Genomic DNA, 72089 nt, shown 5'->3' on the forward strand with positions numbered 1-72089 from the left:
CACCACAACGATGCTTCTCCTCTCCCTAATAATTTACTTGCTTAGTGACTTAAGCAAATATGCTCATGGTGTGGAGTATGAAGGAGAGGGATAGTGGAACTTTACTCTTGGGAGGTGAGAGTGCTAGTGAATGAGTGAGTGAGCTTCACAAGGACATAAATGAGTGGAGAGTGAAGCAAAGTGCCAAAGGCACCAGGGTAGGGTGATGGTCGCCCCCCTATGGTGGCAATCCTGCCACTTCTTGCTTTTATTCTCTCCTAGATGCTCTCACGTATGTGCTACCAGGTGAATGAGTGTAGGGAAAAGGCCAAGGGGTGAGTGAATGGATTGGAAATGTTGGAGGCAAGGACAAGGTAAGTGGGGAGCAAAGAACAAAGTGGTCATTAGATTTTTGCTTTGGTCTTGTTCTTCACGTGCATGATGAAGTGAATGGAGGTGAAAGGAGCCAAGTGGGGGCAGAGGTGGGGCCAGCTGATGGCCAAGGTTGGCCGGGCAGCCACCTAATCTCCCCTAGAAATGTCTTTTGACTTTTTAAGTGAAGTACTTAACATGTTTTGACAAGAAATGATGATGCTTAGTGAAAAAAGTAGGGATTAGGTGCATACCTTTGCTTAACACACCTTGATTTAGCTCCTCAGATTCCTTTCATGCCAATGTTCTACGGTGGCTTGTTCACAATGATGGAGTCGTCATCTTGTCCATGAATGATGGATATGTCAGGAGGCTTTAATTCCACAAACTAACATTGCTTCGGTCTTGGTTTGAAATGGAATATTTCTTCCTTGCCATTGATGTTGAGATGAATTTCTCTAGCTCCCACATCAATGTGAGCATTTACCATACTCAAAAATGGTCTTCCCAAGATTAGTGGTCTTTTAGTGTTGGCACTAATATCCAACAACACAAAATCTACGGGAATAAAGCAGCTCCTTATCTTGATAGGAATATCCTCCACTATTCCCACTGGATATCAGACTGATTGATCGGCCAGCTACAAACACATTGTGGTTGGGGATAATGAAATATTATTTAATTTATCATACACTACCTTTGGCATGACGCTGATGCTTGCTCCAAGGTTGCAGAGGGCTAGATCAAATTGTTGGGCATCGATGGAGCATGAAATTAAAGGATTTCATAGGTCTTTCTTCTTTTTAGGCAGCTAATTTAATATGGTTGCACTGCACTCCTTGGTCAATTTTACCATTTCTACACTTGGCAGCGGCTTCTTTTTGTTAAGTATATCTTTTAAATATTTGGCATATGTGGGGACCTGCATAGCATCAATTAACGGTATATGTATATATAATTTTTGAATTACCTCAATGAATTTTTTGAATTGTTCATCCTCTGTTGCCTTCCTATTGTGCTCCAGAAATGGCAGCGCCTCAGTGTCATAGAATTCATGAGGGGCAGTCCTTCCCTTTTCTTGGGGCACAACAGGGGCTTCTTCTTCAGCTAGGACTTCAATTACTACTATCTTCTTTGTCGCTTTAGGATATGGTGGATCACGAGTGGTTTTTCCACCTCTCATGGTTATAGCATTAACTTTTTCATTGTGTGAAATTTTTGAAATCAAAACAGCTAATTGATTTTCTAGCTTTTCATTAAAGTTAAGCTGATTTCGTAAAGCTAAAGAAAATTCATCAAGTATAGCATGAATATCTCCTAAGATCCTATCATGATCAAGCAACTTAGCATGTATTTGCTCATTAATTTTGGCTTGACTAAAAACAAGATCTCTAAGAGAAGAATAATCAGATGGATGAGTGGGTAAATTACATTGATTGATTCGCAGATTCCATCTCTAGTAAGGCTAATGTGGAGGTGGTCCGTATCTACCATCATTGAGAAGAGATTTAAGGTCTCTACTAGGGTAGGCATCACTAGTGTGATTCAAGCCCCCACATTCTTCACATGGCAGGCTTACCTGTGGCTGTTTGGCTACAAAATATTCTATAGCGGCATGATCTATTTTCCAATTTGCTATTTCTTCTAACTTATTCAAAAGATATTCCATAGATAAAGAATTAACTTCATAACTATGGGTCATACCTTAGAAATGCTCATTGGTCCATCCTTGGTTTTCCACCATCTTCTCTATTAACTCTTTTGCTTGACCCACCTTCGAGGAGAAGAATGCTCCTCTGGCAACAGCATCAAGGTGTTGACGGGACTCCATTGTGAGCCCATGGTAGAGTTTTGGATGAGCAACCAATCCTCCATTCCGTGATGAGGGCATGCTTAAATGTGCTCTTGGAGTCACTCCCATGCCTCTAGAATGGATTCTCGGGCTTGTTGTTGAAAGTTAGAAATTTTGCTACAAAGAAGTTTGGTTTTACCGACATGGAAGAACTTGACGAGGAAGTCGTTTGAACACTTCTCCCATGTATTCAAGGTTCCTACGCTGGTATAGAACCAATGCTTTGCTTTTTCAAGCAATGAGAATGGAAAAGTCAGAGTTGAATGGTGTCTTGTGAGACTCCTCTAATTGAGATTGTGTTGCAAATCTCTAGAAAATTCTAAAGATGAGCATTGGCATCCTTAGAAGATTTGCCATGAAAAGGATTTGCTTGCACCATGGTTATTAGTGCTGCCTTAAGCACAAAGTCTTCTTTTTCGCTAAGAATATTAGGAATAATCATGAATCACCTTAATAGTTGCACAGGAATTGGTTGATGCAATACTGCTCGAATGAATGGGTTCAATTGGTGGAGGTTCAGAAAAGACCAGTTTAGTTGGAATTTCTAAATGGACTGGATCAATTGGTGGAAGATTTTGATGAATCAGAGGAGGATTTCTCCGAGAAGGGGTGAGACTAGCTCTCGCCCTTCTAACGAGAGCCTCAGGATCATCATGAAAATCTTCTAGGAAATTGAATCCTCACATACTTGACTTTGTTTATTACAAAGCAAGCAAAACATAAACTAGGAAAAATCACTAAAACTACACTAACCAAATATCTAGGCCAATGCCTTCCCCAAAAACTATGCCAAAAATGCTTGTTGATATTTCTTATGACTATTGGACTAATTCTGCAAGCGCACATAATATATCGATGTAGCACTTCACTTGGGAGTATACCACGTACCGTATTTATTTCCAGAGAGAAGGCATAGTATGACTCAAAAAAATGATTAATTAATTTCTAGTGAATTACCTACGCATGAATGTGATGAAGTAAATGAAAGTAAACAAACCTAACTAAAATAATAAAACAAAAGAAACACTACAATGGTCATAGAGTAGGTGAAGATAAATTAAGTACTATCTTAATTGATTCAACCTATCAATTGTCTAGCAAGTTAAGCAATGACTATACTTTGGGGCGTACCTGCCCTAAACTCACCCTAAGGTTGATTAGGCACAAAGCACCATGAGCCCTATGATTTAATAACTAATTCCAACATGGTGGAAAATAGAGGATGGACAGGGTTGTCACCACCTGCCACCTACCACAATCTATCCAGAGAATTAGCCACAACCCAAGGTACCCAATAGTCTAAGCACCACGCTTACACTAAGTGATACTACTCTAACCTTGTGCTAAGATCAGAGCACCAACTAGTGACGAGGATCCCATATATCAAAAACTTACTAACTAAACAAGAAATGATTGAAATATTCACAACACTACTTTACTCTAATGCAAGAAAGTAAATGCTAAAATTATGACAAGTACTAAAGCAAATATATAGAAAGCAAACATAGCTTACAAAGTCTTGGTATTTATTAATGCACACAGAAAAATCCGCAAGTGTACGGATACCGTTTTAGCTTTCACCCAGAAGTATTCCAAGTATCATATCCATAGGGAAACGTGTGACATTAACTACAATCTAACTTTACTAGTAGTAGCAACAAGACTTAAGATAAATAGGAGCGTAGAGAGAACTACTAAGGCTCTCTAGTTCTGACTTCAATAAGCTATGTCTTCTATTGTTCAGTTCTAGGGATATTACTAAGGAAAACATAGGCAGAGTATGTTTCCTATAGTAACTAGGTCCTACTTGGCCTACAAACAGGAGGTGGACTACAAAGGATTCAATGAGGATATAAGAGTCACCCTCATGAGCTACCATCGATCCGGAATATAGGGTACATCCATGAGTAACCAAGTCTAAGCACCACACTTACACTATGAATACTACTTTAACCTATGATCAATAGATTAAAGTACTCAAAAGAGTCACAAACCTAAAGAACAATATAAACACGATGCTTACTTGAATCAAAAGTTGATTACCAGAGATGTCTCAGAAGCAAGCTCAAGTAGAACTTGGATCCACCAATGTACAAGCCATAGAGAGAGCATCGATAGGCCAGCACTTCCTCCAAACTCTTTCCTCACTCTCTATCTCACTATTTCTAGTTACAAGACTAGATCCTATGGAGGACTAATCTTCTCTTGATAGCTGGCTCTGATCCTGATGAGGAGGATATGAATTAGGGTCTTAGGATGGCTTCAAGGAGGGGGTAGGGGCTTCTATATATAGGGGGTAGCATTAATTTTGGACCCTTGGATCAAACCAACTTAAAAGAACGGTGTAGATGTGATCTTCAAGGTGGTGGAGAACCAATATTCGAAGGAGAGACTAACCTATGGGTCCCATAGGATGACCGGCCTAGTGGTGGGGCCTAGCACCCCCATGTTAGCCACTTGACTCAATCTTTGGTGGAGAGTCTTTTGGTGTTTTCTGGAATCTTCTTGAGTTGTTTTTGTCGTGGATAAATGTGATTTACTTTGATGAATTGGTCTACCTTGATGATTTTCTGATTAAATCCTCCTACAAACATAGATTCACCAAAACTCATAAAATTTTTTAGTTTGAACCCCTAGACCTATGTTTGGTGATGGAATTAAGTATATATGCAGGATATATTCATGGTTTATAATTGATGTTAATGACTGTCAACAAGCTCCCCTAAGGTTAACCTTTGCTCATCCCTAAGCAAAGCTAAACTTAGCAATGGATCAAGAGTTGCTACAATGTTTTCACACTTTCAAAAGTACACATGCATTCAAACAAAAATTCTCCTCTAGATTAGAATAAACTGACCTGACTTTCAAACTTACCCATATTACCTTCAACCATGGGGCTTCTTAGCCTTCTCTCAGGCCTTGAGCGATTGAAACACAGAATGATCAAGTCAAGCACTATGTCTCAAGTTCTTTGTTCCACCATTGTTCTAAAGTTTTTCTTATAAGTTTTCAAAATAAAACTTAGAGATTCCATTGTATGACACTCTCAAGTCTCTCAATATATGTGGTATTTATGGATCCTCACCAAGGCAATAAAGATGTTATGCCTTTTCTCTTCCTACCACTAATGCTTATGTGGAGTCATAGGTAGGGAGAAAGTTAGAGCATACTTGCAATGCATATATTGTAAAGTCAAACAATGGATCCAAAGAGAGTTATTCATATAATCAAATCAACATGTACATGTGTGGATGTATGGTGGATATATGGTGGCTAACCTAATTCTACTTTGCTCCTTGAAAACATATCTCTTTTGAAACTTGGAAACATTTGCTAGAGAGCAGGGCTATCTTATTCATCTCTTTTTTTAGGTGGGCATATGAGTACCCATTATTTTAGATATCTCGGACACTATTGTGTCCATTTTTTCAATTCTTTTTTTTTCTATTTTTCGAATAACTTTTGCATAGCCCCATGCCTCTTTCTGCAACAAAAACTTTTGAGAGATAGCAACAAGAACTTGGAGCATTTATTTGGTGGATGGAAAACCTAACAAGCATGTTTTTTGTGTTCACTCCTAGTGTAGGAGTAGTACATATTTGGGTGGTGTGTACATGATCTTGATTTGAAGAGCATGACAATCCTCTCATAAGGGTCAACAAAGCTTGACAAAACTCAATGCAAAAGCAAGCAGCATATATGTGGAAGTTTTTCTAGCCTAAATAATTTGGAGAATCGACGAACTCCTCCACACTTGCTTGAAGTGTCCTTAGAATGTTATCTTCATCATTGGAGCATGATGACACCATGTGACAAAGGGTAGATGACTCGTGATGGTCCTTCCCTTTTGCTTGAAGTTTTCCTTGTTTGGCTAGCCTCACATCTTGAGCTATTCATGAGCTTCTTGTCTCCTAGATTGCATCCTTTCTTTCTCATCATTTGTCATGCCATCTTTTGGGTCTTTGATCTTACCACTTTGTTGGACCTATCAATTTGTTCATCCACTTCCTATGAGTGAGTGCTTTTATTATAGATCTTAATTTATGGCACTTGTCTTCTTCCTCTTAGTTCCATGGAGTTCTTCCATCCATGTTAAATGAGTTGTGTCTTCTTTACGCAAAGTTATTGGAGTTCATCATGTGTCTTGCTTCATCTCTGATTTGAATTCATCTCGTGACTTACCCAAATTGAATTGAGAGTTTCCTGCAGGGGTTAGTCCAACAAAATATCCAGTATCTACTAAAGCACACTCTTGGTCCAAAAAATTAAACTAGACACCATGTCTAATTTAATCTAGCAAAGCATTTTAACCTAAGCACCACACTTAATTTAAAAAGCTTTTGGAAGTAAGATCAACACTCCTAAACAAAGCACCATGCTTAATTTAAAAGATGTATGAACATACTCCAAACCTTAAGCATACTATGGCAAACAAAGGTAGTATGAAAGTATTATAGAGATTTATTCAAATAGAGATGAAAGAGCATGATTGTTATTTAGCTAATTGAACATGGCTTGAAGGTAGAGATAACCAAGATAATTTAGCAACATGGCATGAAATGTTTTTAGAGAAGTCTATCCCCTAGCTTGAATTTTGCAACAAAATCAAGTTTGGATGATAGAACTGTAATGTGTGAATGTGATTCAATGTTGCATGATGATTGGTTGGACATACCTTGCGTCGTCATCCTTCATTCTTTTTGCTTCAAACCTAGAATGGTTAGTGACAAAAATACCCGAAGGAGTATTTTCACAATTATCTCTCTATGCTCATTTCACAAGGGCATTTGAGCAAAAGGTGAAAGCTCATGTTATCTCCCAAAAGTGCTTGTTTTACGATAGAAGCTCATCCTTGGGAAACCTTTGAATTACGCTTTATGTTGGTGAAGTGGTTTCCCCTCCAACAAAAACCTTTATGTACCTATCTCAAGATCTATGCCAACAACACAACAAGATCTACAATATTTATGATAAACAAACACATCTACAACCACCCTTTCAAAGTCTTTATGAATAGGAAGTATGAGGGGATTAAAGATCTCATGTGCGGTAATGTTGGGGAGACCAATTTATTCTAGAGTTTTCTCACATGAGCATGGATTGGATGAGGTGCTCAAGAAGTAGCTTCCATGCTTGTTGATGTCATCTTCCTTTTCGAGCTCCAAGGTTGATTCTTCATGAATGTCCAAAATTTTGCTTGGATTAGTGACTCTCAAGTTGATCTTGTCTAAGACCTCCTCCAAACTCGGATAAGTCATGTTTATTAAGGTGATTGACTTAAGCTCACCCTTTAGATCTAAATTTGGTTTGGGTTCCACCGTTAATGATTCAGCCTTATCCAACCATTATTTACTTGCAACAACGCATGAATCCTCTAGTCGTTGTCGTTACTCTTCTTGGTCATCCTTGGATCCTTCAAGATTCCTATGCTTTGGATGTCTTAGTGAATTTCTAGGATCATCATGAGACTCAAGAGAAAGAGCATAAGAGGGATCATCAAGGTCGTGGATGGGTTCAAAACTTGCATCGGTTGTGGGCATAGAAGGGGAGAAGATAGGATTGGCTTCTATGTAGCTTGGCTCTCCTTCTATGGCATCACATGTCCTTCCATCCTTGGGTTCTTTCTAGATGTTCTCCATAGGAATTTGATTTAGGATGCTTTCTAAGAGATCCCTTCTTGAGAGGATTTCAATTATATTCACTCGAAGGTCTCTTATGTAGCAGAAAGTTTAAGCTTTTCCCAAAATCAACATTAAAAAGATCATCCTTAATTTCAAAAGGGATTTTGGAAGGTTGAGTTTCTTCTTCCCTTGGAGCATTTTGGGGTATTGATGGTTTGGGATTGATAGATAAATCTTGAGATTGGAATGATTATGATTTGGCTATTAAAACTTCCTCTTCTTGATCGGTAGATGATTCCTTCTCATCCTTGGGGAGTTCATCATGAATGCTAGTATAGGGAATGTGTCCAATAATTTTGTCAAGGATAGTCCTTGCCTTACTAGCAGACAAATGAAGGAAAGCTCCTCTAGAGGCCATATCAAGGAAATTCATGGAATCCTTGTTAAGACCAATATAAAAATGTTGAAGAAGTACAGGGTCTTGAATGGAAAGGTCAAGGCCAGTGGTGATGAGGTCATTAAAATGAGCCCATGACGTGCCAAGAGATTCTTGTTCTTTTTGTTTAAAAGATAGAACCTCTTTTCGAAGGTGGACAACTCTAGAGGTGGGAAAGAAAGCTAAACAAAACTTAGAGCATAGTGTTTCCCTACTTCCTATGGTTTGTCTATACCATCGTTTAGCTCTTCCCATCAAATGGAATGGAAACAACTTCCATCTTAAGGTTTTGTCATAGATGCCAGCGATATACAAGCATGTATAGGTCTGTTCAAACACTCGTAGGTGTGAGTTTGGGTTTTCATCGCCTTCAACTAAGAAGGATTGTTCTCGAATTATTTGTATTAAACATGGGCACAGCTCATAGCCGGGTGCTAGGATAGGCTCTATAGATTTTGGTGGCTCTAGGCATGCTCTCGTAGGTTTAGCATATTGATATATAGGTGTGGATTCCAAATCCAAAGTAAAAAGAATTAAAGAATAAAAGATAAAAGATAAAAGAATAAAGATAGAAGGTTAAGCTAGGTTCATAGTTAATGCAGCAACCCTTTCCCTGGTAACGACACTGGAAAGATTATTGGTATTTAGTAATGCACACAGATAAATCTGCAAGCACATAGATACTGCTGCAACTCTCACCCAGAAGTATTCCAAGTATCATATCTACCAGGAAACGTGTGAGATTAACTACAATCTAACTTAACCAGGAGTAGCAACAAGACTTAATATAAACAGGAACATAGAGAGGACTACTAAGGCTTTCTAGTTCTGACTTCGGTAAGCTATGTCTTCTATTGTTTAGTTCTAGGGATATTACTAAGGAAAACACAGGCAGAGTATGTTTTCTATAGTAACTAAGTCCTACTCGGCCTACAAACAGGAGGTGGACTACAAAGGATTCAACAAGGCTATAAGAGTCACCCTCGTGAGTTACCACTGATCCAGAATATAGGGTACATCCATGAGTAACTGAGTCTAAGCACCACGCTTACACTACGAATACTACTTTAACATATGATCAATAGATTAAAGTACTCAAAAGAGTCGCGAACCTGAAGAACAATATAAACATGATGCTTACTTGAATTAGAAGTTGATTACCAGAGATGTCTCATAAGCAAGTTCAAGTAGAACTTGGATCTGCCAATGTACTAGCCATAGAGAGAGCACCGACAAGCCGACACTTCCTCCCAACTCTTCCCTCACTCTCTATCTCCCTATTTCAAGTTACAAGACTAGATCCTATGGAGGACTAATCTTCTCTTAATAGCTAGCTCTAATCCTGATGAGGAGGATATGAATTAGGGTTTCAGGATGGCTTCATGGAGGGGGTAGTGGCTTCTATATATAGGGGGTAGCATCAATTCTGGACCCTCGAATCAAACCAACTTAAAAGAACAGCGTAGATGTGATCTTCAAGGCGGTGGAGAACCGACATTCGAAGGAGAGACTGACCCATGGGTCCCATAGGTTGGCCAGCCTAGTGGTGGGGCCAGTTGGCCCCCATGTGAGCCACTTGGCTTGATCTTCGATGGAGAGTCTTCTGGTGTCTTCTGGAATATTCTTGAGTTATTTTCGTCGTGGATAAACATGATTTACTTTGATGAATAGTTCCACCTTGACGGTTTTCTAATTAAATCCTGATGCAAACACAGATTCACTAAAACTCATGGAATTTATTTGTTTAAACCCCTAGACCTATGTTTCGTGATGGAATTAAGTATATATGCAGGATATATTGATGGTTCATAATTGATGTTAATGATAGTCAATACAGAGAGGCTCCAGAAGACTTCTCTAAGCTCCTAGCTCTTCACTTCTTCACTCTCACTCTCACTACTAACCTAAACTTTGGAGTAGAGAGAATGATTCTACTTGGGACACTTTACAACTATGGAGAACACCTCTATTTATAGCACTAAGGAGCTAAGGGGGTATTAGTAGGTAGTGGAGAGGTGGTGGAGGTGCCTTGGGCATCAGGTGGCGTGGTGAGGGCCTATCAAGTAGTCCCATGTTCCTAGAAAGTCTTGTTATTAAGGAGGTGCACTCAACATATTCATCACGTTGAAAAGTTCCTAACCAATAGTCTATCATGCAAATGACAGGGGAGATACGAGTTTTATTAAGCAATGCATACATGATTTTCATATCATCTATTCTAACGGTATGTAGATCATTTCTAGGAAAAAGTGTCATGGCAATCCATCGATGCATAAAGCGCAAAGTTAGATTATGAATTTCACCAATTCTTGGAAGACTAGAATCATTTTGTTCACTAATTTCCTTCCAAAAATCAGCTTTGCCAAATCCTTCTATAGCTCTATCCAAATTATGGTTGCATTTTTTATCAAAGCCTAGCAAGACACTAAATTGTTTCCATGTGTATGTATGTTACTCACTGAACGAATAATCTAAAAGTAACATGAGTAGCAGTTCTAGTGAGCGTTCATAAAAATTCTATGGTAAGTCGCCTACACCGTTATTAATTTATATGCCAAAACTTTTCCCATCCTATGGCATGAAAAATAACTTGGAATTCAGTGATCATACCTATGCAATTTAGGAAGTTGTGGTCATATGCGCAGGTGTGCTGAAATGTTCAGTCTTTTAGGATTTGAAAAGCTTGCCTTTCATGTTCATCCAACAAGATGATTTGTTCATCACTTGTTAGAATGCGAATTGTTGCTTCTTGATCAACTTGTTGACCTCCACTCCCTTGGCTCACTTGGTTGATGGACATGGCATTGCTTCCCGGTTGCTTTAGCTTCCCAATGCGGAGTGGCTATCCGGTGGGAATCGGATATGCTTGTTGACACACTTTCTACTTCCTATGCCAAAAGTACTCTTGATTTTCTTCATGATCCCTACAAACTAATGACAAGCTAAAGACAAGAGAGGGGTTAAGGATTAATGAAGCAAATTACACCCTTGTAGGATGTGTGAATCACCACCACAATGCCTCTCCACTCGCTAATAATTTATTTGCTTAGTGACTTAAGCAAATGTGCTCTCGGAGTGGAGTTCGAAGGAGAGGGAGAGTGAGACTTCAGCTCAAAGTGATGGAAATGCTGGTGGAGTGAGTGAGTGAGCTTCATAAGGAGATAAATGAGTGCAGGAGAGAGCAAAGTGCCAAGGACACCCCACTAGGGCGTCGATCGGTGGCCTAGGATGGCCATCCTGCTATCTTTTGGCTTGGTGCTCTCCTAGATGCTCTCACATTTGTGCTCCCAGGTGAAATTATGATAGCAAAATGCCAGAAGGTGATTGAATGGATTGGAAATGTTGGAGACAAGGACAAGGTGAGTGGAGAGCAAAGAACAAAATAGAAATTAGATTTTTAGCTTTTGCTTTGCTCTTCACGTGCCTTGTAGGAGTGAATGGAGGTGATAGAAGCAGAGGGGGAGCAGGTGTGGGTCCAGCCAATGCCCAAGGGGGTCAGGTGACCCACCTAATTGCCTCTACTAATCATTTTTTACTTTTTAAGCAAGGTACTAAGCATATTTTGTCTAGAAATGATGATGCTTAAAGAAAATACATAGGGATTAAGTGCATACCTTTGCTTAACTCACCTCGAGTTACCTCATTGGATTCCTTTCATTTAGATGCTCTATAGTGGCTTGCTCCCGAGAATGATGGAGTCCTTGCCTCGTTCATGCATGGTGGATATGTCGGGAGGCTTTAATTCCACCGATGAACACTACTCTGGTCTTGGCTTGAAGTGCGATATTTCTTCCTTGCCATTAATGTTGAGATGGATTTCTCTTGCTCCAACATCAATGTGGGCATTTGTCGTACTAAAAAATGGTCTTCCCATGTAGCACCTGATTTTAAGAACAAAACTAGATACACACCATATGTGAGCCCAGGAAGTCAAATCTCATATATAGCTACAAATAAGGGTAATATCAATAGACAATGCTCAATATATAATGTACTTAGTATAGAGAGTATAGAGAATATAACCTTAGACAGCAAACAGCTGAAACACAACTTCAATCTTTGGGTGAAGACTCTAATTCTATAGGGACAACTAACTAGTTGATCGCAAGCCTAATTCCTCCAAACTCTAGCAATTTGGTACCCATATGGGATTTTTATCCAAATAATTGAAAAATAAATAAGCATGAGTACATGTCGTACTCAACAAATATAACATGGGGTTCATGAGGCTCAAAAGGCTGACACTGGTTAACTACGATTAGCTTTCAATGAGTCATGATTTTAGCAATTGGGTGGCAACAAGTTTATTCACAAGCCCATATAAACACATGATCAGGTAAACATGAATAATGAATAGCATAAACAATTAACCATTAATGAGCATCTTTATCATCAGTATCATCAGTGTTCAACATCTATTCCGTAAATGTTCCAAGGCCGCTCATGACCGTGAGCACGGCTGATATACCAGTTTTACACTCTACAGAGGTTGTACACTTTCACTGTGAGTCATGATTTACCCTTTTGCCTGAGGTCGCGAGCCTCTTAACCCACTACCAAGGAAGGTCGGCAGGGTTCACTATGAAGCCTTTCAAAGGTTTGTCTAATAAGTTAGGGCTGCTAGAGCACTCAGCAAACAGATATAGGAACCCCCCCTATTGAATGGCACAATTCCATCATGGCTATACACATAAGAGTAGAGGATGTCCTATACTTGATTCGGCAAGCCATTCTTATGCCAATAAAGGTAACCTCTAACAAGCTAGAAAAGGTCCTCATACTGAGCTAAAGCCAGAGCGATAAAGCCCTCATAGTTGTACTATAAGTCCTAGATGATCATTTATAGATAAGTCCTTAGAGAGAGGAATCTAGAGCACCATAACAATAGCCCAATGCTCTAGCCCCCTTGTTCCATGTTGCTAAAGAGCAACTTTTAGTGTTTATTGCATATACCATTAGTCTAGTTACAAGATCATGGCTTTAGTTGAGCACTAGCATCATACTACCCAATGCAATACCACATAGGTAACAAGGAATCCAAGATATCAAATAGCTAGGAAAATTACTACGGTTGACAAGGTAGACACATGCAGCATGAATTAAATGATTGAAGGTGCATAGTACAACAAGGAAGATCACATGCTATACTTGCCTTATAATTCTGATCCTTCTTCAAGTCCAAAACCTCAAAGGAACTCCTTCTTGATCAACACGTAAAGCTTACCGACTGGACATGATCATAAAGCACCACACAAGCATCCATGCAATCATACATGAAGCAAACAATAGATCTAAATTAGAATAGTACACCAATGAAAAAGAATTTGAAATCAAATCTATGCGTTGCTACGATCACACAGACGCGAAGAGCACGCTAATCGAAGCTATGGTGAAAAAGATACATCTACCGATAGATTTGCTTTATACATGGAAAAGAAAACTATAGCCTTCATTTATTTTAACTATATAAATTCATATATATAAGATATTTTATAAATAATATAAATTGAATTAAGTCAAATTTAGATTTGAATTATAAAACTAAAGTAAAACAATTCATATTTTATTTATAAAATCTAGTTGCATAATTATTATTCAAATCAGAGTTTAAACCATGAAATTCTAGAAATAGTGACAAGATAAACATTGTTACTACCGCGTAGATCTCGTTGCAATGAATCTAGCGCAACTTGAACAAGTCAAATCAAAGCTAAAACATAGAAGATATGATTTAAACAAGATTTTCTTTTATAAAATAATAGATTAAATCTAACCATGAATTTTAAAAGTTAAAAACATACTTAACAGTAGTTGAACATGTAGACAATGTAAATATGAACCTAATGCAATTTGAACGGGTCAAATCGGAGTTAAAATGACAAAGTTATAGCCTAAATAAATCTAGTGGCAAAACTGTAAATAACTGAAAACGTATTTTTGAAGTCAACCGAACAAAATACGCTTTTAAAAGAAGAAGGCATAATCTATGAAATATGCAATGGGTCACGGGTTCGATAATACAAAAGCGCAGGGGCTCTTTAGCAAAAATACAGGGACGGCGGGGTATATACTTACAAACTTGGAGGACTCTTTAGCAAATGTGCCAAGCCGAAAGGGTAACTTCTAATCTGAGCCATTGAGCGTGGATTGGGCAGCTGAGATTAGATGGGACAAAGAGAATGAAGGTGCATTCGGCCAAAATAGGACTCCAGATGGCAGTGGCCATTAACGGTGGCAAGGAGCTCGCCGACGTGCACGGGAAAGCGCCTACGACCCATGTTACGACATGGGGAAGGCACCGGGAGAGAGAGCATAGTACGACGAACTCACCTAGGATTTATCGTTGACGATGAGGCACAGAAGAGGCATGGGACACGGCAGAGCAGATGGCGACGGCGGCGAGACTTGAGGCGAGGCGATAGCTTGTGATAAGGGTTGGGAACGGGGCGGCGCGAGCTTGGCTACTATTTAATGGGGCGGGTGGCATGGAGAACATGGCAAACGGTGAGGATGGGGTGGCGACGGACTCTCAGCGGTGTGGTTTGCTCAGAAGAGTTGGAGCAGGGCACAACACGAGGTAGGAGACGTGGTTGACGTGTGGGCCCATGGTGGCAGCGACTGCACACAAGGCAAGAGGAGGTGTGGTGCAGCGTGGCCTGCTTGCTAGTGTGGCTTAGGCTAGAGTTGGGCCAAAGGTGAGGTGGGCCGCTGCTCGGCACTGGGCAGTGCAAGAGATAGGAAAAAGAGGCGGCCCGCGTAGGATAGAGAGGGAGAGGAGAGAGTTTTTTCTATTTTATTTTCAAAATCAAATTCAATTATGAACCAAACGCAAATCCAAATATAGTTTCAAACATACTTTACAATGCAAATAGAAATGAGCAATTTTGGTAGACTTTCAAAATAAATTTTACAACTTTTTAAATTCTTCTATTTCAGAGCCATTTTCAAACTCATTCCCAAAAGCAATTTAAACCATTTTAAATTTTAATCCAAACCACTCAACCAAATAAATCAAATGCACCGGCATGTATGCACATCCATGTTGCTACTCCTTATGATGAATTTTAATATAATAAAAAAAATTTCCCTATATTTCATGAGCACAAAAATTCCAAATTAAATGTTTTTAGCTCTATTTCCAAAAATTCAAATTTTAGGGTGTTACATCCCAAGATTAGTGGTGTTTTTGTGTCAGCACTTATGTCCAACACCACAAAATCAATGGGAACAAAACAGCTCCTTATCTTGATAGGAATATCTTCCGCTATTCCCTCCAGATATTGAACTGATTGGTCGACAAGCTGCAAACACATTATGGTTGGGGATAATGACTTATGATAATGAATTATGATTATGTTTGTCATATACTACCTTTGGCATGACACTGACGCTTGCTCCAAGATCGCAGAGGGTTTGATCAAATTTTTGGGCATCGGTTGAGCACAAAATTGTAGGATTCCCTGGGTCCTTCTTTTCAGGCAGCTGATTGAGTATAGCTGTGCTACACTCCTTGGTTAATTTCACCACCTCTACACTTGGCAACAGCTTCTTTTTGTTGAATATATCTTTTAAATACTTGGCATATGTAGGGACTGTTGATGGTCACTAACACCCATTTTGACCATCAACATTTCACCCAAAAGCATGATAAAGTTAGGTAAATCATCATCAAATGAGTTGAATTTTGTTTATAATTCACCTAGTTCCACTTGTACTTGTAGAATTATTTGTATGTCAAAATTTTAGCCAAAATGGTGTAAAATATGCACAAAGGAGGAAAGTGGACGTGGTAGGGGGTCTTGGGCCCACTTGGCCACGTCGGCTGGTGCCACATAGGCACCGTCCGGTGCCCCACATGCCCCTGCCACGTTACTGATCCATGGGACAGGTCCTCCAAGGCTTCTCCACCATCGATCTTAAGTCAGTTTGCTTCAAGGGCCAGGATGGAGCTGCCTTGGATGCATGGGTCCACCATCATACACTTGTGAGCCTCCAACCGACCTTGGAACCGCCTTACCAACAAAATCTTAGCACGTGATGTCTTCACAACCGCCATTGAGGAGCAACCAAGATGCTCTGATCAAGAGGCGATGCATCCTAGGGCTGACCGATGCCCCTTGGCATCGCTCGGCACTCAAGGCACCCCACCGCCTTAGTTGCTGCCTACAAATAGCCCCACCGCATATCCACACTATAAAAGGAGGTATGGTGCTCGGTGGAGAAGTGCCCCATTCATTTCCAAGCTCTCCAAGCTTCTCCAAGCTCTCTACCTTAGCATAGCTCTAGAGTGGTAGTTTAGTAGTGGAAGTAGAGCAAGAGCGAAGCTTCCTTGGAGTCCAAAAGAGTCTCCTAGGTCTAGTATAGCTCCTTTGTAATTCTTTCATTTAGCATTTACTTTATTCAGTACTTTATTTTCAATACTTTATTTAGTATCATTGTTTTTGCTTAGTTCAAGTATTTGTTCATTATTGTTCATCATTAGTGAGATTAGATGCTTGCTCTCGGCATTACTATCATAGGTTATCTTTTGTTTAGTAGTCTTTCATTAGTACCGGTTCCACCATCTGGTTAGGTTACTTTGATCCCATTTCATCAGAGCTCAGATCAAAGTAGTAAGTTTATAGATTAAGCAAGGTGCTTAGGCTATAGATTACCTATGGATACGGCTAGGCCTCTGGATAGATTGTGGTAGTTGGCAAGTGGTGACAGCCTTGTCCATTCTCTATATTCCACCACGTTAGGTCTAGTCATAAAATCATAGGGCTCATGGTAGACCTTGTCTATTTAACTCTCCTAGTTGGTAGGTGGGCTATGCCCCTAAGTACTAGCGCATTTCTCCTAGTCACTGGTTTACCCTATGTTACTTAAGATAAATTGCTCGCTCTCCCACCTAGCTATCCTATCTCTAGTTTAGCTTATTTATTAGTTTACTTAGTAGTTCACACACAACCACTATTATCATTCAACCACATAGAATGAGATCAAGCTTTCATTTAGCAATCCTAACGATCATATATAAACTAGCCTCCCATCTCCTTTGGGAAAATATAAATTCGACACTCGGTACTCACCGAGCGAAGTGCTATGCGATAGTTCTATGCGCTTGTGGAATCCCTGCACTAGTCATTAAGAAGTATCAAAAGGGGCCTACATAGCATAAACTAACGGTATATGTATATATAATTTTTGAATTACCTCGATGAATTTCTTGAATTGTTCATCTTCGTTGCCTTTTTTATGCGTTACGGAAATGGCAACACCTCAGTGTCTAGAATTCATGAGGGGTGGTCCTTTGTTTTTCTTGAGGCACAATGGGGGGCTTCTTCTTTAGCTAGGACTTTGATTACTACTTTTTTCTTTATGGCCTCAGGATAAGGTGGATCATTATTAACGGTCACTAACACCTGTTTTGACCATCAACATTCCACCCAAAAGCATGGTAAAGTGAGATAAATCATCATCACATGTGAAGAATTATGTTTAAATTTCACCTAGTTCCACTTGTGCTTGTAGAATTATTTGTATGCAGGAAATATGGCAAATCTTGGCAAAAATGGTGACAAACATGGACCAAGGAAGCAAGTGGACATTGCAGGGCCACCTAGGCCCATAGGCCAGCATCGCCTGATGCCACCTAGGTCTCGCCTAGCCCACTTGGTGCCAACTTGGCATGTTGCCACTTCCCCGATCCATGGGAGCTCTTCCACAACCAATAGGAAGCGTTGATTTAAGTCGGTTTCAATCAGTAGTCATGATGGAGAGGCCATGGATCCATGGGCCCATTATCATAGACTTGGAGCATCACCAATTGACCTACCGGCCAAGTTTCACCATGTGCTGTCTTCACAACCACCTTGGAGGAGCAACCAGTGCCCTTGGATGCAAAGGTGGTGCATGCAAGGGCCAGGCGGCGCCACCTAGCCACCGCCCGGTGCCCCCCTATGGCCACCGACCTCCCTACTGCCTACAAGTACCCCTCTCCTCACTCTACACTATAAATAGTGGGTGTGGAGCTTAGTGGAAGGATGCCCCATTCATTTCCATGTTCTCCAAGCTTCTCTTAGCTTTCTAGCTTAGCATTAGCTATAGATTAGTAGTCTAGTAGTGGAGTAGAGCAAGAACGGAGCTTCTTAGAGTCTGAATGAGTCATCTAGGCATGGTATAGCTCCTTTGTAATTCTTTCATTTCTGCATTACTTTATTTAGTATTTATTTCAGTACTTTATTCAAGTATTGCTTGCTTTACTCTATGTACTTAGTCATTAGTGTTCGTCATTAGTGAGCTTAGGTGCTTATTGTTTGCCATTAGTAGCATAGGTTGTCTTATCAATAGTAGTCTTTCGTTAGTATCGGTTCTGCCATCTAGTTAGGGTGCTTTGATCTCATTTCATCGGAGCTTGGATCAAAGTAGTAAGTTTATACATTAAGTGTGGTGCTTAGGCTATAGATTACCTATGGACACGGCTAGGCCTCTGGATAGATTGTGGTCGGTGGCAAGTGGTGATAGCCTTGTTTATCCTCTGTATTCCAACACGATAGGTCTAGTTTTTAAATTATAGGGCTTGAGGCAGACCTTGTCTATTTAACTCTCCTAGTTGGTAGGTAGGTTGTGCATCGAAGTACTATGACATTTCTCCTAGTTATTTGTGTACCCTTAGTTACTAGAAAGATATACCGCTCGCTCTCCCACCTAGCTATCTCTCGTTAGCTTGTATTTAGTAGTTAGTTTAGGTAGTTCACACCCATCCTTCACTATTGTTCACATATCTAAGATCAACTTAAGACCTACCTTTAACAAATCCTAGTGCTATATAAATTCTAGCCTTCTACCTTTCTATGGGGAAAAAATATAAATTCGACACTCGGTACTCACCAAGCGAAGTGCTACACGATAGTTCTATGCGCTTGCGGAATCCCCCAATAGATGTTAAGAAGTATCAACAAGCATTTATGGCGCTGTTGCCGAGGGAGGCAACTGGCATCAAATTTATAAGGCTGAATTTGTTAGCTAGGTTGTTTTTAGTTATCCTAAGTAGTTTATCCTTTTTTCCTCATATCCTATCACTACCCTACACGATTATGGGCGATAAGTCCATTCATGATTTTTCTGCACCCTCAGCTACTAATGTCACCATCGGACCCAATGTTATCAATGGGGATGCTAACTTTGAGCTTAAGCCAACGTTATTTACGATGGTTTAAGCTAGTCCATTCTATGGGAAAGCCCACGAGGATGCAAATGCTCACCTCCAACATTTCTTGGAGTGAGCCATGAGGCTATTAAGGCTAGCACATTCACCATTAAGGCAGTGAGCCATGAGGCTATACATCTTCGCCTTTTCCCCTTCTCTTTGTTAGGAAAGGCTAAGCAATGGTTTTACTCTAACCATAACACTGTAGATACCTAGGATAAGTGTTCCAACGCTTTTGTAGTTAAGTTTTTTCCCATGGGGAAGACTAATGCTCTGTGCAATAAGATCTCTAGTTTTCAATAACTAATAGATGAATCGATTCACAAAGCCTGGGAATGAATGCAAGAGTACGTCTCTGCATGCCCACACCATGGCATAGAAGACTGGCTTTTGATCCAGAACTTCTACCATGGATTAGTGCCATTAGATAGGAGCCATTTAGATGTTGCTGCTGGTGGTGCATTCTTTTTGCTAAGTTATGCATATGCAAAGACACTGATCGAGAAGATGGTCTCCAACCAAGGATGGAGCGATGATCGACTCCAACCCTGTAAATGAGGTATGCATTCAATTAAAAAAATTGACATGCTTGCAGCTAAGATGGATCTACTCACGAAGAGAGTGGAACATTATGAGAAGGTGAGTGCCCAAGAGACACTCAAAGCCATGGATTCCCACATGACTTGTGAAGTCTATAGAGACGTTTGATATTCGGGCAATTTCTGTCCCAAAACCCAAGAGGACCTCAACTTTGTCAACACCGACAACGGGTTCCGTCCACAACATCAAGGCTGAAATCAGCGCTCCAACAACCAGGGAGGTAACAATTATTACTCTTCTTCTCGTTTGAATAATCAAGGTAATAATAGTTATGCTTTCTTGAAAGATCTTGTTTATAGCAATGGTAGAATGACTGACAGTATAAATAAAAAGTTGCATGCTCATGACAAGATGTCGAAAAACATAAATGCTAAATTGGATGAATTTTCTTCAATCTTAAAGAATCAACTTAGTTTTAATAAGATGATAGAAACCCAATTAGCTTAAATTGCTGCTGCTATGCCATCCTATGAAAAATATAGAATTCCTAGCAAACCTAAGGGGAACAATGGAGACAACCAACCTTGTTACTACAAAGTATGGCTATGCTTTAAATTTTTGGGGTTCCTACTTATTAGATTCCCCATTTACCATTAAGAAAGGTGATCCCGATACCCCCGTGATTACTTGCTCCATTAGAACTCATACCTTCCATAATGCTCTATGTGATTTAGGATCTAGTGTTAACATAATGTCAAAAGCAACATATGACAAATTGTTCTACACTACCTTAGCGCCAACCTCAGTTTACGTGCAATTAGCTAATCAATCTACCCGTTATCTTGAGGGAGTAGCCACTGATTTATTAGTTAAAGTTGGGAGTGCCTATATTGCTATAGATTTTTTTATCTTAGACATGGGTAACACCGAGGATACACCTTTAATCCTTGGTAGTCTTTTCCTTAATACTGCAAATGCTTGCATATATGTGGCTTTTGGGCAAATCCAATTCCACTTTGCTGGAAGAAAAGAAATATTTGCTTTTGCCTCTAGACAACCCCTCTTTTATGAGAAACAGGAAAAGAAGAAGCATCCAAAGAGAATCAAGATGAAGAAACCAAAGCCAATTGAAGAGCTGGAGAAACTTGTCAAGATGAAGAAGAATAGAAAGAGATGGCATACAAAGAAAGATCCATCCTCAAACTTGTCATCCCCTGAACATGACAAGGCCTCCAAGGTGGAACAAGAGGGAACACCCCCACCCAAGGACGAATGACCTTGAGCCTAACAAAAAGGTAAGTTTTCTATTCCTTGTATTTATTTACCGCATTTCGTTAGTTGCATTTCATTTCCAATAAATTTGCTTTACATTGCATGATAGGTTAGTTGCATTTAGCTACTCTATGTTAATAAATAAAGTTCTATAGTAGCTAATGCCTGATAGGATAGATATGCATTTAAAGCAACATATATAAAGATATTTAATAATAATGAATAAAATTCAGTAGCATCCCTACTGAATAAGTTATCTAGTAATTATAGGTTTCGCTAGTTATTTATGCATTCTAGTAGTATTAGTTAGTCAATAAAGAAAAGAATCAAAAGAGCTGCTAGAAGACATTCCAACCTATGCAAAAGGCAAGCTTGGGGGAGGCGTCTCTCCCTGCTCGGGTATGAAAATCTTAAACCCTCTCTTTATTTAGTTTGCTTTATATTTCAATATTCATGATCATAGAATGTAGGGAGGAGTGCCTTTAAATTGTTTTGAGAGAAACTCTGCTCTAATAAAATGATGATAAATTATTTGCAGATGATGAATAGTTGCTTTGTGATACTTTGCAAAAGCTTGTGATACAGCCTTATACTTCTTAAGTTTTGAGCATGATAAACTTAGAGTTCATCTTAAGTTGAATGCTTTCATGGGTTGCAAATGCTAGAACCAAGAATAGGCTTTTGTGAGATATGTTGTATGCCATAATTAGAGTTAATCTTTGAACCTATCTAAGGAATGGTAAAGACAACCTAGAGTTTTGTTTTGCAAAATGCTAAACTCTCTTGCTAGATGTTCCTCAATGGTGATAAATTCCTACCAGAGCCAAATAAATATCCACTCATACATGATAAAGCCACCATAAAAGCTGCTTGTTTGTTTTGAGCTTTTTCAAGCCTTGTTGATATGAGTAGAGAAACTTTTTATGCTTTTTGATCAAGATTACGTACACCCACATATTTATGCTATTCCTACACTAGGGATACACATCCACATATGCATTCCATTTATTATTCCTCTATGAGAATCAAAGTTACCTCTCTATGCTATATTACATCAAAAGAGAGGCATGGGCCATAGAAAAAAATGAGAGAGAATAAAAGAGCAAAAAGCTCTAGTGTTCAAAAAAAGAGTGAGAAAAAGAAAGTAGCCATGACCTCTCAAAAAGAAGCTAGAGAAGGGAAACTTCTCAAAGGAGTACCACTTCCACCAAATATACCATACACATGCACATCTTCATCAATTTGTATGACTTGTTGCTCCTTGTGATCCAAGTGTTTGACTTAGCAATAGATTCAATTCAAGTAAGCCATGTTTTTACCCCTACCTTGAGCTCCACTAAGCTTTAGGATAGAAATTAAAGCTAAAATTCATGGCCTTGGTGAGGATTTCAAACACCATTGAGTGACTTGAGTGTACCATTGAGGAACTTAGGCAAGTTTTCTTTTCAAATCATGTGAAAACCTCTAGGAAGTTTGAGCTAAACCAAAGTAGGCAAAAAGTATCTATCTAGCTATACATTCTTGCAACTGCTTGTATCAAGGTGAAGGCCATAAGCTCCACATTGCTAAGACTGATGGTAAAATTTCTAAGTGCTAACATGTTCAACTGAAGAGATAGTATTTGTTTGTATACAAGTCTTTGTAGGGCATTATATAGTAGCAACTCCTGATCCAACAACCTATTCCATGCTAAACCTGCATCTTTGCTGAGGACAGCAAAGCGGTAGCTTCGAGACCTTGTTGACGGTCACTAACACCTATTTTAACCATCAATATTACACCCAAAAGCATGGTAAAGTGAGGTAAATCATCATCACATGTGAAGAATTATGTTTAAATTTCACCTAGTTCCACTTGTGCTTGCAGAATTATTTGTATGCAGGAAATATGGCAAATTTTTGCCAAAATGGTGACAAACATGGACCAAAGAAACAAGTGGACATGGTAGGGCCACCTGGGCCATAGGCTAGCACCACCTGGCGCCACCTAGGCGCCGCCTAGCCCCGCCTGGTGCCAACTTGGCACATTGCCACGTTATCGATCCATGGGAGCTCTTCCACAGCCACTAGGAAGCGTTGATCAAAGTCGGTTTCAACCGATGGTCATGATGAAAAGGCCATGGATCCATGGGCCCATTGTAATAGACTTGGAGCTTCACCAATAGACTTACCGACCAAGTTTCACCATGTGTTGTCTTCACAACCACCTTGCAGGGGCTACCAGTGCCCTTGGATGCAAAGGCGGTGCATCCAAGGGACGGGCGACGCCACCTAGCCACCGCTTGATGCCCCACTATGGCCACTGACCTCTCTGCTGCCTACAAGTACCCCTCCCCTCACTCTACACTATAAATAGTGGGTGTGGAGCTCGGTGGAAGGATGCCCCCATTCATTTCTATGTTCTCCGAGCTTCTCTTAGCTTTCTAGCTAAGCATTAGCTATAGAATAGTAGTCTAGTAGTGGAGTAGAGCAAGAGCAGAGCTTCTTGGAGTTCAAAAGAGTCTTCTAGGTTTTGTATAGCTCCTTTGTAATTCCTTCATTTCTGCATTACTTTATTTAGTATTTATTTCAGTACTTTATTCGAGTATTGCTTGCTTTACTCTATGTACTTAGTCATTAGTGTTCATCATTAGTGAGCTTAGGTGCTTATTGTTTGCCATTAGTAGCATAGGTTATCTTATCATTAGTAGTCTTTCGTTAGTACCGGTTCCACCGTCTAGTTAGGGTGCTTTGATCTCATTTGATCGGAGCTCGGATCAAAGTAGTAAGTTTATACATTAAGCGTGGTGCTTAGGCTATAGATTACCTGTGGATATGGCTAGGCCTCCGGATAGATTGTGGTCGGTGGCAAGTGGTGATAGCCTTGTCCATCCTCTATATTCCACCACGATAGGTCTAGTTTTTAAATTATAGGGCTCAAGGCAGACCTTGTCTATTTAACTCTCCTAGTTGGTAGGCAGGTTGTGCACCAAAGTACTATGACATTTCTCCTAGTTATTTGTGTACCCTTAGTTACTAGAAAGGTATACCGCTCGCTCTCCCACCTAGCTATCTCTCGTTAGCTTGTATTTAGTAGTTAGTTTAGGTAGTTCACACCCATCCTTCACTATCATTCACCTACCTAGGATCAACTTAAGACCTACCTTTAACAAATCCTAGTCCTATATAAATTCTAGCCTTCCGCCTTCCTGTGGTAAAAAATATAAATTCGACACTCAGTACTCACCGAACGAAGTGCTATGAGATAGTTTGGTGCGCTTACAGAATCCTCCAATAGTCATTAAGAAGTATCAACAATCATGAGTAGTTTTTCCACCTGTTGTGGTTATAGCATTAACTTTTCATTATTATGTGAAAATTTTGAATTCAATGTAGCTAGTTGGTTTTCTAGCTTTTTATTAAAGTTAAGCTGATTCCTTAGAGCTAAAGAAAAATCATCAAGTGTAGCATGAATATCTCCTAAAATCCTATCATGATCAAGCAGCTTACTATGTATTTCTTCATTAATCTTAGCTTGACTAAAAACAAGATCTCTAAGAGAAGAGTAATCAAAAGGATGAATGGGTAAATTACCTTGATTGATGCGTGGATTCTATCTCTGGTAAGGCTGATGTGGAGGTGGTCCGTATCCACTGTCGTTGAGGAGGGATTTGAGATCTCTCCTGGGGCAGGCATTACTAGTGTGATTCATGCCTTTGCATTCTTCATATGTTAGGCTTACCTATGGCTGTTGTTTGGTTGCAAAATATTCTAGCGCGGCATGAACTATTTCCCAATTTGCTCTTTCTTCTAACTTTTCCAAAGATATTACATAGATAAAGAATTAACTTCATGACTATGTGATATACCTTTGAGATGTTTGTCTATCCATCCTTGGTTTTCCACCATCTTCTTGATCAATCTCTTTGCTTGTTCCACCTTTAGGGAGAAGAATGCTCCTCCGGCAGCAGCATCGATTTATTATTAGGACTCCATCGTGAGTTAGTGGTAGAATTTTGGATGAGCAGCCAGACACAATTCCATGATGAGGGCATGCTTGGATGTATTCTTGAAGTCGCTCCTATGCCTCGGGGATGGACTCTCAGAGTTGCTATTGGAAGTTAGAAATTTTGCTACGAAGGATATTGGTCTTACCAATGGGGAAGAACTTAACGAGGAAGTCCTTTGAACACTTCTCCTAGGTGTTCATGGCTCTCGCATTGGATTAGAACCAATGCTTTGCCTTTTAGAGCAATGAGAAGGGAAAAAGTTGGAGTCGAATGGAGTCTTGTGGGACTCCTTTGATTGAGAATGTGTTGCAAATCTCCATAAAATTGTGAAGATGACCATTGGCATCCTCGGAAGGCTTGCCATGAAAAGGGCTTGCTTGCACCATGGTTATTAGTGCTGGCTTAAGCACAAACTCTTCTTTTCTGCTAAGAATATTAGGACCTGTTGCTACATTAGAGAGAGTAGGGAAGGAATAGTCATGAATTGCCTTAACAAGTGCACCAGAACTGGTTGATGCAATACTGCTAGGATTAATTGGTTCATTGGGTGGAGGTTCTAAAAAGATTGGTTCAGTTGGTATTTCTGAACGGACCGATTTAGTTGGTGGAAGATTTGGATGAATCGATGGAGGATTTCTCTATGGAGGGGTGAGACTAGCTCTCACCCTTCAAAGAAGAGCCTCAGGATCATCGTAGAAATCTTTTAGCAAATTGAATCCACCCATACTTGACTTTGTTTTTAACAAAGCAAGTGTATTCCAAACTAGGAAAAATCACTAAAACTATACTAACCAAATATCTAGGCCACTGCCTTCCCTGGAAATGGCGCCAGAAATGCTTGTTGATATTTCTTATGACTATTGGACTAATTCCACAAGCGCACAGAATATATTGATACAACACTTCACTTGGGAGTATTCCAAGTATCGTATTTATTTCCATAGGGAAGGCGTAGTATGACTAAGACAGATGATTATATAATTTCTAGTGAATTACCTAGGCATGATTATAATGGAGTAAAGGAATGTAAATACTAATAACTAAAAATAAGAAAACAAAAGACACAACAATGGTCACAGAGTAGATGAAAATAAATTGAGTACTATCTTAAATAGTTTTCAACTTATCAATTACCTAGCAAGATAAGCAATGAATATACTTCAGAGCGTGCCTGCCCTAAACTCACCCTAAGGTTAATTAGGCACAAAGCACCATGAGCCCTATGATTTAATAACTAGTTCTAACATGGTGGAATATAGAGGATGGATAGGGCTATCACCACCTGCCAACGACTACCACAATATATCCTGAGAACTAGCCACAACCCAAGGTACCCTATAGTCTAAGCACCTCGCATACACTAAGTGATACTACTCTAACCTTGCGCTAAGATTAGAGCACCAACTAGTGATGAGGATCCCGTATATCAGAAACTTACTAACTAAACAAGATATAATCGAAATATTCACAACACAACTTTACTCTAATGCAAGTAAGTAAATGCTGAAAATAAGACAAGTACTAAAGCAACTATATAGAAAGCAAAAGTAGCTTACAAGAACTAATAGAGACTCCCGAAGACTTCTCCAAGCTCCTAGCTCTTCACTTCTTCACTCTCACTCTCACTACTAGCCTAAAGCTTGGACTAGAGAGAATGATTCTACTTGGGACACTTTACAACTGCGGTGAACTCCTCTACTTAAAGCACATATTAGCTGGGGGTATTTGTAGGCAACTAGAGAGTCAGCGAAGGAGACTTGGCCCCTAGGTGACACCATGGGGTGTCGGCCGGTGGTAGGATGCACCGCCATTGCATCCTACGGCATTGATTGCCCTCCCAAAGTCGGTTGCATGCCTATAGGTCTGTCACTTTAGTCGGTAACTTGGTTGTGAGTGTGATGGTGTGCCCTTCAATCCATGTGACAAGTGTGATGGCTTTCGGATCAAACCGACTTAAGATCAATGCTTGGATGTGCTTCTGGACATGCCACATCACCAATGACGTAGATCAGTGATGTGCAGGGGACAAGGTGGCATTGGGCGGTGCTAGGTGGCTGCCGGTCGACATGGCTCTATGGGTCCAGACTCCCCTGTCACATCCATTTATGCCTCCTATGCACTTGTTTTGCACCATTCTTGCTCAAATTCCTGCATTCAAATAGACTTCATGTACAAGTAGAATTCCATTAATAATAAACCAAACCTCTGCATTTTATGTTTATTTTTTCTTGGAATGTTTGCATTGTTGATGGTTAAAATAGGTGTTTAGTGACCATCAATAGCAACCTTCAGCCTCTAGTGTCCATCGAGCGCTCGTCATCGCTCGCACGCCTACCCCGGTCTAGCGGCCATCATGTACGCTCACCACTGCTCACACGCGGTCTTTCCTGCTACCATAAAGTCCGCTCGCTTGTAGATTATTCTGTAAACATTAGGAAATACCACCAAGCATTTGTAGCGCTGTTGCTGGGGAAGACACTCATTAAAAGAATCTATTAGGACATGTCCATGATAATATGTATGTGTAGTAGCCATTGCTCATGCAAGCTAACTTTGCTTGTTTTCTCCTATTGTGGATGAAATCAAGATAGTGTATGACTGGTTTTGCTCTGTCGACAAATTACATCGAGAACCCAGAGACACTCCAAAGGAAGGCCCGACCTCATGCCAAACCTTCTTCTACTACTCCGCCAGCATCCAAAACCGTCATTCAAGCACCATCTGATTAGAACACGATGGCCCAAAAGACTCTCCATGAGTACTGTACCCGTTGTTGCCAATGTGCCTGTTGGGCCCACCATCAACGTGGGCAACGCGAACTTTGAGCTCAAAACTGGTCTCATCACAATGGTGCAGGCTAGTCCATTCTGTGGATTGCCTAGTGAGGACGCCAACGCTCATCTTCAACAATTCCTAGAACGTTGTGGCACCATAGTCAAGAAGGGAGTCAACTCTGAGATCATTAGACTCTGTTTGTTTCCATTGTCCCTCTTGGGGAGGGCAAAGTAGTGGTTCTACAAGGAATAGGAAGCTTTTGACACCTGGACCATGTGTTCCATGCCATTCCTTATGAAGTTTGTCCCGATGGGCAAAACCAATGCCCTTCGTGGAAGAATTTCAAACTTCTAGCAGAATGCATCCGAGTCCATCCTCGAAGCATGGCAGAGGCTACAAGAATATATCCTTGGCTGCCCAAACCACGGGATGGAGAACTAGGTCATCCTCCACAATTTCTACAATGGGTTAACCCCCATATCAAGAGCCCATGTTGATGCTGCTGCTGGAGGGGCCTTCCTCTCACTCATGATCAACAGAGCCACAGCTCTAATCGAAAAGATGGTCTCTAACCAGGGCTGGAGTGAAGAAAGACTCTAGACCCAGCAAAAAGACATGCATACCGTGAAGTAGACAAACGGGCCATCGAAAAAGAAGCAATGTACGGCACCGTCCAAGCACTAGACTCGCATATGACATGCGAGGTTTGCGCAATGCCGGACACTCGGGGAATGACATCCCAGAAACCCGAGAAGACGTGTTGTACATGAACAACAACAAACAACGAGTTTCATTCGCAAGGAGTCTAAGGGTGGAACAATCAGTCGCGCCCACAGTATCAGGGAGGTAATTCTTGTTATAATTCAAATTTCTGAAATCAACCATCCCTTAAAGATTTAGTATTAGATCAAACAAAAATAAACAAAAACCTAACAAAGAAGCTTGTCGCTAATAATAAATGCTAGAAAATATTAATTCAAATATAGAAGGTTTAACTTCTTTAGTTAAAAATCAGCTAAGCTTTAATAAAATGTTTGAAACACAATTAGCTCAAATACCTACTGCAATTCCTGTTAATAATTCAGGGAAGATCCTGGGGTAACCCGAGTCTTCTTTTGAAAATGTTAATGCAGCGGCTACCAACAACTGAAGAAAAGTCCTGCTCAATGAACTTAAAACGGTGAGGCCTTCCCGAAGGTAAATCGGTAGTTATCACATATTTAAATTCAAATGCATTTTTTAAATTTCAAATCTCATGTTTATTTTTTTCCAAATGCATCAACATTTCTAAAATATCAAAAATACCATTTTCCAATTATTAGAATTTTTCTATAAATAAAATAAAAGAAAAAATGTTTTTATAAAATTCAAAAAGTAATAAAACTTTGCTGGAAAATCAATTTGAGCAAGTTTCGGTTCGAAACCTGGTCGAGCCACCAGCGGCCATCTTCAAAATGACTATTCGAAGCATCTAACCAAAGGGGGGGACCAGCAGGCCCACTGGTGGGTTGGGCGACACGTGGGGTCCGTCGACACCACCTTGCAGCCGTTGGCGCCTAGGCTTTTCAAACGGCTACTAGTTGCCCTCTTCCCCCTCTTGGCCGTTGGAGCCATGATGTTCAATAGAGAGCCAGGAGTGTGAGCTCTGCACTCAGTCTTCACTCTCCATTTCTCTCACACTCTCCACTTTCTCAAATTTGCTCCTTTCCAAAAATTTGCAAAAATTTCAAGCTCAAGGTTTCAAGGCAATCTCTCGAGTTGGTCGCTTTTGTTTTGTGCTAACATAACCTGATCTCGTGGCTTTGTTTGCCTTGTCGTTGTTTTTCTGCTATCATGAACAAGCTAGGGAGAAGGCTTTTTGGCATGCTCAAGAAGGCCACAAGATCAAGACGTACTCGTGGCAGCTCGAGCACGGAAATCCCGATGCATGAAGAAGCTACGCCAACAGAATCGCAAACAGAGCCGATGGAAGTGGAGGATGACGCACCCTACCTTGACTTGGAAGGAGACCGGGAACTGCAAGCGTACTCCCTACCTTGATTGTGATTTTGATCACACGCCCGCGTACGATCTGGACCTTCTTGAGAAAATAGGTATGGACGCTGAATTCTTCACGGTCTGAAAAGCTGTTGGATGGGAAGATGTTCCCCCGTCTGGGAGGAAGGTTCATGCCTTCTGACTATTTAGTTTTTATGCTACCTGCGAGAAGTTGAGAACGGGATATCTTTCCATCTTTTTGAAAAAGAATACTATCCTACATGGAAAGATCTCAGCTCACTTCTTGGTTTTCATAAAAGATGCTCTCTTGACCTTGATTACTCCCTGAGGTTTTAATCATCATAGTTTTTGGTCGGGCTAAGCTGTAGTTGCAAGTTTCAACCTCGTAATATGGATATTCACCATCCTACTTTGAGATTCATGCATCATTGGATCGTAGTGACTTTGTTTCCTAGAGATGATGTTAGCGTTGTTCGCAACAATGAATTAAAAATTCTCTATGCCATGCTTAAAAAGATTAAAATTTCTCCGGTTATGGCTATGATTAAACAATGACTAGAAAATTTCAAGGTCGGCCATATTACTGGCTCGTCCCTTATTACTCGTATTGCTTCAAAGATTGATGCGTTGGATGGTCAAAATGTTGTTTATATTTCTACCCCACGCCTCATCATTGATGAAAAGTATCTAGTTCAGGGACATACATTTAAACATGATGATACCGAAAATCTTATGTTTTTCTTCCCCGGATATACAAATGAGTTCCCGTTACCTAACTCAGAACTTCATTTGTATAATTTCTGGGAGCTAACCTTCACTCTTGTATCACAAGAGGAAGCCCGCAGGAATAATGTTTCTGGCTGGATGACAAGAAGCCGAGCTAGGAACGAAGCAGCAAGCTCCCAGCAGCCGCAGCATCAGCTACCATAGTCGCCGGCAGCCATGCAACAAATGTACCATGCGGGGTGGGTTCCAACTGGACAGGCACCAGGGTTCACACCCGGGTTCCAACCCCCACAACCGCATGAAGCTGGAGGGCCAGGATTGCAAAGTGCGGACAGCACAGAGTAGGCACAGGCTAGGCACGAATGGCAGCCTGTCCACTCTTCCGATTCCAATGGACTACCTCCACCGATCAGCCTGTTCGGGAGGCCGTAAACGATCGTGGATTATTTACTACTGGTTGATTTGGTGTAAGAGAAAAACACTGTTTCTGGCTCGAAATTTACAATCGTTTACGAGCAAGCGAACAGGCTGCAGAACACGGCGGTTTATCGCAACTAGAGACAGCCGTGAACTCGATGATATCAACCATCGGCTTGGAAATCTTGACATCCGCATAGGTGAGATACAAAACACGCTAAATACTCACGTATAGGGTGCAGCCTAATGGCAGCAGCAGACAGACCAAAGGATGATGCAAATGAACGTGTTGCTGAAGCAACAACATAACCACATGATGGGCTACTGGCAGTCACAGGGGTACAACCCCGGGCCATAGGCCTTGAGCTAGCTTGGGGGAGGACCCCCACTTCAGAGGTGACATGTATCTTGCACTCCCATTTTTATTTTTATTATCTTGTAAAAAATATTTAAACATGATAAAAGACCAAAAAATAAAATATGATAAAATAGAAAAAATATTTATTTGTTCTCTCATATATGTAATAAGAATATTTTAGTTCTTCATTCTTGAGATGATGAATAGGTGCTATGTCTTATATTTCTCTTGTGCTAGTTTATTAGCATTCTCCAAGATTTGAGTTTGTTGGCTAAAAAGTTCTCATCCTACAAACTTGAAACTAGTGGGTTACCAATGCATGATCTTTGTCTAAGTTGTTGCGAGTTATGATATGGTACAATGGAATTTGCTATGATTTTTGTTCTAAGAGAAACTTGATATTCGAAGTTTTTATTTTAAAATGCTAAAAAAATAAAAAGTTCCTCAATGATGACATGTCCTACGAAAGCCATATGATATTACACATTGCAAAAACCTTAGTCATATGCTGCTTGTTATCATGTTGAGCTTTGTCAAATTGTTGTGGCTCGTGTGAGATTTTTGTCATGCACCCATGATCAAGATTCACGTACACTCCAGATATAATATGCTGACTCTTACACTGAGAGTTATGCAAAAACATGTCATCCATCCACCAAATAGAAATACTCCATCCATGTGTCATGATCGCTCTCTAAAGTTTTCCTTTGCCAAAAGAAATTATGGGCTATGCTAAAAAATACATGCTAAAACATGAGAGAATTTTTTTTCATGCTAAAAAGCATGAGAGAAAAAAGGAGAGAAAAGAAAGATAGCCCATATTTTCAAAACAAAGCAAAGGTAGAAAGTCATGCAAAAAGGAGTTTAAATAAAAAAGATTAAAAATTCCCCGCACTTGCAATTCTTAATCAAAGTGTATGACTTGCATCTCCTTAGATCCGGTTTTTGACTTAGCAAAATTATGTGAAGCAAGTATGTCTCTCTTTCATCCCTACCTAAAGCTCCACAAAAGCCTATTAGAAGTAGGATGAAAAATAAGACAATATCAAAGCCTTTAATTTGGTGAGGACCATACACATTGAGAAATTTAGAGAATCATTTGAGGAACTTACTTTTATTTAAAAAAACTTCAAAACCTCCGGAAGGAAAAGTCGATCAAGAATGAATGAATGGTGATTATGTAAAACCGTTCTATCTTGCAACCGCCCAAGACATGGAAAAAGGTAAAAAAAAAGCCCCATAGGGATTGATATAAAATGGTGGAGAAATGACAACTTATTGAAATTAGGGAAGAATACTTTGTTATAGACATGGAAATCTTGAAATGTAATCGGCATTGTAGTAACTCCTGATCAACAACCTATGTCTTAGCTTTTGCTCGAGATCTTGGGGGATCTTGTTGGCGGTCCTTAAAGGCCAAATTTGACCACCAAATAAGATGCAAACAAAGGAGAACTAGCATAACTTACTCGCATATGTTATTTATATTAACATATTTCCACATATATTGGAGAATAATATTTTTGCAGGACACATAGCAAAAAAGTGTTGAAAATGTGCTCAAAGTGCGCAAAGACACAAAGCGTAATGCAATCTGATGTAAGCACAGGCCCACTACCAGACGAATCTGGCCCCAAGTGCCTAGGGGTAGGGCCCAAGCCCAGCAACAAATCGACCAAAGGAAGGCGGTTGTGGGGAAGCGCCACCCAGGGGCGAGCGACCCCAGGGGTCGGCCGACCCCCTAGTGTACCGCCCTCCCTCCTTCCACATGGTGGTCCCTCGACGCTCCTCCAAGGCGGTTGTGGGCGAATCTCCTCATAATATTCCCTGTGAACCGTCCTTATAGTAGTATAAAGAGGGATAGGCTCCCCCACTCAACACACCACACTTGGAGCCTCTCCCCCTCTACTCTTGTACTCTTTTACACTTTGTAGTATTTTGGAGCTAGGCAAAGCACATTTGGAGAGCAAGAACATCTAGGGGTACTTTTGGTATGAGAAATATCATTGGCTCCTTTATGGCTTTGTTCTCAATTTATCAATGTTGTTATGCTTATGATTTAGAGTTTGGTTCATTTGCTACTAGCTTAGTGTATGAAACCTTATGCTTAATCATTCATACAATATATATGGATGGGGTAGTCAATCTAAGCTACAGTGGTGGTTCATTGTACCTTTGGGTTTGCCCTTGTCTTAGGCTTGACAATCCGTTGGGTTGGAGCTCCTGGGAGACTTGGATAGTTTTCATATACATGGGCGTGGTGCCTGGGTATCTTGAGAACCAATGAATATCACTGTGCACCATAGAAGAGTCTAAATTACCTTAGGCGCTTGCTTGTAAACTAGTGATCGTTTGGTCTCCCCGGGTGTGGGGGTATGGCCCCCGGTATCCACAAGACAAGACATGGGTCGCACCCTCAGAGGTGGCCCAACCCACAAGATCAAGACGTGCACGGCACTGGTCGACGTGCACCGCAAGATATTATATAGTACCAAATTGGATACTTTCCTTATAACCCTACCCCTAGTCGTCAGATCTACATACATCCCATATTCAATACAATACAATACACCAAAGACACAGGACGTAGGGTATTATATCGATCAGGCAGCCCGAACCTGTCTAAATCGATGTCTCTGCGCCTTGTGTCACCATCCGGTTCCTATCACGCGCACCTCCACCGATCAATATACCTTCGTAGGATACCCCTCGGACAACTACCGAGCATCTTTTGTCAACAGTTGGCGCGCCAGGTAGAGGTGTGCGTTTGATCCCTAGCGAACTAGATGGGATCTCAAGATCAATGTTGTTCGCGGCAACTCCGGCGGCTGCGATGACGTCCCTGGCCTACCCGATGAGACCCGACATCATCTACAAGACCATAATGATCGACGAGTTCTGTGATCGAGTACCCACTCTGACTCCTTCTCGCCGAGTCCGAGTGTCGGCTCCGACCCCTTCACGCATCTGCACGCACCGCACAGAGGAGACTTGTTCATCAAGGATTTCTTTATCCATCACACCAGGAGCTTCTGTGGCCTCCGTAGCACGGAGGACGGCTAGACCTGCTGCAGCTATCGGTATGCACTGGGAGATTGAAGATTGAAGCAAGCACCAACGGGCCTCAAGCTAAAATCGCCAATGGCGCTGCTACCCTTCTCAAGGGGCTGCACGTACGGACTACGGAGTCCCAGCTGACGTACATGTTCGAGTCAACATCTCCATAGAGCGACTACATCTCAATACAATACACCAAAGACATAGGACGTAGGGTATTACGTCGATCAGATGGTCCGAACCTGTCTAAATCGCTGTCTCTGCGCCTTGTGTCACCATCCGGTTCCTGATTACGCGCACCTCTGCCGATCAATCTACCTTAATGGGATACCCCTCGGAAAACTGCCGAGTATCTTTTGTCGACAGTTGGCGCACCAGGTAGGGGATGTGTGCTCCATGGCGAAACAGATGGCGTACCTCAAGATCTACGTCATTTGTGGTCGCTCGGCTGATCGAGGCAACATCACGACGCCACTCGCGGCGGGGTGTCATGGCGAGTCTAGCGGCGGCCCTGTGCTTTCTCCGTAGCCTGGGACAGCCCGATAGATCAGACTTGGTCATGACACACTTCAAAGCCGTCACCTAGGAGGAGGCGTACACATCCAGCATGCATTCGTGAATGGCCACGCGATCCAGATTTTGATATATATACATCTGCATGCACGCATGCATGTAGAATTCATCTACAACTTGATCTCAATACAAGCGTCGATCTCGTAACCGTCGTCCTACGGCAACCCGCGTTAGAGGACCCCGTCGTCTACACGTCACTTGCCGATGCCATCGGCGGCTCCCAAGGATCCGGTCTCGATGCACCTGCCATGCACGTCTAGCCATGAAGAAGAAAAGAGTACTATATTAAAGGCATGAAAGCTAATTAAGGCTTGTATGAGTATATGTATATACGTACACCTTAAGCAGGCAAGCACGATTTCCCTTGCTTGTTGCCGTATGAATACCTTCAGGATCCGACCTCGACGCCGCAAGTCCTACGTGATTTATCTCTCCAAATCTGATCTGACTAAGGCTGACCAGACGTTCTACCTAAAGCTAAGTCATACTTTAATATTCTTCTAAATATTCTCCAATCTCCGTATATCGCCATAATATTTCTCCAAGTTGTTTTCTCCATGTTTACTCTCCAAACGATTTTCCGAACCCCCGAACAGTCATGTTAAAGCTCGGATACCTCTAGAGACGGCCCTGTCTCTGGCTCCTCCCTACACGTGCATGAGCGTCTACCCTTTGCGTTATGGGTGGTCGGCAGCGGCTTCTTAGCGACGCTTTGTTCTTCCTATACGCACACGGGCTCCACGCTCCGTGTTATGGTTAACGGGCTAGCTAGGGCTAGAGACTTAGCTACACACTAACTAGTCGGGCGGTTTATATTAAATATAAATAATCTTCACACCAACTAATCGCCGAGCTACATACGCTATTTCATCATCATTGCTGATTTTTCTCTGGAGTTCATATATTTTTACATCATGTACTACCCGTTCTACAAATTTGTATTGCAGGATCATTGTCCAGGTGATCGGACCACCTGGTGCTCGGACTTCTCCACTGATCAACAGGTCGGACCGCTAGGTTCATGGACTTCGTCGCTGACCAGTTGAATGGACTGTTCGCCGGTCGCTTCTACTCAATGCTCACTTCGCCGCCGACCAGTTAACTAGACTGTTTGTCGCTCGTACTTCATCACTAGCTACGCCGGGGGCTCCTCAGTGCTCGGACATCGCTAGATGCGCCAGGGACTCCTCGGTGCTCGGACATCGCCAACAACGTCGGTTACTCCTCGACGCTCAGATTCTTCGTGGTCGGGGACTAAGTGGGCACACTTCACCCCACTTTACCTTGCCGACATCTCCATCTACGCCGGGGACTCCTTAGTGCTTGGACATCGCCAGCTACGTCGGGGACTCCTCGGTGCTCGGACATCGCTAGCTACGTCGGGGACTCCTCGGTGCTCGGACATCGCCAGCCAGGGACTCCTCGGTGCTCAGACATCGACATCTATACCGGAGACTCTTCGGTGCTCGGACATCGCCAGCTACATCGGGAACTCCTCGGTGCTCGGACATCGCTAGCTACGCCGGGAACTCCTCGGTGCTCGAACATCGCCAGCTATACTGGGGACTCCTCGGTGCTCGGACGTCTCTAGCTACGCTAGGGACTCCTCGGTGCTCGGACGTCGCCAGCTACACCAGGGACTCCCTTGATGGTAGAATCTTGCTACGCCTCATCGGTGTGCTATCAAGCTACTCCATGTTGTTCGGATCAAGGTGCTGATCTTGGGCAGCACATCTGATGTCTTGATACGCACATGTCAGACGACGTCGGCAAGCTTTCATACTTCTTTTTCTTTTACCCTGCTACATGATTCATTCTTCATCTTCCAGCATGCTCGGGGACTAAGTGGGCACACTTCATCTTACGGTGAATATGCGCTTTTCAATTCAGAGCTCCGCCCGTGGACTGGTTGCCTGCTCGGCCGATCTTCTGTCTTTCTTCTACTTTCTGACCCTGGCACCACGTGACTATGTCACATACTGTCAGGCTCGGCGACTAATTGTGGGGTTATGGCCCCCGGTATCCACAAGACAAGACATGGACCTCACCCTCAGAGGTGGCCCAGCCCACAAGATCAAGGCGTGCACAGCACTGGTCGACGTGCACCGCAAGATATTGTATAGTACCAAATAGAATACTTTTTTTGTAACCCTACCCCTCCAGAGTATATAAGGAGAGGCAGGGGTCCCCTAGTCGTCAGATCTACATACATCGCATATTCAATACAATACACCAAAGACACAGGACGTAGGGTATTACATCGATTAGACGGCCCAAACCTGTCTAAATCGCTCTCTGCGCCTTGTGTCACCATCCGGTTCCTATCACGCGCACCTCCACCGATCAATATACCTTCGTGGGATACCCCTCGGAGGACTGCCGAGCATCTTTTGTTGACACCGGGTGCCTGGGTGCTTAGAACTAAGTCCTAGCCATGTAGTTGTATGACTATCTGCTAATCTTTGCACAGCAACACTAGGATACCTATAAGCCTACTCCTATTTAGGTTATATTCTTTTATTCTTTATTCTTTATTTTATCATTGAGATTGATGTTGATGGTCCTTAAACATCAATTTGGACCAACAACATCGCACCAAAAATGGGACTAAACAACACCAAAGTAGACATTTATGTTTACAATCCACCTATTTCCACTTGTACTTGGAGATCTTTGCTCACGCTGAAAAACTATACAAAAATATCAAATATCAAGCACTAGAAGCAATTGGAGCAAGGAAGGGCCACCATGGGCCACTTGGTAGGGTCACCTGACCCCACCATGCGTTGGTCGATGTGGCACCTCAAGTGCCACCGCACCAATCCATGTGAGTGGCCAGGAAACACAATCTCAAGCCTTCTCCACCGTTGATTTCAAGTCAATGCAAGATCAAAGGCAGAAAAGTGGCTACGCATGGATTCTTGGACCCACCAGTGATGTGTCGATGCTCAAATGAACAAATGCCCTCATACCCACACTTTACTACACCCTTAGGGCCCCACACGAAAGGAGGAGGGCCCACTCATCAGTGGGGGTCGGCTAACGCCCTACCACGTCGCCCGACGACCCACTTTCACCAAACCGACTCTCCTTTGGACACATGCAAGAAGGCACGGTTTGGAGTAATGTGGTGCATCGGTTTAAGGCTGTTTCATTGGCGGTTGATCCAAGGGTTGTGAGAGGCCCTCCCATGGATTGATGGCAAGGCATGGAGTAGCCCCTACTCCACCTCTCCACTATAAATAGGACCCCTCTCCCTCACTTGTAACACACATCAAAAGAGAAGCTCTCTCTACTCTCTCAAGATGTAGTTCTAGTAGTAGTGCTAGTCTTGGTGGGACCTCTGCTCAGAGTCTAGAGCAGTATTCAGGAGTGTGGTATAGCTTTGTTTCTCTCTTGTAAATACTTTATTTATTTTGTTATGTTACTTTATATGCAAGTACTCGTACTATTCAAGTCTTTTACTCTAAGTACTAGTCTTGTGCTCTAGTTATACTTTGGGATATGCTTATACTCCTTTGATAAGTGGGCTCTCAATAGCATGGGTTCTTCATCACTAGCTGATGCTCTAGTCTTAACGTGAGGCTAGGTTGTATCAAATAGTGTAAGCATGGTGCTTATACTATCGGGTACCTTGGAATGTGGCTAGGCCTCCGGATGATTGGGGAAGTTGGCGGGTGGTGACATCCCTATCCATCCTATGTATTCTCCTACGATAGGTCTAGTTGTTAAATCATAGGGCTCGTGGTGCTTTGTGCCCAATCAACCCTTTGGTGAGTTTGGGGCAGGTACGCCCCAAAGTGCTATTGCATCCTACCTTGCACTATCTTGGTTTATCAATATCACCTTAGCCGCTAGCTAGAGTTGTGCTTAATAGAAGTAACTAGTATTCTTGTGTTCCCTTTCTTACTGTAACACCCTGTATTTTATGGGTTATTAATTAAGTAAATTAATGGCTAGGTTGGATAAATAATTTCTAGTTAAATTTGATTGTGTCACTTCCTTAGGAATAAAAATATGCTTGCATATGCATATCGACATACATCGATTAGTGGATAAATAGATAATCATGTACACATGTTTATCTTAGCTTTTTCCTTGTGCGTGGTTTATCATGAATGTGCGTGACTATGCAGGCAAGCAACGATTTTGCGGATTTTGATTAAAAAGAAATTATAGAACCTATAGCATAGGCACACTTGTTTGATATTTAGTTTCCTGTGAGCTCTAGTAGATGACGATTAAATTCTCAGTGGAGCCCATCAGGCATATAATTGCATGAGTAAACATAGTTGCTGCCGTGTGCATAGGAGAACCAAGAGGCTACATAGTAGGTTGATGGTTATGCATGTCTGTCAGATTAATTGTGGGATGGCGTATGATCTTGCAAATAATTTCATATACTCCTTGATTAGTTTAAATAATAGTCGGTTAAAGTAATGATTGTGAGGCAAGCTAGCTATTAGAGATACACTAATCAAATACATTCGTAGCTGCATGCATATGTGCACGAGTGAATATATTTGCGTGGTGATTAAAGTATTCAGTGCCCTTGCTGTCAGCGGGAATATATAACTAATAGTTGAAATTAGTCTATCTTTTATCAACGGTTTACCGGCTATAATAGATCGTACAATATTCGTGGAGCTTGTAGTCAAACATGGGATACATAAATAAAACACGTATGCATGAACATGCAGGTTTTCATAGTATCGACGATTAGCTAACAAGGTCAATGGGCCCCAGCTGTCATAGATCCTCATTGGTTAGATATTGCATTAGTTCATTACGTGAAGGAGTTGATAGGATCAAACAAGGTCTGTGTTGCCCAAGGTGCTGCCATATTAGTAGGCCCCATCTGTCATACAGCAATAAGTGCTAGTACCTACTATCCAGTATACATTCACGTATTCACCAAAGCCAGTAAAATAATCATCAATCTCATCCGTCTGCTAGAGTAGACACGAAGCTTCTCCACACTACGTGAGCTCGCAGCTGATAGATTTCTAACTGGTCGATCTCATCCGTTCGGCCATTTAGATTATTTAACTGTGGGACTCGAGTCTTCTCGGGTGGCCGAGACGGCCTCCAGGCGCCCTATAAATAGGACCTCGCGGCGCTGAAGCTCGGCACACACAAGCAGGCCACCAGCTCAACGAGCTCGTCGTCGTCGTAGTAAAAGGGCCGCGCTCGTCAACGAGCTCATCGGCACGGTGAAGCGCTGTAGGAATAACTAGAGCTAGTAAAGTTACGGTCTGTTCGCCGGTTGGTTTCTGAGTTGGTTTAGGCTGGCTAGTTATGGTTTGTTGTTAGAGGAAAATACTGTTGGCTGGCTGGTTTGGACTGGCTGAAACCAACCAGCGAACATGGTGTTAGGGTGAGTATGAAGTAGCTCAAAGTGGCTCATACTTCCACTAGGGATTTTGTCTGACGGCAAAGATGCTGCCCAAATAATGCTAGAGAGAAGTAAAAGATTATTTTTTTATATTGATGTTGTGATAAGGCAAGCAGCTTACATGTTATTACTCTCTATTTATTTTTCTGCACTGAGTAACAAGGCAAACAGCCTATCTACTAACACGCTAACACTCTGCAAACATTTATATTCAAGTTATTTACATTTTGCGTGCGTTTTATATTACGGTTGTGGTGTTGCCTTCACATTTCGTGTGCGTTTTACATTTCTGTTCTGGGGTTGTCTTTTCCTTTCACGTGTGTTCTATATTTCTGTTGTGATGTTACAATTACCTTCCGCACTATTTATATTTCATAGGCTATTTATATTTCACGTATTTTCTATACTCGCGATGCTATTTATATTTCACGTGCCGTTTATATTCCGTGATGTTGTGTTTAATTAAGTTGTTGTGATGCTTAAATTTTTTGTGCACTTTGATTTTACGCCATTATGCTATCCAAATATTTTATAAAGCTATTGTTGCGACACAATCACATTGTGTCGGTCATGGCAGGTCTGTCTTGACTTCTCCAATGGGGATGGCTCTTGCTCCGAACAGAGTGCTTTGTGATGGATCCGTAGGAGCGACCATGCACTAGTAAGTCAAGAGATGGGATTTCTATAGGACCAAAGAGCTCTGCTCTTCTCGAACATGCGTATGGGCATGGTGTTCTGGTAGAGGCCGTTGATGTCTGTGTACCCCTCTATAGAGTGTAAAAACGTGAAATTTTACCCCTGTGACTCCCGGGTTGGGAAGCTTGCGATTATGTGTGGCATTAGTTTAAAATATTGTATCGATGATGTGTTTAATATTTCTTGCTTCCACGCATTCTGCTGATTTTGTTAGTATCATGTATCTGTTTGCTGAGTATGATTTATCGTCCCACCCTTGCTTTTAAATATGTTTTTTTTAGCTTACGACTGTGGACTAAAGTAGACGGGAAGGCGAACGATTGGGTGTAGCTATAGTAGTACCTAGTAGCTAGAATGCTACGTCTTGCAAGGTTATAAATTAGCTTTTACAACCGTCCGGTGGCTGTCCTTTATAGGCCCTAGTCGGGGGCGTGACACTTGCCGTCCTCCTACTTAATTATGCTTCCCTTTTACCTTTTCATGATGGGATCTCTGTATGTATCAGTTACTCTCACTCTAGTCGGTAAATTAGTTAGCCGATACGTGATGGCTACCTATCAACTTCTTTAGCTATTGCTTCTTTGTAGATAAATATGATACCCTAGAATACTTCAGGGTAAAATGCTATAACAATATTTTATGCGCTTGCGGAATTATCTACTTAGCATAAGAAATATCAACAAGCATTTCTGGCACCATTGCCGAAAAGTATTGGCCTAAGGATTTTGATATTGAACATGATGTCTACTAATCTAGTTTACCACTAGCTTTTGTGGGATTATCCTTGTCCTATTGAGTGTGGAATAAACAGGGCAACATCAACCGTTCAACCTTCTGTCTTATTTCCACAAGAAAAAAAAAGAGAAGAATCATTAAGAGTTTAGGGTGCCTGGTCATCCATGAATCTTGAACACCTTCACCCTGCCATTATGTGTACACATGCATTCTAACCATGTACAGATGGAGAAAACAAAAGGAGAAAAATCTTCATCATTTGTGATGGAACAAAGGTGTTGTATTACTCACAACTCCATTTCAAGTTTTTGGTGATAACAAAATCGATCAAGGTATGTGAGAATCTACCATCCTAGATTTATCTTTCCACTTTGTTCTTACCATTCCATGTAAGCTTGAATCATTAAATGTCTAGTGCTTTCTTTGGGTGGCTTCTAGATTCTGAGCTATATTCGGGCACTGTGCCTAGTCTAAGTAGATGGTATTTTCCATTGTTATTGATCTATTCGATGCTCTTAGCCTAGCTTAATTTGTAGTAGACGTATGTTAAACAGGACCAACGGATCCATATGTTGGCAATGCCATTCGGTGTATATCAGTTGATGGTTCACGCTACGAGAAAAAGCTAAGGCCTAGACTCTCATGCATCTCATTCATTTAGTCAGCTTTTCTTTCCAAAACCATTGCATGTCTGTTTAGTTGCATTCATCTGCTCTGTTTGCATCAATTTGCATTAAAAAAGCATGGTTCTCTAGTTTACCATTTATGTTCTCATCTCCACTTGAATTAATCTTTATATGCTTTCATGCTTCCTTCTAGTATGTTTTGGTTTGGGAGTACTGCCTCATACTTCCATAGGTTTTTAAATTAAGCATGATGCTTAGTTTAAATAGCCTTAATCAAATTAGACATGGGCGTGATGCTTAGATTAAATAGCCTTCTTAATCCAATTAGACATGGAGTCTAGTTTGGTTGTTGAACCAAAAATTGCTTGTATAGACATTGGTTGTATCTACGGTCTAACCAGTGCCGGAAATTGTAAATTTGAGTGGGTAAGTCTTTGAGATAAATTAAAAAATGAAGATAAAGTCTTGTGATATACTTCAACAAATTTTGCGCATCATGAAAAAAGAGTCACCTCTCATCTTTGAAGGATGCATTGTGAATACTTTATGAAAATCTCTCTTTTGTGTCATGTTGTGCTTTTTGAAAGTTTTTGCAAGAACTTGATGAACAATAAACAAGTGCTCAAAAACATGTGGAAAAGGACCTTTGCTAACTAAACAGGAGCACCAGCTCGTTAGCATAGAAGAAAGCCTTTAGCCCCAATGACAACAATCACCCTTGTTTCTTTGTGAATTTCTTCGGGTATATGTAGTCCACTAACCTTTGCAGGGAAGAGAAATGGAACCTTGATCAAGAAGGAGGTGAGGCATACATCTCCAAGGCCACAACAATCCTGCCAAACCAAAACCAAAATGAAGATCAAGATGGTGTGGCAGAAACAAGAAGAGCAATCATCCCTATCCATCTCTGGGATCGGATGATTCAAATTCAAGCTAAATTCAATGGGGAAGTCATGCTCAATTGACTTGACACAATAAGCCCTCGGTATGTATCCCATATTTAATTTTTGCATAAGTTTTGAATTTTGCTCTTTCAAGTTTATCTTTAAATACAAACCCTTTTCTTTCATGCATAATAAATTAGAACAATCTTGTCTTATGTCTAAAAAAACTGAAAAATAAAATTAAAAATAATAAAATAAAAATTCACTCGCATTGTTTCTTTGCATAATAAGCTTGCACCCACTCCTCTAATAAAGCCTCTCTTAATAAAAAAACAATGAGGGAAGAAAATGCTTCGGTGACAAGTTCCCTTTGGGTATCTTTGTTTTCTAACTATTTTTAAGATTGAAAAAAAATGAAGGGAGTACCATGTCCAAGAACATGATTCTTGCATCAACTCAACATTTTGATACTTTTTGGCAATGGAAGATACTTCAAGATATACTCCAATACTAACACTTGGATTTTGATTGCACAAAAAGTGTGGGGGAGTACATCTTCTCCTGATCCATCCTTGCTAAATTCTATTTTGAGTTAGAGATGTTGCCCCTTGCCTTTCCTGAAAAAAAGAGTTTAGTCTCTTCTCTTTGTTCTCACCCGAAAAAAGAAGTAACTTTATAAAGTGAGAACAAAAGCATCTTGTAGAACTTGTATCCTTCGGGTATTTTTGTCACTCAACCTTTTAGGTTCAACACAAAAAGGATGAAGGGTCAAAACAAGGTGACAAAAACTTGACAAAACATCATTCAACATTGGAGTACACTCTAAGGGATGCCCCAAAATCTACACTAGGCTTTTTATGTCGAGTGACATAAAAGTCCTAATGTGGGGGAGTGTTGGTATTTTATAGCATAAATAAGAAATTAAGAATTCTACAAGCGCACAAATATACCATTGTAGCATTTCACTGGGAGTAATCCAGGTATCGTTATTTATATTTTTACCACTAGGAGGAAGGATGACAAGGATGGTATTTATAAATATTTATTTATGATAAAATCATTAACTTAAACACTTACTCTTATACAGGGGTAAGTTTAAGATACTCAATAATATAAGTTTATAACGATTCAGAGAGAAGTAGATACTCATAAAATATTATATAGTTAATTTAAGTAATAAACAAATAAAAGAATTCTAGTTATTTAATAAATACATTAAGACAATAATCACTTCTTATTTATATATAAGGGACATTATTAAAAGAGAGATATAAAAGTATAACTACTCAATTAATGACTCCGGTCCTACTAGGCCTACACGCTGAGCTTGGACTACAGAGAATCAATGAGAAAATGTCACACACATTGATCTTCCAAGTCTCAGAGTATAAGTAGTATCCACAGGCAAAACTATGTCTAAGCACCATGCTTACACAAAGTTCGGCCATTCAACTCACTCGAGTACTGAATTGAGCACTCTATGAACTCATATATAAACTCAAAGGAAACTAAAGTTATACTAAACATATACTTGAAATAAACTAAGAACATATTAAAGAGAAACATAATATAAATTAAGATCAAAGTCACAATAAGAAATAAAGGATACATTGACATTAAGTCTTCTAGAGACAGATCCGGAATCCCGAGGAATAACACTAATCTTACTTAAGCTAACTATACTAGAACTAATGATATATGAAGTTCTACTCTCTTCTTCTGAATTGGATCTCTGAATGAATCAGGATGCCTTCCAGGAGGGGGTCTGGGGGTCCTTTTATAGGTACGATGGAGTAGCAGGCAAGTAATCGCCACATCATCGATCCTCACCAATTGTCACGACCACCAATGGATCAAACTGACTTGAATAAAGGGTGGATATTGATCCTCAAAGTAAGTGGAGAAACCACGGCCCTGACAGGTGGGTCCAGAGGGGTCGCCCGACCTACAAGTGGGTCACCCGACCCCACCATGGCCCCCATCCACGTGGAAATACGTCTTTGGCCCATGAAGGATGGTTTGGGGCCCTATGGAGTTGGTTTCATTGCGATTGGATTTGATCCCTTGTAAGAATATGGTTCACTTTATCTTATTTTCTGAGTAAATTCACCTATAATTATAAAATCACCAAAACTCATGGAAATAGTTAATTTAAATCACTACACCTATGTTTGTGATTAATTTTGAGAATGAATTAAAGGTAAATTGATGGGTTTATAATCATCAATATTGATCGTCAATAGGGAGGCTGTCCGATTCATCTCTCAGGCCTCCGCCACTTTGGCATGCTGGTTTGCACTCCCTCTACCCACTCTTGCTTTGTTCATATAAGTTTGATATGCTGAAAGATGCTATATACTAAAATTAAACTTAAAATGTGAATCATACCAAAATATGAACATGACTTTATAAAGATTGTCCAACATAAACTTTATTCCTGGTTCATATGCTTGTTACTTGTGGACATATATATCTATATTAGGAAAACATATCAACTAAGTTGTTGTAAAGTTTGATATGGTAAAGACTAAAGAAATCCTATCTTTATATGTAAGTTCTTGGAGATTTCTTGTTTTGATAAAATATCAAAATTAATAGCTTCACTTCTCCTTAATGGTGAGATTTCTTACCAAAGCCAAATACCATGTTATATGTTGAAAATCTTCCACATATGCTACTTGTCTTTGTATTGAGGTTTTCAAACTTTGTTGACCTATGCTGAGAATTTTATCATGCTCTTAAGATCAAGGTCACGTACACTCCACCAAATGTATGCTATACTTCTACACTAGAAGTAAGCAAAAACATGCCTTTACATTTCCACCAAATAAATACTCCATGTTTGCTAGCATGATCTTTCTCCATCATTCTCATAAATGAGGCATGGACTATGCAAAAGTATTGGAAAGAAAAAAGAAAAAAAGGTGGACACATGAAGGTCTATAAAAAAATGTGAGGACACATTTTGGTCCATAGTCAAGCAAAAAAAAACTAGCCTGCTCTCAAACAAATGATGGAGAAAGAATCATTGTTATGGAGTAATCATGATCATCCTACTTCCACTCACATGCACACCTTGATATGAGTATATGATATTTTCTCCATGGATCAATTGTCTGACTTAGCAATATATGCAATTCAAGTGCGCTTTACTCTTATCCTACCCTGAAGCTTATTAGAAGTCAGAAAGAAGGTAAAGCGTCAATATCTTTGTGAGGATATATACACCATTGAGTGATTTGAGACTACCATTTGAGAAGAAGTATGAGCTAAGTTTTCAATTCCAAAAGTTATAAAAACTCCAAGTATGCTTCATAGGGGATAGTGATGACTTGGTGTCATAGTTGTTCCACTTTTCAACAGCTCAAGATGACATGGTAGCCACTTCAAAATCCACAAGGTACGAGGTATGACTTGGTATATCTTTTATCTTAGCATCATTTCTTTTGAAGTCTTGTTTCATATCAAGTTGCACTTGAATCTTTGTTTTCCCGCTTTGCTCGGGATGAGCAAAGGTTCAGTGTGGGGAAGCTTGTTGATGGTCCTTAAACATCAATTTTGACCATCAACATCGCACCAAAATGAGACTAAACAACACCATAGTAGTGACTTATGTTTACAATTCACCTATTTCCACTTGTACTTGGAGATCTTTGCTCATGCAGGAAAATAATACAAAAATATCAAATATCAAGCACTAGAAGTAATTGGAGCAAGGCAGGGCCACCATGGGCCACTTGGTGGGGTCGCCCGACCACACCATGTGTTGGCCGATGTGACACCTCTAGTGCCACCTCACCAATCCATGTGAGTGGCCAAGAAACACACTGTCAAGTTTTCTCCACCATTGATTTCAAGTGGGTGCAAAATCAAAGGCAGAAAAGAGGCCACACATGGATTGTTGCACCCACCAGTGATGTCTCGGTGCTCAAACGAACAAATGCCTTCATACCCACACTTTACTACACCCCTAGGGGCCGCACACCAAAGGAGGAGGGCCCACTTGTTAGTGGGGCATCGGCCGATGCCCTACCACATCACTCGATGGCCCACTTCCACCAAACTGACTCTCCTTTGGACACATGCAAGAAGGCACAGTTTGGAGCAACATGGTGCGTCGATTTAAGGCGGTTTCATTGTCGGTTGATACAAGGGTTGTTAGAGGCTCTCCCCTAGATTAATGACACGGCATGGAGTAGCTCCTACACCTCTTCACTATAAATAAGACCCCTCTCCCTCACTTGTAACACACACCAAAAGAGAAGCTCTCTCTATTCTCTTAAGATGTAGTTCTAGTAGTAGTGGTAGTCTTGGTGGGACCTCTACTTAGAGTCTGGAGCAGTCTTTAGGAGTTTGGTATAGCTTTGTTTCTCTCTTGTAAATACTTTATTTATTTCATTGTGTTACTTTCTATGCAAATACACTATTTCAAGTCTTTTACTCTAAGTACTAGTCTTGTGCTCTAGTTATACTTTGGGTTATGCTTATAGTCCTTTGATAAGTAGGCTCTCAATAGCATGGGATTCTTCGTCACTAGTTGATGCTCTAGTCTGAACGTGAGGCTAGGTAGTATCAAATATTGTAAGCATGGTTCTTATACTATCGGGTACCTTGGAATGTGGCTAGGCCTTCAGATAGATTGTGGTAGTTGGTAGGTGGTGACAGCCCTGTCCATCCTATGTATTCCCCCACGATAGGCATAGTTGTTAAATCATAGGGCTCATGGTGCTTTGTGCCCAATTAACCCTTTGGGTGAGTTTGGGGCAGGTACGCCCTGAAGGGCTATTGCATCCTACCTTGCACTATCTTGGTTTATTAGTATTGTCACAGTTGCTAGCTAGAGTTGTGCTTGAATAGAAGTAACTTAGTATTCTTGTGTTCCCTTTCTTATTGTCCTCCTACTTAATTATGATTCTGTTTTACCTTTTCATGATTGGATCTTTGTGTGTCACCCCACTTTATTGTATATCACTTACCCCCACTTTAGTCTAGTTGGTATACTAGTTAGCAGATATGTGATGGGTAACTATCAACTTCTTTAGCCATTTCTTCCCTGTGGATAAATATGATACCCTGGAATACTCCTGGGTGAAAAGCTACGATTTTGTGCCCTTGCGGAATTATCTACTTGAGCATAAAAATATCAACAATTGGTTTGTGTGTCACACTATCCAATATCTATATGTCTTACCCCTGCTATGAACTTTGGTATATTATACACCGTGTTATCTTGTTCATGCACCTTTTAGAGAATTTTACACTTATGCCTTCCTTTGGGAAAATATAAATCATGATACCTTGAATACTTTCGGGTGAAATGCTATAACGGTATATCCGTGCACTTGTGGATTATTATGTAAATGTTAAGAAATACCAACAGAGCTCAACCCTCACACTACTATAGAAATCTTTCCTGAGGCGGGCAAAAATGATTTTCTAAGGCGGGCATCCCAACCGCCTCGTCACAAAGGTCATGGTAAATCAATCTTTACCGAGGCGGTTGAAATGTCCACCTCGGTTAATCAAATAAACAAATAAAAAAAGGAAAACCCCATACCTAGCCCAAACTGGGCCTGGATCTGGGCCTCGTGCCACCACCCCTACGCGCTCCTCGATGTCAGATCTAGAGCAATGCCACCCTACCAATGCCACGCCACCAGATCCACCGCCGGTGCACTGCTCACTGGATGCACCGCCGGCGTGCACCTCCCCACCGGATCTTCCGCCGACGTGCTCACCCCTACTGGATCCACCACCAACGTGCTCCTACAAGCTAGATTCACTGCCAGCGAACTCATTACCAGTGGATCCATGATGTGGTCGAGCCATGGAGGGAGGGGAGGAGGGGCGTGCCGCCGCCGTGGCCACCCCACGCTGCCCCATTGCCGTGGCCGCCCCACGCCACCCCATGGAGGAAGGGGAGGAAGGACGTGCTGCCCCATGGCCATGGAGGGAGGGGAGGAGGGGCACGCCATGGTCGTGGAGGGAGGGAAGGAGGGGTGCGCCGCCGCCGTGGTCGCCCCGCACCACACTATTGTCTTGGTCATCCCATGGAGGAAGGGGAGGAAGGACGTGCTGTGGCCGTGGAGGGAGGGGAGAAGGGGCGCATGAAAGCATCTAGGCCCCTAGCTGGGTTTCGATGATTAATGATAATACGTGATTACTGTGACTAACGTGTGTTTTGCAGAAACAATTAAGTTAGGTCACGGTAATGGAGATCGAATGGGCAATCAAGGTTGTCATGCCCCTATGATGGAAATCGTTTCGGTTTTCAAAGGATGGACGACAAGGTTAAGGATAGAGTAGTTCTAAGTGTCGATTGGACTTGGAGAGACTTTTAGAGTAGTTTAGGACTTTGTTTTTCCTTTGGCTGTACTATTAAGGGGGTATGAACGGGTAGCTTGACCTAGGCGAGTCTAGTGAATTAGGTGGTGCACACTTGTTAAAACTAGCACTAGGTAGCTCCAAAATAGCCCTTTAATCAAATGGAGCAAACTTCATTCACATATGATCGAGAGTTGGAAGTGAATGGAGGGTCAAATACTGACTAGACGCTGGCTCCGGTGTGACCGGACGCTGGCTCAAGGTCCGGTCAGTTCATTTGACCAAGGTGAAAGCATCTGGAAGTGACAGGACGCTGTGAGGTCAAGTCACCGGACGCTGAGGGCCAGCATCTGGTCAACTCCAGTAAGGTCCCAAAGAGGGAGAATCCTGATCGGACATGTCTGGTCAATGCTGACTAGACGCTGATCAGGTTCCGGCTACTGACTGGACACTGCTCAACAAGTGACTAGACGCTGGGGGTCCAACATCCGATCGACATCAGTAAGGTTCCAGTGAGGGGAAAACATGACCGGACGCGTCCGGTCAGTGCTGACCGGACGCTGGCCAGCGTCCGGTCACCACTTAACCACTGGAGTTCGTGGTGTACTGATCGGAGGGTCCGGTCAACATGACCAGAGCATCCGGTCACCCCACAGAGGCACATAACGGTTCGTTTTTCAGCCGGTGTTATAAATACAACCTCCACTCATGTGTGGGGGTACTATTGCTCATTCCAACAGCTAAGAAACACCTTAGAGAGTGCCAAGAAGAGCAAGGTCCTAGTGAGGTGATTGAGATTTGAGAATCCCAAAGAGAGCCCTCATTAGTGAAGATCAAGAGTAGCAAAGTGTGCATCCACCCTTCTCATTAGGCTTGTCATGGTCAAGTGAGAGTTCGTGCTTGTTACTCTTGGTGATCGCCATCACCTAGATGCCTTGGTGGTGATTGGGAGCTTGGTGATCATCCAGAGAGCTTGTGGATGACCCAACTCAAATTGTGAGCGGTTATGGGTGATTCACCATGATGGAGTTTTGACGAATCAACCCGTAGAGAGCACTTGATCCTTGCGCGGATCAAGGGGGAGCTACACCCTTGCGCAGGTGCTCCAATGAGGACTAGTGGAGAGTGGCGACTCTCCGATACCTCAGCAAAACATCGCCCGCGTTCCTCCTTCTCTATTTACTTTGAGCATGTACTTTGAGCAATTCAATTCTTGTCTTTACATTCATAGAATTGCCATGCTAGAGTAGGATTGGAATTTAGGTTGCAAGTCTTTTGTGCGCTAGAACAAATAGAAACACTTTCTAGGCACAAGGGGTTAATTGGGCTAACCATAGGATTTAATTATTGCAAAAAAATTTAGAATTAGCCTAATTCACCCCCCTCTTTAGCATCTTGATCCTTTCAATTGGTATCAGAGCCTCATGCTCACGTATTTAGGCTTAATCACCTAGAGCAAGATGTCTCACGGGGATGAACCTCCTCCTATCTTTGAGGGAGATGATTTTCCTTATTAGAAAATTCGCATGGAGGCGTATCTAGAAGCTCTAGATGTTGGTATACTTAGAGCCACCTCACAAGGCTTCCCAAAACCTCAGGATGCTACTCACCTACAAGGCGATGAGGTGAATTATGAGAAGTGGAATGCAAAGGCTCGAAACACCATCTTTAGAGGCCTCTGCAAAGATGTGTTCAATTGGGTGAGGAACCACAAAGACGTTCATGCACTATGGTCAGATGTTTGTGTGCTCTATGAGGGAACTAAGAGTGAGCATGAGGAACGCTATCATCTTGTCATGAAAAAGCTCAACTCTTTTAAAATGCTTCCTAAAGAATGTGCTAATGAAATGTATTCACGTTTGAATGTTCTTGTAGAGGAAGTCAATGGGCTTGGACTCACTCAAATGCAACCATCCGATGTTGTAAGAAAGATCTTGAGTGTCCTCCTCATTGACAAATATAGGCATATTGTGACCGTGCTATATCAAGGTGATCTTTCCACCACTACACCAACATAAATCTTGGAAAAGATCAATGCTCATGAGATGTACATGCACATCACGCCACAAGATGGCTCATCCTCTACCAAGAAGAAAGATAAGGACTTAGCATTCAAAGCTAGCCAAGAGAAGGGAAAAGTAAGACTTGAGTATGAGAGCTCAAGTGATGATGAAGTTGATGATGAAAGTCTTGTTCTCATGGTGAAGAAGACCGCCAAGATGCTAAAGAAGCTCAACAAGAGTGGCATCATGTTTGATGGCAAGAAGAAGTTCTTCACTAGCTCTAGAAGGAAGCCAATCTCTGAGATGGATTGCTTCAATTGTAGAGAACTTGGTCATCTAGCACACCAATGCACTAAGCCCAAGAAAGACAAGTTCAAGAACAAATACAAGGACAAGAAAGATGACTCAAGTAATGAAGAAGAAGAAGAGAAGAAGAAGAACAAGCCATATAAGAAGAGAGATGGCAAGAAGAGGGACTTCCACAAGAAGAAGAAGAGTGGAAAGGCATACATTGTCGGTGATTGGCACACGGACATTGATTCATCTAGTGCCTCATCCGATGATGATAGTGACAACGAGAAGGTGGCCACAATTGTTATCAACTCTTCATCATCTTCATCGCCACCACCGCCATCATCCTCTACACACCTATGCCTTATGGCCAAGGGTGACCACAAGGTATCTAACAATGATGATAGTAGTGATGATGAGCATGCTAGTGATGATGATAGCGATAGTGATGATGATGAATATGAATCACCTTCTTATGATGATCTTGCTAGATTGCTAAAACAATACACTAAGATCATTATAAAAACTAGAGCTAAAAATGAAAAGCTAGAAGCTAAAAATGACTCTCTTTTAGCCAAATGTGATATAGCGGAGAAGGCTAGTGTTGAGCTTAAAGAAGCAAATGATGCTATATCATCCAAACTCAAGGAGCTCAAATCTTCTAAGAAAAAGCTTAAAGAAAAACATGATAAACTTGAGAGAACACATAATGAGCTCATCACTAGTCACAACAAGCTAAGAGAAGAATATACTACTCTTAAGATTAATCATGATAATCTTGTTATTTCTCAAGAATTCTTATCCAATGAGCCACATGATGCTACTAACGATGTTGTTAAGATTGATATAGCTACATCATGTGATGACTTGATTATTGAGAGCATTGAGCAAAGTTCTAGTAGCAAGGGCAAGCAAGTGGTTGAAGCCGATGATTATGATGAGTTTGTCAAGCTCAAGAATGACAATGAAAAGCTCAAGAAAGATCTTGAAGAACTCAAAACCACTAAGTCTATTGTGCTAGAAACTATTGTTCATGATGATGGTTTGATCCTTGAGAATGAGAAGCTCAAAGATGAGAACAAGAAACTCAAGGAAGAGAAAAACAATGATACCCTCAAGGAAGAAAACAAGAAGCTCAAGTTGGAGAAAGAGCATCTTAAGATTGGATTGAGCAAGTTCACTAGAGGCAAGCATCTTCAAAGTGAGCTACTAATGAACACCATTATGAAGATGGATAGAAGTGGCATTGGGTACTTGGCAAATCAAGAGAAGAAGACTCAAGCTCAACAACAATATAAGTCTAAGCCAAAGCCAAAGAGATGTTTTGAGTGTGGACAAGAAGGCCACTTTGCTCATGAGTGCCAAATTCCACCACAACCTTTGCCTAAGCATGCTAGATCTTTTGTCTTCAGTGCTCACTACATTCTTAGAAAGGATTCTAGTGGAAAGATGAAAGTGATGTTCTTAGGACCTCCCAACAAAAATAGGCTTAAGAAAATTTGGGTTGCAAAGTCACTTGTTGAGAAGGTGAAGGGACCTCAACAAGTTTGGGTTTCTAAAGCTTGATCTCTTGTGTGTAGGTGAACTACAAGACCGGTGGAAGTCATTGGGTTATTGATAGTGGTTGCACATAACATATGACCGGTGATCGTTGTATGTTCACCTCACTAGATGAAGAAGTAGATGGACAAGAAAGAATCACATTTAGAGATAACTGAAAGGGCAAGGTCAAAGGATTGGGCAAAGTGGCTATATCAAATGATCATTCCATCTCCAATGTGCTATATGTTGCTTCATTGAGTTTCAACTTGCTATCCATTGCACAATTGTGTGATCTTGGCTTCCAATGCTTGTTCACCGAGAAGGAAGTTGTTCTATCTAAGAAGGATGATGATCATGTGATATTAAAAGGATTTAGATACAACAACCTATATCTAGTGGACTTCACCTCTGAAGATGCAAACTTGAAGACATGCCTATTCACCAAAACAACACTTGGGTGGCTATGGCATAGAAGACTTGCTCATGTTGGGATGAGCTCACTCAAGAAGCTAATAAAGAATGATTTGGTGAGAGGGTTTAAGGATGTGAAGTTTGAGAAGGACAAGCTTTGTAGTGCATGTCAAGCCGGCAAGCAAGTTGCAAATACCCATCCAACAAAAGATTTCATGTCAACCACAAGAGTGCTAGAACTCCGTCATATGGATTTATTTGGACCAACAACATACAAGAGTTTGGGAGGAAATCTTTATTGTCTTGTGATTGTTGATGACTATTCAAGGTATACATGGGTATTCTTCCTTCATGACAAATCCGAAGTTGCATCTTGCTTGAAGAAGTTTGCCAAGAGAGCATAAAATGAATTTGAAGTGAAGCTTAAGAAGATAAGAAGTGACAATGGAAAGGAATTTGACAACACAAACATAAAAGCATATTGTGATGAAGTTGGGATCAAGCATGAGGTCTCCGCAACATATACTCAACAAAATGATGTAGTTGAGAGGAAGAACAGGACATTGATCACTCTTGCAAGAACAATGCTTGATGAGTACAACACCGCTGAAGCTCTATGGGCGGAAGCTATCAACACCGCATGCTATGCATCAAACCGCCTATTCCTTCAAAAGTTTCTTGGCAAGACACCTTATGAGTTGCTCAATGAGAAGAAGCCGGACGTCTCCTTCTTTAGGGTATTTGGTTGCAAATGCTACATCTACAAGAAGCGCCAACACCTAGGGAAGTTTCAAAGACGTTGTGATATTGGTTTTCTTATTGGTTACTCATCAAAGTCCAAAGCATATAGAGTATTTAGTCATGCCACTGGCTTGGTTGAAGAAACATATGATGTGGAATTTGATGAATCTAATGGCTCCCAAGGAGCATATGAGAATCTTGATGATGTAGGTGATGAACCATTAAGGGAGGCTATGAAGAACATTTTGGTTGGAGACATCAAGCCTAAAGATGATGAAGATGATGCACAAGTGATTGATCCACCTTCTTTATCAAGTGTGCCACAAGATGGTGATAAAGATGGGAGAGTAGAAAATGAAGACACTTATGTCTCCCATGATCAAATGGTGGTACAAACACAAGATGTTGATGCTCCACAACCTCTCCCTCAAGTGGTCAAAAGAAGAAATACACCTCTACTTCAAGATCATCCACAAGATCTCATCATAGGGAGTCCATCAAAGGGTGTAATGACTCGATCACAAAAAACTTGCTTCATTTATTGCTCATCACTCTTTTGTCTCTTGCTTTGAGCCTACTAAGGTAGAAGAAGCTCTTCAGCATCTGGATTGGATAAATGCAATGCATGAAGAGTTGAACAACTTCACCCACAATGAAGTTTGGACTCTTGAACAGCAGCCAAAAGGTGCAAGAGTCATTGGAACAAAGTGGGTGTTCCAAAACAAGCAAGATGATCAAGGAGTTGTTGTGAGGAACAAGGCAAGACTAGTAGCAAAGGGGTTCTCTCAAGTTGAAGGTTTGAATTTTGGAGAGACCTTTTCACCGGTTGCAAGATTAGAAGCCATCCGTATCCTCCTTACATATGCATCACATCATAAATAAAACTTTATCAAATAGATGTGAAAAGTGCATTTTTAAATGGCTTTATAAATGAAGTAGTCTATGTTGATCAACCTCTCGGGTTTGAAGACCCTAGATATCCTAATCATGTTTATAGGTTGTCCAAGGCATTATATGGGCTTAAGCAAGCCCCAAGAGCTTGGTTTTGAGCGTCTTCGGGACTTCCTCATTGAGAAGGGCTTCACCATTGGGAAGGTCGACACTATACTATTCACCAAGAAGCTTGATGGGCATATCTTCATTTGTCAAGTGTATATTGATGATATCATCTTTGGATCATCAAATGAAGATTCATGCAAAGAGTTTGGTGAATTGATGTCGAAGGAGTTCGAGATGTCAATGATTGGAGAGCTTACATTCTTTCTTGGTTTTCAAGTCAAGCAAATGAGAGAAAGGATTTTCATCCTCTCAAGAGAAATATACTAATGATCTTCTCAAGAGATTCAAGATGGACGAATGTAAGCCAATCAAGACACCAATGCCAACTAATGGACATTTCGACCTAGACGAGGGAGGGTAATACGGTTGATCAAACTCTCTACTGCTCCATAATTGGTAGCTTGTTATATTTGACCGCATCTAGGTCCGACATCATGTTTAGTGTGTGTATGTGTGCTAGATTTCAAGCTAATCCTAAGGAAACTCATTTAATTGCCGTAAAAAGAATCCTTAGGTATCTTAAGCACACACCAAGCATTGGCCTTTGGCATCCCAAAGGATCTATATTTGAATTAGTTGGCTATTCCGATTCAAATTATGTCAGTTGCAAAGTTGATAGAAAAAGCACATCCGGAGGGTGCCATTTGCTTGGTAGATCACTTGTGTCTTGATCCTCCAAGAAACAAATAGTGTGGCTTTGTTCACCGCTGAAGCGGAATACATTGCCGCGGGTGCTTGTTGTGCACAAATACTTTACATGAAACAAACTTTGCTAGACTATGGAGTAGTTCTAGAAAAGGTACCTCTTTTGTGCGATAATGAAAGTGCGGTAAACTTGCAAATAATCTAGTTCAACACTCTCACACCAAGCACATAGATATCCACCATCACTTTCTTAGAGATCATATTGTTAAAAATGATATATCACTAGAAGGTGTAAGGACCGAGGATCAATTAATGGATATCTTCACTAAACCGCTAGATGAGGCAACATTTTGTAGATTGCGGAATGAGCTCAATGTGCTTGATTTTAGTAACTTCACTAAAAAATGAGCTTGTGTTGTCCCTTGCATTGCATGTAATATACAACATGTTTAATGTTTTGTAATGCATATAGGGCTTTTCTAACATGGTTAAGATAACCACTGAAAAGCGTGCGAAGAAGCTTAACCTGGATCAAACTTGACAAGCAACTAGATTTACTTAAAAGTATTGCATTGCATATGCATGAACGTTGTTTTGTCGTTGTCTTCAAATTGCCCTCTTATTGCCTATTTTCTCAAAAAGAATTATAAGCCTAAGGCAAAATATTTTGAAAAACTTGAGGGTTTGAGAGAGGTCACTCACATCAGTCCCCAATTGGTGTTTATTTGGATCTTATTTGAGTTGGACTTGATTGGGAATAGGTAGCACGAAGGACTTTGACGATTTTACTGAAGAAGAGTGATCAGATGCTGCACCGGACTCTAGAGTCTAGCGTCCTGTCAGTTCATAGGAGGTGAACTTCCTACGAAGGAGTGACCGGACTCTGCCTTTCAGTGTTTGGTCAGAAGGCTTTCAGTGTCCGGTCGTGTGGAGAAGACAAAGGCTGTATTGACCGGACTCTGGCGGTGTCCGGTCGGAGTCCACCGGACGCGTCCGGTCATGATTCTAGAGGATTTGGACCTCTCTAGAATCGATTGGGCGCTGGGTGGCAGCGTCCGGTCGCTGCCACTGGAGCGTCCGATCAATAGGAATCATGCGGTTTCAGATCTCTTTTCCGTTTCCTATTCTATCCCGTGGGGGACCCTTTTTAAGCATCGCCGTGACTCTTGCCCTGCGTCCACATGCCGCAGCCGAGACCTAGCCACCAACTTCGCCACGCCCGCTGCCTTCCCACGCCGCTGCAGTGCCACCTCGTGCTCCCATGCGCCAGCACCGCCGCTGTGCTACGCCGCTCCCCATGCTACCTCCCGCCGCCACTGCCCTAGCCAGCTACTACCGCACCACGCCCTTGCCTCCTAGCCATCGAGCTCACCAGTACCGCCTGCATGCCACCACACCATCCACGCTTAGGTGGTGCACACTTGTTAAAAACTAGCACTAGTAGCTCCAAAATAGCCCTTTAAATCAAATGGAGCAAACTTCATTCACATATGATTCGAGAGTTGGAAGTGAATGGAGGGTCAAATACTGACTAGAACGCTGGCTCCGGTGTGACCGGACGCTGGCTCAAGGTCCGGTCAGTTCATTTGACCAAGGTGAAAGCATCTTGAAGTGACAGGACGCTGTGAGGTCAAGTCACCGGACGCTGAGGGCCAGCATCTGGTCAACTCCAGTAAGGTCCCAAAGAGGGAGAATCCTGATCGGACATGTCTGGTCAATGCTGACTAGACGCTGATCAGGTTCCGGCTACTGACTGGACACTGCTCAACAAGTGACTAGACGCTGGGGTCCAACATCCGATCGACATCAGTAAGGTTCCAGTGAGGGGAAAACATGACCGGACGCGTCCGGTCAGTGCTGACCGGACGCTGGCCAGCGTCCGGTCACCACTTAACCACTGGAGTTCGTGGTGTACTGATCGGAGGGTCCGGTCAACATGACCAGAGCATCCCGTCACCCCACAGAGGCACATAACGGTTCGTTTTTCAGCCGTTGGTTATAAATACAACCTCCACTCATGTGTGGGGGTACTATTGCTCATTCCAACAGCTAAGAAACACCTTAGAGAGTGCCAAGAAGAGCAAGGTCCTAGTGAGGTGATTGAGATTTGAGAATCCCAAAGAGAGCCCTCATTAGTGAAGATCAAGAGTAGCAAAGTGTGCATCCACCCTTCTCATTAGGCTTGTCATGGTCAAGTGAGAGTTCGTGCTTGTTACTCTTGGTGATCGCCATCACCTAGATGCCTTGGTGGTGATTGGGAGCTTGGTGATCATCCAGAGAGCTTGTGGATGACCCAACTCAAATTGTGAGCGGTTATGGGTGATTCACCATGATGGAGTTTGACGAATCAACCCGTAGAGAGCACTTGATCCTTGCGCGGATCAAGGGGGAGCTACACACCCTTGCGCAGGTGCTCCAATGAGGACTAGTGGAGAGTGGCGACTCTCCGATACCTCAGCAAAACATCGCCGCGTTCCTCCTTCTCTATTTACTTTGAGCATGTACTTTGAGCAATTCAATTCTTGTCTTTACATTCATAGAATTGCCATGCTAGAGTAGGATTGGAATTTAGGTTGCAAGTCTTTTGTGCGCTAGAACAAATAGAAACACTTTCTAGGCACAAGGGGTTAATTGGGCTAACCATAGGATTTAATTATTGCAAAAAAATTTAGAATTAGCCTAATTCACCCCCCTCTTTAGCATCTTGATCCTTTCAATTGGTATCAGAGCCTCATGCTCACGTATTTAGGCTTAATCACCTAGAGCAAGATGTCTCACGGGGATGAACCTCCTCCTATCTTTGAGGGAGATGATTTTCCTTATTAGAAAATTCGCATGGAGGCGTATCTAGAAGCTCTAGATGTTGGTATACTTAGAGCCACCTCACAAGGCTTCCCAAAACCTCAGGATGCTACTCACCTACAAGGCGATGAGGTGAATTATGAGAAGTGGAATGCAAAGGCTCGAAACACCATCTTTAGAGGCCTCTGCAAAGATGTGTTCAATTGGGTGAGGAACCACAAAGACGTTCATGCACTATGGTCAGATGTTTGTGTGCTCTATGAGGGAACTAAGAGTGAGCATGAGGAACGCTATCATCTTGTCATGAAAAAGCTCAACTCTTTTAAAATGCTTCCTAAAGAATGTGCTAATGAAATGTATTCACGTTTGAATGTTCTTGTAGAGGAAGTCAATGGGCTTGGACTCACTCAAATGCAACCATCCGATGTTGTAAGAAAGATCTTGAGTGTCCTCCTCATTGACAAATATAGGCATATTGTGACCGTGCTATATCAAGGTGATCTTTCCACCACTACACCAACATAAATCTTGGAAAAGATCAATGCTCATGAGATGTACATGCACATCACGCCACAAGATGGCTCATCCTCTACCAAGAAGAAAGATAAGGACTTAGCATTCAAAGCTAGCCAAGAGAAGGGAAAAGTAAGACTTGAGTATGAGAGCTCAAGTGATGATGAAGTTGATGATGAAAGTCTTGTTCTCATGGTGAAGAAGACCGCCAAGATGCTAAAGAAGCTCAACAAGAGTGGCATCATGTTTGATGGCAAGAAGAAGTTCTTCACTAGCTCTAGAAGGAAGCCAATCTCTGAGATGGATTGCTTCAATTGTAGAGAACTTGGTCATCTAGCACACCAATGCACTAAGCCCAAGAAAGACAAGTTCAAGAACAAATACAAGGACAAGAAAGATGACTCAAGTAATGAAGAAGAAGAAGAGAAGAAGAAGAACAAGCCATATAAGAAGAGAGATGGCAAGAAGAGGGACTTCCACAAGAAGAAGAAGAGTGGAAAGGCATACATTGTCGGTGATTGGCACACGGACATTGATTCATCTAGTGCCTCATCCGATGATGATAGTGACAACGAGAAGGTGGCCACAATTGTTATCAACTCTTCATCATCTTCATCGCCACCACCGCCATCATCCTCTACACACCTATGCCTTATGGCCAAGGGTGACCACAAGGTATCTAACAATGATGATAGTAGTGATGATGAGCATGCTAGTGATGATGATAGCGATAGTGATGATGATGAATATGAATCACCTTCTTATGATGATCTTGCTAGATTGCTAAAACAATACACTAAGATCATTATAAAAACTAGAGCTAAAAATGAAAAGCTAGAAGCTAAAAATGACTCTCTTTTAGCCAAATGTGATATAGCGGAGAAGGCTAGTGTTGAGCTTAAAGAAGCAAATGATGCTATATCATCCAAACTCAAGGAGCTCAAATCTTCTAAGAAAAAGCTTAAAGAAAAACATGATAAACTTGAGAGAACACATAATGAGCTCATCACTAGTCACAACAAGCTAAGAGAAGAATATACTACTCTTAAGATTAATCATGATAATCTTGTTATTTCTCAAGAATTCTTATCCAATGAGCCACATGATGCTACTAACGATGTTGTTAAGATTGATATAGCTACATCATGTGATGACTTGATTATTGAGAGCATTGAGCAAAGTTCTAGTAGCAAGGGCAAGCAAGTGGTTGAAGCCGATGATTATGATGAGTTTGTCAAGCTCAAGAATGACAATGAAAAGCTCAAGAAAGATCTTGAAGAACTCAAAACCACTAAGTCTATTGTGCTAGAAACTATTGTTCATGATGATGGTTTGATCCTTGAGAATGAGAAGCTCAAAGATGAGAACAAGAAACTCAAGGAAGAGAAAAACAATGATACCCTCAAGGAAGAAAACAAGAAGCTCAAGTTGGAGAAAGAGCATCTTAAGATTGGATTGAGCAAGTTCACTAGAGGCAAGCATCTTCAAAGTGAGCTACTAATGAACACCATTATGAAGATGGATAGAAGTGGCATTGGGTACTTGGCAAATCAAGAGAAGAAGACTCAAGCTCAACAACAATATAAGTCTAAGCCAAAGCCAAAGAGATGTTTTGAGTGTGGACAAGAAGGCCACTTTGCTCATGAGTGCCAAATTCCACCACAACCTTTGCCTAAGCATGCTAGATCTTTTGTCTTCAGTGCTCACTACATTCTTAGAAAGGATTCTAGTGGAAAGATGAAAGTGATGTTCTTAGGACCTCCCAACAAAAATAGGCTTAAGAAAATTTGGGTTGCAAAGTCACTTGTTGAGAAGGTGAAGGGACCTCAACAAGTTTGGGTTTCTAAAGCTTGATCTCTTGTGTGTAGGTGAACTACAAGACCGGTGGAAGTCATTGGGTTATTGATAGTGGTTGCACATAACATATGACCGGTGATCGTTGTATGTTCACCTCACTAGATGAAGAAGTAGATGGACAAGAAAGAATCACATTTAGAGATAACTGAAAGGGCAAGGTCAAAGGATTGGGCAAAGTGGCTATATCAAATGATCATTCCATCTCCAATGTGCTATATGTTGCTTCATTGAGTTTCAACTTGCTATCCATTGCACAATTGTGTGATCTTGGCTTCCAATGCTTGTTCACCGAGAAGGAAGTTGTTCTATCTAAGAAGGATGATGATCATGTGATATTAAAAGGATTTAGATACAACAACCTATATCTAGTGGACTTCACCTCTGAAGATGCAAACTTGAAGACATGCCTATTCACCAAAACAACACTTGGGTGGCTATGGCATAGAAGACTTGCTCATGTTGGGATGAGCTCACTCAAGAAGCTAATAAAGAATGATTTGGTGAGAGGGTTTAAGGATGTGAAGTTTGAGAAGGACAAGCTTTGTAGTGCATGTCAAGCCGGCAAGCAAGTTGCAAATACCCATCCAACAAAAGATTTCATGTCAACCACAAGAGTGCTAGAACTCCGTCATATGGATTTATTTGGACCAACAACATACAAGAGTTTGGGAGGAAATCTTTATTGTCTTGTGATTGTTGATGACTATTCAAGGTATACATGGGTATTCTTCCTTCATGACAAATCCGAAGTTGCATCTTGCTTGAAGAAGTTTGCCAAGAGAGCATAAAATGAATTTGAAGTGAAGCTTAAGAAGATAAGAAGTGACAATGGAAAGGAATTTGACAACACAAACATAAAAGCATATTGTGATGAAGTTGGGATCAAGCATGAGGTCTCCGCAACATATACTCAACAAAATGATGTAGTTGAGAGGAAGAACAGGACATTGATCACTCTTGCAAGAACAATGCTTGATGAGTACAACACCGCTGAAGCTCTATGGGCGGAAGCTATCAACACCGCATGCTATGCATCAAACCGCCTATTCCTTCAAAAGTTTCTTGGCAAGACACCTTATGAGTTGCTCAATGAGAAGAAGCCGGACGTCTCCTTCTTTAGGGTATTTGGTTGCAAATGCTACATCTACAAGAAGCGCCAACACCTAGGGAAGTTTCAAAGACGTTGTGATATTGGTTTTCTTATTGGTTACTCATCAAAGTCCAAAGCATATAGAGTATTTAGTCATGCCACTGGCTTGGTTGAAGAAACATATGATGTGGAATTTGATGAATCTAATGGCTCCCAAGGAGCATATGAGAATCTTGATGATGTAGGTGATGAACCATTAAGGGAGGCTATGAAGAACATTTTGGTTGGAGACATCAAGCCTAAAGATGATGAAGATGATGCACAAGTGATTGATCCACCTTCTTTATCAAGTGTGCCACAAGATGGTGATAAAGATGGGAGAGTAGAAAATGAAGACACTTATGTCTCCCATGATCAAATGGTGGTACAAACACAAGATGTTGATGCTCCACAACCTCTCCCTCAAGTGGTCAAAAGAAGAAATACACCTCTACTTCAAGATCATCCACAAGATCTCATCATAGGGAGTCCATCAAAGGGTGTAATGACTCGATCACAAAAACTTGCTTCATTTATTGCTCATCACTCTTTTGTCTCTTGCTTTGAGCCTACTAAGGTAGAAGAAGCTCTTCAGCATCTGGATTGGATAAATGCAATGCATGAAGAGTTGAACAACTTCACCCACAATGAAGTTTGGACTCTTGAACAGCAGCCAAAAGGTGCAAGAGTCATTGGAACAAAGTGGGTGTTCCAAAACAAGCAAGATGATCAAGGAGTTGTTGTGAGGAACAAGGCAAGACTAGTAGCAAAGGGGTTCTCTCAAGTTGAAGGTTTGAATTTTGGAGAGACCTTTTCACCGGTTGCAAGATTAGAAGCCATCCGTATCCTCCTTACATATGCATCACATCATAAAATAAAACTTTATCAAATAGATGTGAAAAGTGCATTTTTAAATGGCTTTATAAATGAAGTAGTCTATGTTGATCAACCTCTCGGGTTTGAAGACCCTAGATATCCTAATCATGTTTATAGGTTGTCCAAGGCATTATATGGGCTTAAGCAAGCCCCAAGAGCTTGGTTTGAGCGTCTTCGGGACTTCCTCATTGAGAAGGGCTTCACCATTGGGAAGGTCGACACTATACTATTCACCAAGAAGCTTGATGGGCATATCTTCATTTGTCAAGTGTATATTGATGATATCATCTTTGGATCATCAAATGAAGATTCATGCAAAGAGTTTGGTGAATTGATGTCGAAGGAGTTCGAGATGTCAATGATTGGAGAGCTTACATTCTTTCTTGGTTTTCAAGTCAAGCAAATGAGAGAAAGGATTTTCATCTCTCAAGAGAAATATACTAATGATCTTCTCAAGAGATTCAAGATGGACGAATGTAAGCCAATCAAGACACCAATGCCAACTAATGGACATTTCGACCTAGACGAGGGAGGTAATACGGTTGATCAAACTCTCTACTGCTCCATAATTGGTAGCTTGTTATATTTGACCGCATCTAGGTCCGACATCATGTTTAGTGTGTGTATGTGTGCTAGATTTCAAGCTAATCCTAAGGAAACTCATTTAATTGCCGTAAAAAGAATCCTTAGGTATCTTAAGCACACACCAAGCATTGGCCTTTGGCATCCCAAAGGATCTATATTTGAATTAGTTGGCTATTCCGATTCAAATTATGTCAGTTGCAAAGTTGATAGAAAAAGCACATCCGGAGGGTGCCATTTGCTTGGTAGATCACTTGTGTCTTGATCCTCCAAGAAACAAAATAGTGTGGCTTTGTTCACCGCTGAAGCGGAATACATTGCCGCGGGTGCTTGTTGTGCACAAATACTTTACATGAAACAAACTTTGCTAGACTATGGAGTAGTTCTAGAAAAGGTACCTCTTTTGTGCGATAATGAAAGTGCGGTAAAACTTGCAAATAATCTAGTTCAACACTCTCACACCAAGCACATAGATATCCACCATCACTTTCTTAGAGATCATATTGTTAAAAATGATATATCACTAGAAGGTGTAAGGACCGAGGATCAATTAATGGATATCTTCACTAAACCGCTAGATGAGGCAACATTTTGTAGATTGCGGAATGAGCTCAATGTGCTTGATTTTAGTAACTTCACTAAAAAATGAGCTTGTGTTGTCCCTTGCATTGCATTGTAATATACAACATGTTTAATGTTTTGTAATGCATATAGGGCTTTTCTAACATGGTTAAGATAACCACTGAAAAGCGTGCGAAGAAGCTTAACCTTGGATCAAACTTGACAAGCAACTAGATTTACTTAAAAGTATTGCATTGCATATGCATGAACGTTGTTTTGTCGTTTGTCTTCAAATTGCCCTCTTATTGCCTATTTTCTCAAAAAGAATTATAGCCTAAGGCAAAATATTTTGAAAAAACTTGAGGGTTTGAGAGAGGTCACTCACATCAGTCCCAATTGGTGTTTATTTGGATCTTATTTGAGTTGGGACTTGATTGGGAATAGGTAGCACGAAGGACTTTGACGATTTACTGAAGAAAGAGTGATCAGATGCTGCACCGGACTCTAGAGTCTAGCGTCCTGTCAGTTCATAGGAGGTGAACTTCCTACGAAGGAGTGACCGGACTCTGCCTTTCAGTGTTTGGTCAGAAGGCTTTCAGTGTCCGGTCGTGTGGAGAAGACAAAGGCTGTATTGACCGGACTCTGGCGGTGTCCGGTCGGAGTCCACCGGACGCGTCCGGTCATGATTCTAGAGGATTTGGACCTCTCTAGAATCGATTGGGCGCTGGGTGGCAGCGTCCGGTCGCTGCCACTGGAGCGTCCGATCAATAGGAATCATGCGGTTTCAGATCTCTTTTCCGTTTCCTATTCTATCCCGTGGGGGACCCTTTTTAAGCATCGCCGTGACTCTTGCCCTGCGTCCACATGCCGCAGCCGAGACCTAGCCACCAACTTCGCCACGCCCGCTGCCTTCCCACGCCGCTGCAGTGCCACCTCGTGCTCCCATGCGCCAGCACCGCCGCTGTGCTACGCCGCTCCCCATGCTACCGCCGCCACTGCCCTAGCCGCTACCGCACCACGCCCTTGCCTCCTACGCCATCGAGCTCACCAGTACCGCCTGCATGCCACCACACCATCCACGCTCGCGCCAGCAGCAAGTCCGCGCCACCATGCCCTAGCAGTGCCGCCGATTTTGCCGCCGAGACACAGCCCTAGTTCACTCTAGCAACAGCCAAGCACCAGGGCTTAAATTGCATCGCTCAGCCATCACACTTTGTCAGAATCCACAAACCCTAACCCTAGCCAATTCGGTGGTTCCCCCCGTGTGTCGCTTCTCTTCTCTTCTCAGGTTGCCAATTCGTCAGGTAGCAAGCCTCCATTTCAATTTTGTACCTAAATTGCTTGCTTCCTAAGGTTTCATATCCATTAGATATATTGTAATTATTTGTATATCCTATCTATTCCATCGTGCAGCGAGTCGGTGCCATTGAGGTGTTAGTGGTAGTTGTTAGTTAACTAGGGGCCAAGCTCACGAGTACGAAGCGAGGCCAACCTCGAAAATGACAGTTGATCTTTGTCAGCGGTAGTTGATTCTTCTTAGATCCATCAGATGCCTCGTACAAAGAATGTCGGAGGTGGTCCCAGTGATGAGGATCCGAGGCCCCCGCCTCACCAGCCTACAGAACCAAAAGGCAAGGCGACAAAGAAGTTGGTAGTAAGAAAGCATAAGTATCTAGATGTAGAGACAGTGAGAGCCGATGCAGTTGCAGAGGCCACAGAGCGTGCTGAGAGAGGAGGTGCTCGTAGTGGAGTCTGGATTACTGATCAGCTTTCACCAGAAGTGAGGGCTACACTTAGCGAGTTGAGCACCTTCATGGTGGTCCAGTTGGGACTCTCATGATTGGAGGATGGCGTGTTGTCATTGATGAGGTTCAGCCTCAAGGGGAGTCACTGCAGCCACAGGAGGCATAGCTAGCACAGCAGACTTAGGAGGGTGAGTAGGCTGAGTAGGCTGAGGAGACAAAGCTAGCACCTTAGCCATAGTTACGCTGCTCTGGTCATACCCGTGCTCCAGTTACACCAAGGCCAGACACTCAGCGGAGGGGTTCTCATCCACCACCTCGACCATAGGGTCCGCCTCCAGTGACCCATCTTGACCTGAGTGCCACCACGGCCAAGCAAGTGCAATAGCTCAGGTTCGTGGACTTTGAGGTGTGGTTTCCACCTAGGAGGAATGAGAGAGCATCAGAGGGATTCTATACACTTTTGTATGAGGATTTCTATAATGCCTATCTCAATAGTGGAGCAGTTTTTAGATCACAGAGGGTGTGCAACATTGAGTCTATAGTAGCAGTAGCTGGAGAGCACATTCGCCTGTATCTATCCTATTTACTAGGGCTGACAGATCTAATTGGACGGACAGGCCTGTATGTTCCATCTTGGGTTCGACAGTTCTATGCTACTCTCTAGATTGACCCACGGCATAGGTTTATACACTTTGCATTCAGAGGCAGAGACTACTGGCCGATGAGCACTAGGGTCAGGGAGATACTTAGGCTTTAGGAGTAGCCAGTCAGGCTTCATGAGGTTTGCTATGGACAGACCGCACCCCCTAGACGCCCTCATGGTGGTATGGTGCCCCCTACAGACTTGGTTCATCACTGTTTTATAGAGCCCTTTGGCGAAGGGTCAAGGAGGAACCCCTGTGATCTCACTCCCACTACTCGCGTGATTGAGGCTATCATGAGGAGGACATTACTTCCAAGGATGGGATATAGAGAGGGATTGACTCGTATACAGCTATGGCTTCTCAACTCTCTGATGCAATAGATAGTTTTTGATATTTGGGATCTTTTTCTGTCAGAGATGGAGGACACTATAGCTGAGGGCTTCAAAGGTCACAAGCAGCTACCCTATGCTCACTGGATCACATTCCTTATCCACAGAGCCATTATAGTTAGGCCGCCTAAGATGATTGCTGAGTACAGTGGTGCCACTATAGAGTTTCCTGCTTATAACCTGACTCAGATGATCCGTCATAGTACACCACAGGCACCTAGCCAGCCACGTCATTACCTAGAGGTGCCAAAGACTATAGCCCAGCAGGATGATATTATCAGGGGTATTGCATCTACAGAGGAGGAGGAGCTTGCTCAATAGGAGGGGATGGTCACGAGTGAGCCTAGTGACAGTTCTGATGATGACTACTAGCCTATTCCTCAGATGCCTCCACGACGACATGATGCTAAGGCCAGTAGCTCTAGTTCAGTGCCACCTACCCCATAGACAGACCCCACTCTTCTTGCTATACTTGAGCGGATGAGGTAGGACCAGACACGACAGGCTCAGGAGATAGCTGCTACATTTGCTCAGTTCTAGACTTAGTAGGACGAGTTCTAGCAACAGCAGCTAGTTATTCAGCAGCAAAAATAGGCTCTACAGCAGTAGTAGTAGGCCATGCATCAGCAGCAGATCCTCATGCAGTAGCAGCTTCTTGGATTCATGTAGCATGTAGTGACAGCGATTGGGGCTCCACCGCCATAGGCTTTGCCCCAGCTTGGTCAGCCTACCACCACTTTGATGACTCGAGCGTTACAGCCTAGTGGGCTTCAGAGTCAGGGATAGCCACTAGCATAGTATGCCTCACCTACAGAGCAGGTGTCTCAGTGGTTTGCTTCACTAGTGATAGCCCCGTAGTTCACACCTCTTCAGATGGGCTTCACACTAGCTCAGACGTCGTCGCTGCTAGTGTCAGACACTTTAGTCTCCAGGAGTCTTGGAGCGACCTTTAGTGAGCTGATAGGGCAGCCCACTCCACCATACTTGCATGTTCCAAGTCCTTCTTCGGCTGCACCTATCATAGCGACTACAAAGATGCTCCCCTCCTCAGTAGCATCATTAGAGCCGACTGCTTTAGTTATACCAGCACAGCCTACAGCAGCACTAGTTCCTGATCCGACCCAGACTGCTTCAGCATCACTTTTAGCTATAGAGGGTCAGACTACTCAGAGCTCAGGGTCAGATGATGATGGTGCCCAGTTTCAGCTTGCTCCTCGTACCTCAGCCCTCGGCTCATCCGCTGCAGCCCCGCCGACCGACCCTTAGGTTTTGGTGTTTGACGCCAAAGGGGGAGAAGGTTCGAGTATGTTAGCCTTAGGGGGAGTGACATATCTAGGGGGCGCTTAGTTATTATATTAGCTTATCTATTTACATTTGTAGTTTTTATGTGTGTGATACATTATGCATTCATGTTTACTACTATATTTATGTGACAGTGATATCTACGTGATCATGGTATATGACATGTGTCCTCTCTACTTTGAATTTTTTATATGTCATATCACTTGTACTTTGCTCATTTGCCTTTGCTTCCGCGTTTTTACTCCGATGCAAATGAGCTTCATTACTTGTACTCATGCTTATTTCATATCTTTTGAGTACATCATATTGGCTTGGGTCATATAAGCTTGCCTAACACATTTGTTCTTATTGCCAAAAGCTTATATGAACCAAGCATGTTAAAAACCTCATCTTTCTCACATACTCGAGGTAGTATTATCATCAATCACCAAAAAGGGGGAGATTGAAAGCATCTTGGCCCCTAGTTAGGTTTCGGTGATTAATGACAATACGCGATTACTGTGACTAATGTGTGTTTTGCAGAAACAATTAAGTTAGGTCATGGTAATGGAGATAGAATGGGCAATCAAGGTTGTCATGCCCCTACGATGGAAATCGTTTTGGTTTTCAAAGGATGGACGACAAGGTTAAGGATGGACTAGTTCTATGTGTCGATTGGAGTTGGAGAGACACTTAGAGTAGTTTAGGACTTTGTTTTTCCTTTGGCTATACTATTAAGGGGGGGTATGAACGAGTAGCTTGACCTAGGTGAGTCTAGTGAGTTAGGTGTGGTGCACACTTGTTAAAACTAGCACTTGGTAGCTCCAAAACAGCCTTTTGATCTAATGGAGCAAACTTCATTCACATATGATCGAGAGTTGGAAGTGAATGGAGGGTCAAATACTGACTGGACGCTGGCTCCGGTGTGATCGGACGCTGGCTCAGGGTCTGGTCAGTTTATTTGACCAAGGTGAAAGCATTTGGAAGTGACCGGACGCTGCGAGGTCAAGTCACCGGACGCTACGAGGTCAAGTCACCGGACACTGAGGGCTAGCCTCTGGTCGACTCTAATAAGGTCCCAGAGAGGGAGAATCTTGATCGAACACGTTCAGTCAATGCCGACCGGACGCTGATCAGGTTCCGGCTACTGACCGGACACTGCTCAGCAAGTGACCGAATGCTGGGGGTCCAACGTCCGGTCGACATCAGTAAGGTTCTAGTGAGGGGAAAACATGACCGGACACGTCCGGTCAACACTTAGCCACTGGAGTTCGGGGTGTGCTGACCAGAGCGTCCGGTCAACATGACCAGAGCGTCCAGTCACCCCGTAGAGGCACATAACGGTTTGTTTTTCAGCTGGTGTTATAAATACAACCTCCACTCGTGTGTGGGGGTACTTTTGCTCATTCCAACAGCTGAGAAACACCTTAGAGAGTGCCAAGAAGAGCAAGGTCCTAGTGAGGTGATTAAGATTTGAGAATCCCAAAGAGAGCCCTCTTTAGTGAAGATCAAGAGTAGCAAAGTATGCATCCACCCTTCTTGTTAGGCTTGTCGTGGTCAAGTGAGAGTTCATGCTTGTTACTCTTGGTGATCGCCATCACCTAGATAGCTTGGTGGTGATTGGGAGCTTGGTGATCATTCGAAGAGCTTGTGGATGACCCAACTCAAGTTGTGAGCGGTTGTGGGTGATTCACCGCGACGGAGTGTCGAAGAATCAACCCGTAGAGAGCACTTGATCCTTGCACGGATCAAGGGGGAGCTACACCCTTGCACGGGTGCTCCAACAAGGACTAGTGGGGAGTGGCGACTCTCCGATACCTTGGCAAAACATCGCCGCGTTGCTCCTTCTCTATTTACTTTGAGCAATTCAATTCTTGTCTTTACATTCATAGAATTGCCATGCTAGAGTAGGATTGGAATTTAGGTTGCAAGTCTTTTGTGCGGTAGAACAATTAGAAACACTTTCTAGGCACAAGGGGTTAATTGGGCTAACCATAGGATTTAATTATTGCAAAGAAATTTAGAATTAGCCCAATTCACCCCCCCCCCTCTTGGGCATCTTGATCCTTTTAGCATGCCGCCACCATGGACAGAGGGAAGGAGGGACGTGCCACCGCCTTGGTCACCCTGCGTCGCCCTATGGAGGCCATGGAGGAAGGGCGCGCCGCATCCCACTAATCCCGCCACCGTGCTCGCTCTGGAGGGAGGGATGGAGGGAGAGGAGTGAGAGAGGGATGGAGAGGAGTGAAGCGCCACTGCTCGCTCAGGGAGAGAGGGAGATGCATCGGGCGCCGCAGGGAGAGAGGGAGCGATGTGATTGAGAGAGGGAGTGACTGAGTGAAACCCTAGATCACTGTATATATACTCAGGGGTGATATTGGGCAGGTTTGGGCTTTTCTGGTTGCTAGTGGGCTTGGCCACTATTAACTGAGGCAAGCCTTATAAGAGGTCCACCTCTAAAAATGGCTTGGTTAATAGATTTTAGTTTAATCATCTGGGTTAATAAAAAATGATCGCCTTGGTTAATCCAGGCATTAACCGAGGCGGTTTAAATTGCTGCCCGCCTCCGAGACCTATTTGCAAATGTTGCGCAAAAGATTTTGTATTGTAGTGTCACTTCCTCATACACAATTCAAAGTGGTGATACAAATGTACTGCAACTAGATGTTTTCTATACAAAACAATTGCAATATAACAAACCATCTGAAACTGCCTCAAGATGAACAAATTTGCAAAGGGCTCTTCTTGAACAAATGAACCAAATCTAGTGTAACAATGCCACAAAAGAAGATGCATCTAGCCCACATAGCAATCACCAAAGGACAAACAATGCCCCCTCATCAGATGCCAATGGTATCCGCAAACTGTAGATTAGAACAACAGGGTTCCCAACAAAATCAATCTCAAATAACCAATTGCTCCAACTGAATGTTGACTGCCAAAAGCGAACTGACGACCACAAACAAGACTTTAAAATGAAAGAACTTCACACAATCTGAGAGAATGCCTTATGGTAACCAAATCCCTTGAATAGACTGAAGTCACAAAGATACCTTCATAATGGCGATATACTTGGACATAGACCAACATCTCCAAAGGATCAAAGGAGATAATGTCTCAAGTGATACCAACATCTCCAACCAACTGAAGCATCCAAAGAACTTCATTAATGAGAGATACCAACAGATGGACAAACCTCTCAT

The 72089-nt window shown here is 42.0% G+C and overlaps 4 non-coding genes across 4 annotated transcripts; 2 read left to right on the forward strand and 2 right to left on the reverse strand.

Moving 5' to 3' along the window:
* Nucleotides 1–2224: 2224 nt before the first annotated feature.
* LOC136478604 (small nucleolar RNA R71) lies at nt 2225–2331 on the forward strand. Its single transcript, XR_010764327.1, has one exon. It is a non-coding gene; the product is annotated as a small nucleolar RNA R71 (small nucleolar RNA).
* Nucleotides 2332–19719: 17388 nt separating this feature from the next.
* LOC136478730 (small nucleolar RNA R71) lies at nt 19720–19828 on the reverse strand. Its single transcript, XR_010764444.1, has one exon. It is a non-coding gene; the product is annotated as a small nucleolar RNA R71 (small nucleolar RNA).
* Nucleotides 19829–25278: 5450 nt separating this feature from the next.
* LOC136478648 (small nucleolar RNA R71) lies at nt 25279–25385 on the forward strand. The gene has a single exon (XR_010764367.1). It is a non-coding gene; the product is annotated as a small nucleolar RNA R71 (small nucleolar RNA).
* A 2965-nt stretch (nt 25386–28350) lies between these two features.
* LOC136478766 (small nucleolar RNA R71) lies at nt 28351–28457 on the reverse strand. The gene has a single exon (XR_010764477.1). It is a non-coding gene; the product is annotated as a small nucleolar RNA R71 (small nucleolar RNA).
* Between the last annotated feature and the right edge of the window lie 43632 nt (nt 28458–72089).

Source organism: Miscanthus floridulus, chromosome 8 (genome assembly GCF_019320115.1).
Source record: "Miscanthus floridulus cultivar M001 chromosome 8, ASM1932011v1, whole genome shotgun sequence".
NCBI classification, from domain to species: Eukaryota; Viridiplantae; Streptophyta; class Magnoliopsida; order Poales; family Poaceae; genus Miscanthus; species Miscanthus floridulus.